This window comes from Triticum aestivum, chromosome 5D (assembly GCF_018294505.1).
Source record: "Triticum aestivum cultivar Chinese Spring chromosome 5D, IWGSC CS RefSeq v2.1, whole genome shotgun sequence".
In the NCBI taxonomy this organism is placed as follows: domain Eukaryota; kingdom Viridiplantae; phylum Streptophyta; class Magnoliopsida; order Poales; family Poaceae; genus Triticum; species Triticum aestivum.
This window is the reverse complement of record NC_057808.1, coordinates 405,676,388-405,748,476: the sequence shown is the minus strand read 5'-3', so window position 1 is coordinate 405,748,476 and position 72,089 is coordinate 405,676,388. Positions and strand designations below refer to the sequence as shown.

Here is a 72,089-nt window from a genome sequence, read left to right as displayed (position 1 = left end):
TTTTGTCCCATTATATCCTGCTGATTTTTAACTTTCCCACAAGAAAATCAGCAGGATATTTAACTTTCCCACACAAGACTTCAACATCTCTACCAATCCCGACTGGTGTAATAGTATCTCTGTTGGCAAGCTTAATTGTAACATCAATATCTTCTCACTCGGCGGGTGCAATATCATGCATAATTTCTTTGTATAAGGAATGAGGTATTGCACTTGCACTAGAATCTATATCACACACGCCATGATAACAATGATCTCCTATTTTAACAGAAATAACAGGCATGCCTACAACAGGTCTATTTTTATTTTTAGTATCGGGTTTAGCAATTCTAGCAGTTTCATCACAGAAGTAAATAACATGCCTATCAATATTATCAGCCAAGAGATCTTTAACCATAGCAATACTAGGTTCAACTTTAATTTGCTCAGGGGGTTTGGGTGTCCTAATATTACTTTTGTTGACTACAGTTGAAGCTTTAGCATGATCCTTTATTCTAACAGGAAAAGGTGGTTTCTCAATATAAGTAGTAGGAACAATAGGATCAGTATAAGTGATAGTCTTTTCTTCAACTTTAATAGGTGCAACTACTTTTACTTCAATGGGAGGATTATATTTAAACCACTTCTCCTTAGGGAGATCAACATGAGTAGCAAATGATTCACAGAAAGAAGCTACTATCTCAGAGTCAAGTCCATATTTAGTGCTAAATTCACGGAAAGCATCGGTATCTATAAAAGATTTAACACAATCAAACTTAGGTGTTATACCTGACTCCTTACCTTCATCGAGATCCCAATCTTCAGAGTTGCATTTAATTCTTTCCAATAAACCCCATTTGAATTCAATAGTCTTCATGATAAAAGAGCCAGTACAAGAAGTATCGAGCATGGAGCGATTATTGAGAGAAAGCCGAGCATAAAATTTTTGAATAATCATTTCTCTTGAGAGCTCATGATTGGGGCATGAATATAACATTGACTTAAGACTCCCCCAAGCTTGAGCGATGCTTTCTCCTTCGCGAGGCCAAAAATTATATATATAATTACGATCACGATGAACAAGGTGCATAGGATAAAATTTCTGATGAAATTCCAATTTCAATCGTTTGTAGTTCCATGATCCCATATCATCACATAGCCTATACCATGTCAATGCCTCTCCCTTCAAAGATAAAGGGAAGACCTTCTTCTTGATAACATCCTCGGGCATACCTGCAAGCTTAAATAATCCACAAACTTCATCCACATAGATTAGGTGCAAATCGGGATGACAATGTTCCATCTCCTGTAAAAGGATTAGCTAGCAGTTTATCTACCATACCCGAAGGAATTTCAAAGTAAACATTTTCAGTAGGTTCAGTAGGTTGAGGAGCAACTCTTTGCTCTACTGGTCGGGGTGAAGATACCCCGAACAAGCCCCTCAAAGGATTACTTTCCATAGTAATAAGTGACAGTAAGTTTCAGCACACTATATAAATTTTTCCTTACCAAATTCCACCTACCAAAGGCGCTTCACTCCCCGGTAAGGGCGCCAGAAAAGAGTCTTGATGACCCACAAGTATAGGGGTTCTATCATAGTCCTTTCGATAAGTAAGAGTGTTGAACCCAACGAGGAGCAGAAGGAAATCACAAGCGGTTTTCAGTAAGGTATTCTCTGCAAGCACTGAAATTATTGGTAACAGGTAGTTTTGTGATAAGGTAATTTGTAACGGGTAACAAGTAATGAAAGTAAATAAGGTGCAGCAAGATGTCCCAATCCTTTTTGTTGCAAAGGACAAGCCTGGACTATTTCTTATATGAAGGAAAACGTCCCGAGGACACATGGGAATTATCGTCAAGCTAGTTTTCATCACGTTCATATGATTCGCGTTCGGTACTTTGATAATTTGATATGTGGGTGGACCGGTGCTTGGGTGCTGTCCTTACTTGGACAAGCATCCCACTTATGATTAACCCCTATTGCAAGCATATGCAACTAGAAAAGAAGTACTAAGGTAAACCTAACCATAGCATGAAACATATGGATCCAAATCAGCCCCTTACGAAGCAACGCATAAACTAGGGTTTAAGCTTCTGTCACTCTAGCAACCCATCATCTACTTATTACTTCCCAATGCCTTCCTCTAGGCCCAAACAATGGTTAAGTGTCATGTAGTCGACGTTCACATAACACCACTAGAGGAAAGACAACATACATCTTATCAAAATATCGAACAAATACCAAATTCACATGACTACTTATAGCAAGACTTCTCCCATGTCCTCAGGAACAAACGTAACTACTCACAAAGCATATTCATGTTCATAATCAGAGGGGTATTAATATGCATAATAGATCTGAACATATGATCTTCCACCAAATAAACCAACTAGCATCAACTAAAAGGAGTAATCAACACTACTAGCAACCCATAGGTACCAATCTGAGGCTTTGGGGCAAAGATTGGATACAAGAGATGAACTAGGGTTTTAGAGGAGATGGTTCTAGTGAAGATGTTGATGGAGATTGACCCCCTCCCGATGAGAGGATCGTTGGTGATGACAATGGCGATGATTTCCCCCTCCCGGAGGGATGTTTCCCCGGCAGAACAGCTCCGCCGGAGCCCTAGATTGGTTCCGCCAAGGTTCTGCCTCGTGGCGGCGGAGTTTCTTCCCGAAAGCTTGCTTATGATTTTTTTTAGGGTAAAAGACTTCATATAGCAGAAGAGGGACACCGGAGGCCTGCCAGGGGGCCCACTGATAACCCACCAGTATAGGGGACCGCAACAGTTTTTGAGGGTTGAGTATTCAAACCAACTTTATTGATTCGACACAAGGGGAGCCAAAGAATATTCTCAAGTATTAGCAGTTGAGTTGTCAATTCAACCACACCTGGATAACTTAGTATCTGTAGCAATGTATTTAGTAGCAAAGTAGTATGATAGTAATGGTAACGGTAGAAAAAGTAATATTTTTGGGTTTTGCAGTGATTGTAACAGTAGCAACAGAAAAGTAAATAAGCGAGGAACAATATGTGAAAAGCTCGTAGGCATTGGATCGGTGATGCAGAATTATGCCGGATGCGGTTCATCATGTAACAGTCATAACATAGGGTGACACAGAACTAGCTCCAATTCATCAATGTAATGTAGGCATGTATTCCGAATATAGTCATACATGCTTATGGAAAAGAACTTGGATGACATCTTTTGTCCTACCCTCCCGTGGCAGCGGGGTCCTAGCGGAAACTAAGGAATATTAAGGCCTCCTTTTAATAGAGTACCGGACCAAAGCATTCACACATAGTGAATAAATGAACTCCTCAAACTATGGTCATCACCGGGAGTGGTTCCAATTATTGTCACTTCGGGGTTGCCGGATCATAACACATAGTAGGTGACTATAGACTTGCAAGATAGGATCAAGAACTCAAATATATTCATGAAAACATAATATGTTCAGATCTGACATCATGGCACTCGGGCCCTAGTGACAAGCATTAAGCATAGCAAAGTCATAGCAACGTCAATCTCAAAACATAGTGGATACTTGGGATCAAACCCTAACAAAACTAACTCGATTACATGATAAATCTCATCCAACCCATCACCGTCCAGCAAGCCTACGATGGAATTACTCACGCACGGCGGTGAGCATCATGAAATTGGTGATGGAGGATGGTTGATGATGACGACGGCGACGGATTCCCCTCTCCGGAGCCCCGAACGGACTCCAGATCAGCCCTCCCGAGAGAGTTTAGGGCTTGGCGGCGGCTCCGTATCGTAAAACGTGATGGATCTTTTTCTCAGATTTTTTTCTCCCCGAACACGAATATATGGAGTTGGAGTTGAGGTCGGTGGAGCTCCAGGGGGGCCCACGCGGCAGGGGGCACGCCCAGGGGGTAGGCGCGCCCCCACCCTCGTGGACAGGGTGTGGGCCCCCTGGCCTTGATTCTTTCACCAATATTTTTTATTATTTCCAAAAATAATCTCCGTGGAGTTTCAGGTCATTCCGAGAACTTTTGTTTCTGCACATAAATAACACCATGGCAATTCTGCTGAAAACAGCGTCAGTCCGGGTTAGTTCCATTCAAATCATGCAAGTTAGAGTCCAAAACAAGGGCAAAAGTGTTTGGAAAAGTAGATACGACGGAGACGTATCAACTCGCCCAAGCTTAAACCTTTTCTTGTCCTCAAGCAATTCAGTTGATAAACTGAAAGTGATAAAGAAAAACTTTTACAAACTCTGTTTGCTCTTGTTGTTGTAAATATGTAAAGCCAGCATTCAAGTTTTTAGCAAAGATAATGAACTAACCATATTCACAATAACTCTTAGGTCTCATGTTTACTAATATCAATGGCATAATCAACTAGCGAGCAATAATAATAAATCTCGGATGACAACACTTTCTCAAAACAATCATAATATGATATAACAAGATGGTATCTCGCTAGCCCTTTCTGAGACCGCAAAACATAAATGCAGAGCACCTTAAAAGATCAAGGACTGACTAGACATTGTAATTCATGGTAAAAGAGATCCAGTCATACCCAATATAAATTAACAGTAATGAATGCAAATGACAGCGATGCTCTCCAGCTGGTGCTTTTTAATAAGAGGTTGATGAATCAACATAAAAGTAAATAGATAGGCCCTTCACAGAGGGAAGCAGGGATTTGTAGAGGTGCCAGAGCTCGATTTTAAAGCAGAGATAAATAATATTTTGAGCGGCATACTTTCATTGTCAACATAACAACCAAGAGATGGCGATATCTTCCATGCTACACACATTATAGGCGGTTCCCAAACAGAATGGTAAAGATTATACTCCCCCTCCACCAACAAGCATCAATCCATGGCTTGCTCGAAACAACGAGTGCCTCCAACTAACAACAGTCCCGGGGGAGTTTTGTTTGCAATTATTTTGATTTGGTTTGCATAAAGCATGGGACTGGGCATCCCGGTGACCAGCCATTTTCTCGTGAGTGAGGAGCGGAGTCCACTCCTCTTGAGAATAACCCGCCTAGCATGGAAGATACGGACAACCCTAGTTGATACATGAGCTATTCGAGCATACAAAACAGAATTTCATTTGAAGGTTTAGAGTTTGGCACATACAAATTTACTTGGAACGGCAGGTAGATACCGCATATAGGAAGGTATGGTGGACTCAAATGGAATAACTTTGGTGTTTATGGAAGTGGATGCACAAGCAGTATTCCCTCTTAGTACAAGTGAAGGCTAGAAAGAGACTGGGAAGCGACCAACTAGAGAGCGACAACAGTCATGAACATGCATTAAAATTAATCAACACTGAGTGCAAGCATGAGTAGGATATAATTCACCATGAACATAAACACCGTGGAGGCTATGTTGATTTTGTTTCAACTACATGCGTGAACATGTCCCAAGTCAAGCCACTCGAATCGTTCAAAGGAGGATACCACCCTATCATACCACATTACAACCATTTTAATAGCATGTTGGCAAGCAAGGTAAACCATTATAAACTCCTAGCAAATTAAGCATGGCATGAGCAACTATAATCTCTAATTTTCATTGCAAACATGTTTCATTCATAATAGGCTGAATCAGGAACGATGAACTAATCATATTTACAAAAACAAGATAGGTCGAGTTCATATCAGCTTTTCTCATCTCAATCAGTCCATCATATATCGTCATTATTGCCTTTCACTTGCACACCGAACGGTGTGGATAATAATAATAGTGCACGTGCATTGGACTAAGCTGGAATCTGCAAGCATTTAATACAAAGGAGAAGACAAGGTAATATGGGCTCTTGGTTAAATCAACAATAATGCATATAAGAGCCACTTCAACATTTTCATCATGGTCTTCTCCTCTCGACCCCCAAAGAAAAGAAAAAAATAAAACTATTTACACGGGAAAGCTCCCAACAAACAAAATAAGAACGAGAAATCTTTTTGGGTTTTCTTTTAATTATTACCACTACAGGCATGGAAAGTAAGCTAGCTCAAAGCTATAACTAATTTTTTTTTTGGTTTTTCTTAAGGTTTTTCAAACACACAAGAAGAAAGCGAGAAAAGAAAATAAACTAGCATGGATAGTACAATGAAAAAGTATGAGCACCGACAACTGGAATGAGTGTGTGAACATGAATGTAATGTCGTTGAGAAATATGTACTCCCCCAAGCTTAGGCTTTTGGCCTAAGTTGGTCTATTCCCACGGATCGAAGCCACTCTCTCTGGTGTACTGAGGAGGGTCCTCAGGGTGCCACTGTTTGGCAATCTCCTCCGGATCCCACTGATAAACAGACTGCCAATAAGAGTCCAGAGGTGGCTCCGGCTCAGGCTCTACAACTGGTGTCAGGCTCCAGTATGCATAAACGGCCTCCGGTAAGATGAGGTACGTGCCTGAAAATATGTTAAACAAAGAGGGCGCAGGCAAGGTAATAACCTCACAGTGAGTTTTGCCAAAAATCAAATTATACTTAAGCAGTTGCTTCTTATTTTCAACAATAAAGTCATGTGCTACCATACTCTTATAGTCTAGAAAAATAGGAGGTAGCAACATTTCTTCTTTCTCATAATGCCTAATAGGTATCTCAAAGTATGCAGCAAGGCGTGAAGCAAAGATGCCACCAAAGATGGGGCCCTTTGTACGGTTCAGACTTAATCGTTTAGCAATAATAGCGCCTAAACTGAAAGTTGTATCATGAAACAAAGCATGGCGCAAAATAACAATATCAGGGGCACTAAGATTTCCACTGTTCCCGCAGCCAATTAAACATTGACTAGCAAATATTGCAAAGTAACGTAGAACAGGGAAATGTATGCTAGTAATTCTTGCATCGGAAACTTTCCTTGTTTCCCCTACAGCAATTTCATCAATAAATCCCTCCACATCACTACGATGTGGTTCCTCGATGCTGCCCTCAAAGGGTGTCTTGCAGACCAGACAAAAATCACGGAGTGACATCTCCTTAACCTCATCATATAAATGAAACTCCATTGAATGTGGTGATTTCTTAGCATGAAAATAAAAATTTTGCACGAAAATATTAGTGAGTAAGATATACTGTTCGCGCTGGTCGCGGAGGAAGTCGATGAGGCTGAAAGCACAAGTGCTCCCTGGGTGATTTTGGTAATTAATGTCAACATATCTCTTGTTGGACTAATACTTTCATCTAGTACATTTCAGATAAGTCCAACAGTGGAGTGGCATGGACAAGAGGATGTGGAACCCCTTCAAGATGATAAGGACAAAGGATTGGCTCAAGCTCAAAGCTCAGGACTCTACATTTTTCATTTTAGTGATCCAAGATCACATTGAGTCCATAGGAAAGCCAATACTATTAAGAGGGGATGAGGTGTTGCTTAATGGCTAGCTTGCTCAAAGTGCTTAGTGATATGCTCTAAAGCCTTCAACCACTTTCTCACATCCACATATGTCCCAAACCAAAAGTCAAGCTCGGCCCCACCGAAACTTTCTATCCGGCGCCACCTAGTTCTCTTGACATAGCCACTGCCACAAACCCTAATCAATTCGGTCTCACCGATGGGATCTCGGTCTCACCGAGATGGGCTTGCAAACTCTCTGTTGTCTATTGCATAATTTCGGTCTCACCGAAATATGAAACCGGTACCACCGAGTTTGCTTGGCCAACTCTTTGTTGTGCTTATTACCCAAATCGGTCCCACCGAGTTTGTGTAATCGGTCCAACCGAGATAAGGCTTTACCCTAACCCTAGCACATCGGTACCACCGAGTTGATCATGTCGGTCCCACCGAAATGCCTAACGGTCACATTATGAACCAAATCGGTCCGACCGAGTTTTCTAATTCGGTCCCACCGAGTTTGGTGATTTGTGTGTAACAGTTAGATTTTGTGTGGAGGCTATATATACCCCTCCAACCACTCTTCATTCGTGGAGAGAGCCATCAGAACATGCCTACACTTCCAACATACCTTTTCTAAGAGAGAACCACCTACACTTGTGTTGAGGTCAAGATATTCCATTCCAACCACATAAATCTTGATCTCTAGCCTTCCCCAAATTGCTTTCCACTCAAATCATCTTTCTACCAAATCCAATCCTATGAGAGAGAGTTGAGTGTTGGGGGGACTATCATTTGAAGCACAAGAGCAAGGAGTTCATCATCAACACACCATATATTACCTCTTGGAGAGTGGTGTCTCCTAGATTGGTTAGGTGTCACTTGGGAGCCTCCGTCAAGATTGTGGAGTTGAACCAAGGAGTTTGTACGGGCAAGGAGATCGCCTACTTCATGAAGATCTACCCTACTGAGGCAAGTCCTTCGTGGGCGATGGCCATGGTGGGATAGACAAGGTTGCTTCTTCGTGGACCCTTCGTGGGTGGAGCCCTCCGTGGACTCGCGTAACCGTTACCATTCGTGGGTTGAAGTCTCCATCAACGTGGATGTACGATAGCACCACCTATCGGAACCACGGATAAAAAATCTCCGTATCTCCAATTGCGTTTGCACACTCCAATCACATCCCTTTACATTCTTGCAACTTGCATGATTTACTTTCCGCTGCTCATATAGTCTTGTCATGCTTGCTTGATATGTATTGTGAATGTTTGAACTGGTGCTAAAACTCCACTTCAACTTAAAGAATTTAAAAACTGCAACTTTTCTTGCTAAGTGTCTATTCACCCCCCTCTAGACACCTCTTCTCGATCCTTTCAGAGGCCCGCATTCTCAGCCAAATAATAAAAGTCATCATGAATCCTGGCTGCTCTCAAGAAATCATCACAAGGCCATTCACACGGACGAACTTCCGCGGTGCGAGGAAGATTATATTTGGGCTTCTTATTCTCTTCACTTTGCTTATCCTTCGAGCTGCGGCTCGAAGAGCCTCTCTACATTCTCTTCAACATTTTCTCCCTCTGAAAATTTCTGAAATTTTAGTGACTCGAAATAAAAGTGAACCAAACTCAACAAGATTGATAGCAACTACTCCCACAAGTGCCTAGAGGCTATATAATGCATTAAAACTACCTGGGACCATATAAATTTGGCATGCAAGCTCAAGAACAGGGTCACCTATGCAGCAAAAACATGCAATAAATAAAGCACTAGAACAGAAACTAATTGGACCATTGGAGGAGTTACATATGGAAGAACAATCCCCCAAAACAGTTTTGTGAGTGGAGCCTTGAGCAAGGAGATCAAAAATCGCAGCAAAATGAGCTAGAACACGGCTGTGAGCAGTGTGGTGATTTTTTCTGGAGGAAGACGAAGTGTGTGGGTGCTGGAATAAGTGGAGGGGGCCACGTGGGGCCCACGAGGCAGGGGGCGCGCCCCAGGGGGTGGGCGCGCCCTGGACCCTCATGGCCAGGTGGTGGCTCCCCCTGGTGTGTTCTCAGTGCCAGATATTCTTAAATATTCTAAAAAATCATATATAAATTTCAGGACATTTGGAGAACTTTTATTTCCAGGGTATTTTTTATTGCACGGATAATTCAGAAAAATGATAGAAAATACTATTTTTGCTTTATTTAATCTAAATAACAGAAAGTAAAAGGAGGGTACAGAGAGTTGTGCTTTCTAACTTCATCCATCTCATGCTCATCAAAAGGAATCCACTAACAAGGTTGATCAAGTCTTGTTAACAAACTCATTCCGAATCGCATGAAACCGGAGAATCTTCGAATAACACTAGGTTACCTCAACGGGGATGTGCATGTCCCCAACAATAAGAATATCATATTTCTTTTTAATAGTAGGAAGAGGAAATTCAAAACCTCCAATAATAATCGATGAAGTTTTTCCAACAGAATTGATACTGTGGACTTGAGGTTGTTTCCTCGGAAAGTGTACCATATGCTCATTACCATTAACATGAAAAGTGACATTGCCTTTGTTGCAATCAATAGCAGCCCCTGCAGTATTCAAAAAGGGTCTACCAAGAATAATAGACATACTGTCGTCCTCGGGAATATCAAGAATAAGAAAGTCCGTTAAAATAGTAACGTTTGCAACCACAACAGGCACATCCTCACAAATACCAATAGGTATAGCAGTTGATTTATCGGCCATTTGCAAAGATATTTCAGTAGGTGTCAACTTATTCAAATCAAGTCTACGATATAAAGAGAGAGGCATAACACTAACACCGGCTCCTAGATCACATAAAGCAGTTTTTACATAGTTTCTTTTAATGGAGCATGGTATAGTTGTTACTCCTGGGTCTCCTAGTTTCTTAGGTATTCCACCCTTAAAAGTATAATTGGCAAGCATGGTGGAAATTTCAGCTTCCGGTATCTTTCTTTTATTTGTAACAATTTCGTTCATATACTTAGCATGAGGATTCATTTTAAGCATATCAGTCAAACGCATACGCAAAAAGATAGGTCTAATCATTTCAGCAAAGCACTCAAAATCCTCATCATCCTTTTTCTTGGATGGTTTAGGAGGAAAAGGCATGGGTTTCTGAACCCATGGTTCTCTTTCTTTGCCGTGCTTCCTAGCAATGAAGTCTCTCTTATCATAACGTTGATTCTTTGATTGTGGGTTATCAAGATCAGTAGCAGGTTCAATTTCTACATCATTGTTATTGCTAGGTTGAGCATCATCATGAACATCATCATGAACATCATCATTAACATTATCACTATGTTCATGTTCATTACCAGATTGTGTTTCAGCATCAGAAATAGAAATATCATTGGGATTCTCAGGTGTGTCAACAACAGGTTCACTAGAAGCATGCAAATTCCTATCATTTTTCTTTTTCGTCTTCTTAGAAGGACTAAGTGTATCAACATTAATTCTCTGAGAATCTTGCTCAATTCTCTTAGGGTGGCCCTCAGGATACAAAGGTTCCTGAGTCATTTTAACCCCTCTAGTCATAACTCTAACAGCATTATCATTTTTCTTATTATTTAATTCATTGAGCAAATCATTTTGAGCTTTAAGCACTTGTTCTACTTGAGTGGTAACCATAGAAGCATGTTTACTAATAAGTTTAAGTTCACCCTTAGCTCTAGGCATATAATCACTCAAGTGTTCAATCATATAAGCATTACGTTTCAATTGTCTACCAACATAAGCATTAAAGTTTTCTTGTTTAACAATAAAATTATCAAACTCATCCAAGCATTGGCTAGAAAACTTAGTAGATGGGATTTCAGCTTTGTAAAATCTATAGAGAGAATTTACCTTCACTACCTGTATCGGGTTATCAAGACCATGTATTTCTTCCATAGGTGGTAAATTCTTGACATCTTCAGCTTTAATACCCTTTTCTTTCATAGATTTCTTTGCCTCGTGCATATCTTCAGGACTGAGAAATAGAATACCCCTTTTTCGTAGTGGGCTTAGGAGTTGGTTCAGGAAGTGTCCAATTTGTCGGATGTGGGGTTCTGGCAAACCCTTAAGGTTCGAACACTGGGGTGCGCGCGAAGTCTTTCCCTCCTATCGATCTACGCCCTAGCTCGCTAAGATCTTGCGGACGAACTCGACGAACTCACGACACAGAAAGACACGAGATTTATACTGGTTCAGGCCACTGTTGTGGTGTAATACCCTACTCCAGTGTGGTGGTGGTGGATTGCCTCTTGGGCTGATGATGAACAGTACAGAGGGAAGAACAGCCTCCTGAGGCTGAGGTGTTCTTGTGCTTGGTGTCTTAGCGGGTGAGAGCTGGATGAACTGCTCGATCCCCCCTACTGTGGTGGCTAGCTCTACTTATATCGGCCCTGGTACTCTTCCCAACTATTGAGCAGGAAGGGAGCCAACAACGGCGGGCAAATTTGAAGGGGGGCAGCTAGTACAAGCTATCCTGACAAAAGTGGTCTTTGCCTGCAAAAGGCTCTGGTGGTGACGCCGTCTTGGGCTCCATGATGACCTCCGTCTTGCCGTCCTCCTGGTCTTGGTCTCATTGCACCGATATAGCAACCTTTGCCTGATGCCTCGGTACTCCTTGCCTGCGCTGGCTTCCTTAGCAGGAAAGAGGAAACAAGGACACTGCACGCTCTGGTGCCCGCCTGGCGTCGATCGTCATGGCTCACGTCACGAGAGCCTCGTGAGGTTTGCCCGCCTTGATATCTCCGCTCCTCATGAGCCTACCTGACTAGGCCACTCTTGAGGAGGTCTTGCGTCGTCCGCCTTGCGAGGCTTGGCCCCTCGCGAGGGTCTTGGATGCCTTGTTGATGAAGATGGGCCGTACGGCCTGCTGGCTTAGCAACGCCGCGGGCCGCAGGCAGGCAAGTCTGGGGACCCCCGTTCCCAGAATGCTGACAGTATCCCCCGGGCCCAAGGTGCGCTCGGGCTTGGCTTCGCGGCGAAGCCAAGGGTCAAGTACAGAGCACCGCGGGCCCCAAAAGCATGCGGCCTTGGTTGACGCGTGGCGGTTGATTGGATGTGGGCGTCTCCGCTTCCCCATGCTGCCTCGACAACTGCCCGACATGACAAGTCCCTGCGACATGCAAGGAAAACCATCATTACCTGCGATCGTGGGAGGCGCCGGTTGGCCTTCTCTTGCTATAAATGGGGAGGGGGCGGAGCCCCCGTTGCCCATCTCTTCCTTGCTCGCTTGCTTCTTCCTCCTCGCTCCATTTCTTGTTGTGCCACCAATGGCGCCACGAAGGAAGTTCTCTGCCGCCGAGAAGGGAAAGGCCCCTCGCGAGGGACCCGGCTCCCCGGCACCCAACCGCGGACGCGGCCGTCCGCGCAAGCACGCCGCGACCCCCGCCGTGGCCCACTGTCGTAGCGGTGCCGCGGCATGCGGAGGGGGTCGTCCCAGCCATGGCGGTCCAGTTGACGAGGGGAGTCATGCTCTGGTGGCGTGGCCCCCACGTCCGCGCCTCCACACGGCGGAGGTGTCGCCGGAGTTTGTCGTCTGGTCGGGGAACCCGGCCGCAACTGACTCCAACTCCCGCGCTTCTTTGCTGGCGAACTGCCGGCCTCTAGTCCAGGAGGACTCTGGTTGCAGGCGGATGGTTGTTGTAGCAAGGTCTCTTGGGTTGCGGTCGAGACTTCCGCCGCGGGCAACATAGCCCTGGCCCGCGGCTGGCAGACGTTCGCCCGCGCGCGCGGCCTGGGCAGGCGGTGCACCCTCCATTTCAAGTATGATGGTGAATCGACCCTCTATGTGAGGGTGTTTAGGGAAGATGGTCACCGCGCCGGGTGCTGCCCCGAGGCGAACGACGGTGGGGAGGTGCTCGGCCTTGGTGATGGTCGCGACGAGGATGAGGGTGAGCCTGCCCTCGGCGGCGACCGTGTCTCGTCCAGCTACGGCGGCTCTTCCTCCGGCGACAGCTCCAGCAGTGGTGACTACGACCAGCCGCCGCACCCGCTTTGAAGGCGGCAGTGGGTCATCTCGTCGCCGCGCCTCCGTGAACCGCAAGGAAGGATCCGGCTAGGCTCCGGGTGCCGCTAGGGGCCTGCCTCCGCGGATCGCTGCAATGCTACTTTTGTTTTACTCCTTTTCCTGCATTAAGAATGAAACCAGTATGGGCCCAGGGGGCGTGTACCGAACTATGGTTCCTCGGTTATTGCACTATGCGTTTTGTTCCCGTGCCGTGTCGTTATTTTGCGCAAAGATAACTTAACCTGGTATATTCAGGATGCCCCCATCCTCATGAGGTGTTTGTTTCCTCGTGTCCATCTTGCCTTGGTGTCCTGCATTTTCTCAGGGACTGCCAAAATTTGTTAGGAAGTGCGTTAAAAGATTTGCCATTCACCCAGGCCCTGACCTGGTGCTTTGTATCGCGGTACCCGAGGGGCATGGACTAGGAGAGGTGCACCAGCTTTTGGGCTCAAACGAGGGTGGCTGGCGAGAAGGCAGATAGGAGAAAAATGCTCGCGAGGGCACCTGCCTAGCCCCCTCGTGAGGTATGCGAGAGAGAGAACACGAGCAAACCCGAGCCGGAAAAATGCGGTGAGAGGCGAGGGAACCAAATCAGCAAGGAACGCCAAAAGCAAACTTCGATTAAGGAAAAGCGAGCCAACTACGGAAAGCAAATGAAAAGCAACGTCCGGCACCTAATCTAGTCTTCAAGTCTTCTCACCAGCGCGGAGCTAAGTGCTGCCACTAGGCGTGGGCGGGATCCCCAGGGCCTGAGGCCGGCGCTCCTGAGACTCCGGGGCGTGTACAGCCCCAACTCATTATTATGTGAGAGTGTCACGGGCGGCGATTCTTCACAGGCACCGGGCCTTCTTCACAGGCTCTGGGCCTTTCTTCACAGGCTCTGGCCTTGCTTCATGGGTAGAACTTCCGGAGGTGCTGGATGTTCCAGGCGTTTTGGATAGGTACCCCGTCTTGTGTCTCCAGGCGCACGGCGCCAGGCCTGGAGATGTGGACGACCCTGAACGGGCCCTCCCACATTGGTGAAAGCTTATGCAGCCCTTCCCTGGAGAGGATCCGCCTCAGGACTAGGTCACCCGTCTCGAGTGTCCTGGAGTGGATGTTGCGGCAGTGGTATCGCCGCAGCGCTTGCTGGTACCTCGCCGCCCTCAGTGCAGCTTCGCGACGACGTTCCTCCCCGAGCACGAGATCGATCCCCCGCATGGCGTCCTGCTATGTTTCATCGAACGCCAGGACCCGTGCGGAGCGATGGTTGACCTCGTGAGGAAGGACTGCTTCAGCTCCGTAGACGAGGAAGAATGGAGTCTCGCCCATTGGCTTGGTGGCGGTGGTGCGGATGGACCACAACACGGACTGGAGCTCGTCGTGCCAGCCCCTGCCGCAGGCCTCCAGCTTCTTCTTGAAGGTCCTGGTCTTGAGGCCCCTCAGGACCTCCGTGTTAGCGCGTTCAGCCTGACCATTACTCCTGGGGTGGGCCACCGAAGCGTAGCAGATCTACGTTCCAAGGTTAGCACAGTAGGTTTTGAAGAGGTTGCTAGTAAACTGCGAACCGTTATCTGTGATGATGCGGTTGGGGACCCCGAAGCGGCTCATGATGCCATTGATGAACTTGACAGCGGAGCCGGCTGGGATGGTACGGACGGCTTCCACTTCCGCCCACTTGGTGAACTTGTCGATGGCGACGTAGAGATAGCGGCAGCCCCCTGGCGCCCGAGGGAACGGGCCTAAGATGTCCAGCCCCCAGACCGTGAACGGCCATGTGAGCGGGATGGTTTGGAGGCCCTGAGCAGGCTGATGGATTTGCTTGGCGTGGAATTGGCAAGCTTCGTAGGACTTCACCAGCTCGGCTGCGTCGTTGAGTGTTGTAGGCCAGTAGAATCCACTGCGGAACACCTTGCCGACGAGGGTCCGTGACGACGAGTGGTGTCTGCAGTCCCCACCGTGTATGTCAATCAGCAACTCCCTTCCTTGATCACTGGAGATCCAGCGCAGCGTGACATCGTTCGGCCGTTTCCTGTATAACTCGCCGTCTTGGATAAAGTATGTTGTGGCTTGCCGGGCGACGCGCTCCGTGTCCTCTTCCTTCTTCGGCAGCGTCCCGTGCGTCAGGTACTCCTTGAATTCCTTGGTCCAGCATTCCTCCTAGGGCTCGAGTGCCAAGAGCAGCCGAGCTCCTGAGGTCGGGCCACAGGCTGGGGCTCCCGTGACTGGAGGCTTGTAACATCCCAAATTTCCAATTTGGAATGTTATACATAGATCATTCATGCATATCATATTTTTTGCTGCATTGCGTTTCGCGATCCTCGAAATCCTAAGCAACTCAAGGACCCTCGGAGAGAGTTGGGGATTTCCCTGTTTTCATATTTGAATTTTATCAAATATTGAAACAACGATTATTTGTTTTAATTATTTTTCTCTCTAAAAATATTTCGTATTCAAATATATGAGAGGAGATAATATGACTTCTCCAAAATAAATGAAATATTGGAGGAAAAAAATTAAAATCAAACATTGGATTTTATTCGGAGTTTTGTCGCTATTTTATTTGAATTACGAAAAATAAAAGTTTCTCAAAATTGCATTTAGACCCCAAATAAATGTTCATCTTGTCCGGCTAGATTTTAGAGGACGGGGAAAATTTATTTCGGGATATTTGGAGTCCGTTTAGTATTTCTTTTATTTGCTTTTCTGCGTGAAATTATTTAAAAAAACGCGAACCGACCTCGGGCCGTATTCGGCCAGGACTCCGCCCGGCCGGCCCCATTATATAGCGCGCCCCCGAGCTGCCCCAGCCTAGCCCACCCCGCCGCCTAAACCATAGCCCCGCCCCAGCCGCCGCCGCCGCTGCCGACCCCGCCCCCGCCGTCGCCGCCGATCGCCGCCCGCCATCGCCGCCACCCGCCGGACCCCGCCGACCGCCGCCGCCGGAGGTAGCCACCGGATCCGCCGCCGGTTTTCGCCGGTTAACCGCCCAGTTTTTTTATAAAACCGCGGTTGTTTTTTTATTAGATCGGTTTTTATTTTTTTGTTCGGTTTAGTTATATAGCGAACGCTCGTTCGTTCGTTCGTTTTAATGAACGATTTTCACCGTTTAACCGCAGACAGCGAACGTTCATTCGTTAGCCTGTTCGTCAGTTTTCTTTTTCTCGGATTTTTCCGCGATTATTTCTGATCGCGATTTCTGATCCGATTTTCGTTCTAGTATAACTTTTCGCTCGTTTATCGGAATCAGGCGATTCAAGCGCCTAGAGTTTCGTCTTGAAACCCTCTTTCCGTTTAACCAACTCAAACAAGTTTTTGCTACTGTAAAATTTGACTTAGGTCCAGATTAGTAAACGAAGGTTGTTTCTTTCGTCATTTGATTTTCGTTGCTTCGTTTGATTTGATTCTTTTTGCAAACCGGAGTTCTTAAGTTGAACTTTCTGGTTAGATCTCTTATTTGAGTTTTACCTATGCATTATATGAGTGCTTATTGTATGCTTGTTTGTTTGCGATAGAGTACCCGGAGTGCGCCGCTTGCTACTTCGAATCTCTAGGTTTCACGGATCATCAGCAAGGCAAGTAACACTTTGATCATACCTCTTCACTACCCAGTTTTACTACATTAGATCAATCCCCAAACAATTGCATGGTTAGGATCTGAATTAAATTGTGGGATGGGTAGTAGCTGAGGTAGTACCTATTCACCTGTTTATTGTCAAACCCGGGGAGTTACTTCTACGTTATGCTTATATTGCTATGCTATGCTCGTAGACGTGGATTGGGTTTGCATGTATCCATGACAGATGTGAGGTTGTTAGTTAATGGTTCAACTTAAGGTGGCAACTTAAATACACATCTGGGTGGATTGAGGCACCTGGGGTACCAGTGATTGCCTGTTTTTTTGGAAATCCCGGGGTACCGTGTGATTCTCCTATGGACTGCCACCCAGGCTCAAAGGGATCATGAGATTATTCATACTAGAAACTTCCGTGTGCAGCCACAAGCTATTATGGGCTCTAGCATAGTTGATTAAGTCGTGTGAACTCTTACAGTGGTAGACTAGCAGATGTAGGGGATGTAGGTGGTACGGTCTACCCATCGTAAGGTGCTAACGCTTCTGAAAGACTATGTCTCGGTCATCCGTTTCTCAAACATCATGTAGTGCGAGAAATCAAACGGAGGAGATCGAGTCTTGTGGGGAAAAGTGCGCAAACCTCTGCAGAGTGTACAAACTAATCATGGTTAGCCGTGTCCCCGGTTATGGACATCTTGAGTATCTGGTTCTTGGATTATCATGTTGATCTCATCACTACTTAATTAATTTGATTGGGTTGTTAATGATTACTTTTAATTGGGATTGAGAGGGGGTTTACCTTCTCAATATTTTCAACAAACTTTGTAGTTAAATAAAACTTATTCCTTTGCAGTAGGGAAAAATTGGCTTTTCGCAAAAACATATTAACCCTACAGCCTCCACCAGCCATATATGCATGTAGTGATAGCATTATTCTGTTCATTATCCTTTTGTGTTACATTGCCAGCATATTCCATGTGCTGACCCGTTTTCGGGCTGCAACGTATCATGTTGCAGACTTTTCAGACGACGAGTAAGGAGCCTTAGGTCGTGGTCTTTCACTCAGTGATGCCGTTGGAGTTGATGGACTCACTTTATCTTCCAAGCCTTCCGCTGTTATCGTTTTAGATGGCCTTAAGCCATATTTATTGTAATAAGTTCTCTTTTGAGACATTCGATGTAATAAGTGTGTGATTGCTACTCTGTTATAAATCCTTCAAGTACTGTGTGTGTCAGCATTACCGATCCAGGGATGACACTGATGCACAGAGATCAGACTGTTTGAGGTCTGGTCGCTACAAAGATGGTATCAGAGCACACGCTGACTGTAGGACACGACCACTAAGCTAAAGCCCTAGATCACTACTCTCTTCTCATTTCTAACTCCTCTCCATTTTCTACTCTTTTAGGATGGCGGATGCAAGGAATAAGTTCATGCAACCGGATGAAGACACCCATTTGGACGCCACTTGAAGGAAGTCACTAAGTACCTGAACATTGGAATACCAAGCTTCACCGGGACCTACAACGCCACTTTACCAGAAGAGGAGCGCTGGATGATTCAAGTTCAAGTTCCAGGAAGGACGTTCACGCCAGTCACTGAGCCCATAGAGTTTTCTTTGATGCACCAACCTGGAGTCTAGGAAAGAGTATGGCAGCTCACATTACCATGGGACGCATTGGAGAAGTTTACCACAATGATCTCAAGGATACAATCTACCAGATTTGTGGGCGCCGAGATGAGCAATGGGAGATGATCAGCACCAGGAAGGATAGATCGATTGCCTCTTTCATCCAGGAGTTAAACCAGCACATTCGACGCCAGGAGAACCAGATGTGCGCAGGCATGGCGGATTTGAAGAAAGCAATGACAAGGATCATGGAACTGGAGGAAGAACTCAAGGCTACACGCGAGGATTATATGGAGGAAATTGTCGCACTAGTGGAGAAGAATGGCGACCTGACAAGAAGCTAGGAGTTTTCATGGGAGACCCTGCGCCAGGAGGAGAAGATGACAGTTCCACTTGCCCGGAGAACTACATCATCATCGACGACACGACTCGGACCCTGACGATAGCGATGATGACTATGTTGATGAAGCTGGAGCAGATATCATGGAGTCTTCGACCGATCAATTTTTCTAGTAGACCACCAAATCAGTAGTAGTATTCCACCATGTATATAGTATAGTCCAAACACTTTTGTAACGATAGTTCTAGACCGATTGTATGCCTTTGTTTGATTGATTGAGTGATATGTTTGTGTTTGTCTCATGTGCATATGGGTAGTGTTTCCCCTCTAGACCTCATTCTATTCTGTTTTCTCATCTTTTCTAAACCCAGCAGATGCCTCCGAGACGCGACAATGGATTTGCTTTCCCACCGGAGCTCACTCAGTTGATCCAGCAGCAGAATGCATTGATGCAGATACTAGTCCAGAATCAGAACCAGGGGAACAACAACAACAACAACCCACCACCACCCCCACCAGTTGACCACTTAGCCCGTTTTCTTAGGCTGAATCCGCCGGTGTTCTCCAGTAGCACCGAGCCGATTGTTGCAGATGATTGGCTTCGCAAGATTGATAGGGAGTTGACCACTGCAGGATGCACAGATGCGGAGAGAGTGCGTTTTGCCGCACATCAGCTTGATGGACCCGCAACATCTTGGTGGGAGAATTTCATAGTCACTTACCCTATTGACACTGTGACATGGGACCAGTTCCAGCAGGCTTTTCGCACTGCCCATGTTTCAGCAGGAGCTATGGCCATGAAGAAGCGTGAGTTTCGCAACTTACGCCAAGGAGGGCGCACTGTTGGCCAATATGTGGATGAGTTTAGTAAGTTAGCACGTTATGCCCCAGATGACGTCGCTACAGATGCAGCTAAGAAGGAGAAGTTTCTGGAAGGACTAAATGATGAGCTGAGCATGCAGTTGATGGTGGCAAATTTCAATAACTATCAGGAGTTGGTGGATAGAGCTCTCATGCTCGAAGGGAAGCAGCAGCAGATTGACAGCCGCAAGAGGAAGTATGGACAAGGGAAGTATAATTCTGGAGCCCAGCAGAGACCCCGTTACACCCCGAACTCGGGAGGACTTGTTCATAACCATGGAGGCCACACTCATAATGGAGGAAGTTCGCACAATCATGGTGGCCCCAAGAATGGTAATGGTAATGGAGGAAGTAGCGGACAGAACCGTTCCAACCCGGCAACACCCGCCAAGAAGGATCTAAGCCACGTGACGTGCTACAAATGCCAGAAGACCGGACATTACGCCAATGAATGTCCTGAAGCCAAGAATGGGAATGGCAATGGAAGCTCTGGGAAGAAGCCCAACCCTTTCACCAGGGGACAAGTGAACCACGTTAACGTGGAGGAGGTTGAAGCCCAGCCAGATGCAGTAATAGGTAAGTTTTTGGTTAAGTCATTTACTGCAGTCGTACTTTTTGATACTGGTGCATCGCATTCATACATATCAAGGGGATTCGTGGATAAGTTTAAACTGCCAACCCAAGCCCTTAGGTCACCCATGTTAGTAACCTCGCCAGGAGCAGAGTATATGGCTAGCCTATGGTGTGATCGGTTACCGTTAAGGATTGGTAACTACTGTTCCCCTCAGACCTAATAGTATTGGAGTCACAAGGATTGGATGTGATATTAGGCATGGATTGGTTATCGAAGTATGGAGGGAACATTGACTGCGCCAGTAAGTCGATTTTGCTTACCACCCCAGAAGGAAGAAGGATCAAGTATGTATCCCGGCATGTGCCGAATAGAACTCAAGTAAATTCCTTATCAGGAGTTGTACAGGAGGAAGTACCAGTGGTGAAGGATTTTCCGGATGTATTTCCAGAAGAGTTGCCAGGCATGCCACCAGATAGAGACATTGAGTTTTTGATTGAACTTTTGCCAGGCACAGGGCCAATATCTAAGAGACCGTACAGAATGCCCGCAAAGGATTTGGAGGAAATTAAGAAGCAGATTAAGGAGTTACTGGATAAGGGATATATTCGCCCAAGTTCGTCACCTTGGGGATCACCAGTACTTCTAGTGGAGAAGAAGGATGGATCGTTAAGGATGGTTGTTGATTATCGTGGATTGAATGAGGTGACGATCAAGAACAAGTACCCACTGCCGATGATCAATGATTTGTTTGACCAGTTGCAAGGAGCTAAAGTGTTTTCTAAGATCGATCTGCGATCAGGGTACCACCAGCTGAAGATTCGAGAGCAGGATATACCTAAGACAGCTTTTACAACGAGGTACGGGCTGTATGAGTACACCGTTATGTCATTTGGTCTGACTAACGCACCTGCCTATTTTATGAACATGATGAACAAGGTGTTTATGGAGTTTTTGGATAAGTTCGTCGTGGTGTTCATTGATGATATTCTGGTCTACTCTAAGAACGAAGAGGAACATAAAGAGCATTTGCGTTTGGTACTTGGGAAGCTCAGGGAACATCAGCTATACGCCAAGTTCAGCAAGTGTGAGTTTTGGCTGAAGGAAGTCGGATTCCTTGGACATGTTATATCCGGGGAAGGAATAGCAGTAGACCCCACCAAAGTTGTCACTGTGACAAATTGGGAGTCACCCACGACAGTTGGAGAGATCCGGAGTTTCCTTGGACTCGCAGGATACTACCGGAGGTTCATTGAGAATTTCTCAAAGATTGCAAAGCCTATGACGGAATTGTTGAAGAAGGACACCAAATTCAATTGGACTGAGGAATGTGAGGCCAGTTTTCAGGAGTTGAAAAGACGCTTGGTTACATCACCAGTGTTGATTCTACCAGATCAACGCAAAGATTATGAAGTGTATTGCGACGCTTCACGTCGAGGACTTGGAGCCGTACTTATGCAGGAGGGAAGAGTTGTTTCATATGCCTCACGACAGCTTAAACCCCATGAGTTAAATTATGCTACGCATGATTTGGAGTTAGCAGCCGTAGTGCATGCGTTGAAAACATGGAGACATTTTCTCATCGGAAACCATTGTGAGGTATACACGGATCACAAGAGTTTGAAGTATATCTTCACGCAGAAGGAGCTGAATCTCAGACAGAGGAGATGGCTAGAGCTCATTAAGGATTATGATATGAGATTGCATTATCATCCAGGAAAGGCTAACGTAGTAGCTGATGCGTTGAGCCGCAAGAGTCATGTAAATACCCTCATGACCGGAGAGTTACCCAAGGAGTTAGCAGAAGACCTTTGCGAGCTGTGTTTGGAGATAGTTCCAAGAGGTTATGTAGCAGCCTTGGAAATTCAGTCTACCTTGATGGATAAGATCAGAGAAGCTCAGAAGACGGACAAGGAGATTGCCGAGATAAAGGAAAGGATGAGTAAAGGAAAGGCTAAAGGATTTCGTGAGGATGAGCACGATACCTTATGGTTTGAGGACCGCGTATATGTGCCCAATGATCAGGAGATCAGGAAGTTGATTCTGCAAGAGGCCCATGATTCACCATATTCGATTCACCCAGGAAATACCAAGATGTATCTGGATTTGAAGGATAGTTTCTGGTGGACCGGAATGAAGAAGGATATTGCGGAGTATGTAGCAGTTTGTGATGTATGTCAGAGAGTGAAGGCAGAACATCAGAAGCCAGCAGGATTGCTACAGCCATTGCCTATACCCGAATGGAAGTGGGATAAACTAGGCATGGATTTTATCACGGGATTACCCAGGACTCGTTCAGGCTATGACTCGATATGGGTTGTAGTCGATCGTTTGACGAAAGTAGCTCATTTCATCCCAGTGAAGACCACTTACACCAGTGCTAAGTTGGCAAAGATATACATGACCAGGATCGTATGTCTGCATGGAGTTCCGAGGACCATTGTATCAGATAGAGGAACCCAGTTTACTTCAAAGTTTTGGAATCAGTTGCATGAAACTTTGGGAACCAGACTAGAGTTCAGTACAGCTTTTCACCCGCAAACAGATGGACAGACTGAAAGAGTAAATCAGATTCTGGAGGACATGTTGAGAGCTTGTGCGCTAGACTATGGATCTAGTTGGGACGATAATTTGCCTTATGCAGAGTTCTCTTATAACAACAGTTATCAAGCCAGTTTGAAGATGGCCCCTTTCGAAGCACTGTACGGAAGGAGGTGCAGAACACCGTTGTTGTGGGACGAAGTTGGAGACCGACAGTTGTTTGGACCAGATTTGATTAAAGAGTCTGAAGAGAAGGTTAAGCTGATTCGCGATAGACTCAAGGTAGCCCAATCCAGGCAGAAGAGTTACGCGGATTCTAAACGCAAGGAGACAGTCTACGAAGTCGGAGACAGAGTGTATCTTCGAGTATCACCACTTCGAGGAGTGAAGCGCTTTGGAGTTAAGGGAAAGTTAGCACCACGTTTTGTGGGACCATACAGAGTTTTGGAACGTATGGGAGAAGTTGCCTACAAGTTGGAATTACCCGAAGGATTGTCCGGAGTTCACGATGTCTTCCACGTTTCTCAGTTAAAGAAGTGCCACGCGGAGATGGCTGATATTCCTCTAAGAGATACAGTGCCGCTAGAAGCGATACAGTTGGATAGTGATTTGACATATGAGGAGAAACCAGTCAAGATACTCGAGTTTGCCAGCCGAGTACACGCAACAAAGTAATCAAGTTCTGCAAAGTTCAGTGGAGTCACCATACCGAGGATGAAGCCACTTGGGAACGAGAGGAAGACCTACGGAAAGACCACCCACACCTATTTTCTAGCCAACCCGAATCTCGAGGGCGAGATTCATCTTAAGGGGGGTAGATTTGTAACATCCCAAATTTCCAATTTGGAATGTTATACATAGATCATTCATGCATATCATATTTTTTAATGCATTGCGTTTCGCGATCCTCGAAATCCTAAGCAACTCAAGGACCCTCGGAGAGAGTTGGAGATTTCCCTGTTTTCATATTTGAGTTTTATCAAATATTGAAACCAGGATTATTTGTTTTAATTATTTTTCTCTCCGAAAATATTTCGTATTCAAATATATGAGAGGAGATAATATGACTTCTTCAAAATAAATGAAATATTGGAGGAAAAATATTAAAATCAAATATTGGATTTTATTCAGAGTTTTGTCGCTATTTTATTTGAATTAGGAAACATAAACGTTTTTCAAAATTGCATTTAGACCCCAAATAAATGATCAACTTGTCCGGCTAGATTTTAGAGGACGAGGAAAATCTATTTCGGGATTTTTGGAGTCTGTTTAGTATTTCTTTTATTTGTTTTTCTGCGCGACATTATTTAAAAAAACGCGAACCGACCTCGGGCCGTATTCGGCCAGGACTCCGCCCGGCCGGCCCCTTTATATAGCGCGTCACCGAGCCGCCCCAGCCCAGCCCACCCCGCCGCCCAAGCCCTCGCCCCGCCCCAGCCGCCGCCGCTGCCGACCCCGCCGCCCGCCGTCGCCGCCGATCGCCGCCGCCCGCCGGACCCCGCCGACCGCCGCCGCCCTCGCCGGAGTCTGCCGCCGCCGGAGGTAGCCACCGGATCCGCCGCCGGTTATCGCCGGTTAACCGCCCAGTTTTTTTATAAAACCGCGGTTGTCTTTTTTATTAGATCGGATTTTATTTTTTTGTTCGGTTTAGTTATATAGAGAACGCTCGTTCGTTCGTTCGTTTTAACGAATGATTTTCACCGTTTAACCGCAGACAGCGAACATTCGTTCGTTACCCTTTTCGTCAGTTTTCTTTTTCTCGGATTTTTCCGCGATTATTTCTGATCGCGATTTCTGATCATTATTTTCGTTCTAGTATAACTTTTCGCTCGTTTATCGGAATCAGGAAATTCAAGCGCCTAGAGTTTCGTCTCCAAACCCTCTTTCCGTTTAACCAACTCAAACAAGTTTTTGCTACTGTAAAATTTGACTTAGGTACAGATTAGTAAACAAAGATTGTTTCTTTCGCCGTTTGATTTTTGTTGCTTCGTTTGATTTGATTCTTTTTGCAAACCGGAGTTCTTAAGTTGAACTTTCTGGTTAGATCTCTTATTTGAGTTTTACCTATGCATTAGATGAGTGCTTATTGTATGCTTGTTTGTTTGCGATAGAGTACCCGGAGTGCGCCGCTTGCTACTTCGAATCTCTAGGTTTCACGGATCATCAGCAAGGCAAGTAACACTTTGATCATACCTCTTTACTACCCAGTTTTACTGCATTAGATCAATCCCCAAACAATTGCATGGTTAGGATCTGAATTAAATTGTGGGTTGGGAAGTAGCTGAGGTAGTACCTATTCACCTGTTTATTATCAAACCCTGGGAGTTACTTCTACGTTATGCTTATATTGCTATGCTATGCTCGTAGACGTGGATTGGGTTTGAGTGTATCCATGACAGATGTGAGATTGTTAATTAATGGTTCAACTTAAGGTGGCAACTTAAATACACATCTGGGTGGATTGAGGCACCTGGGGTATCCAGTGATTGCCTGTATTTTTTTGGAAATCCCGGGGTACCGTGTGATTCTCCTATGGACTGCCACCCAGGCTCAAAGGGATCATGAGATTATTCATACTAGAAACTTCCGTGTGCAGCCACAAGCTATTATGGGCTCTAGCATAGTTGATTAAGTCGTGTGAACTCTTACAGTGGTAGACTAGCAGATGTAGGGGATGTAGGTGGTACGGTCTACCCATCGTAAGGTGCTAACGCTTCTGAAAGACTATGTCTCGGTCATCCGTTTCTCAAACATCATGTAGTGCGAGAAATCAAACGGAGGAGATCGAGTCTTGTGGGGAAAAGTGCGCAAACCTCTGCAGAGTGTACAAACTAATCATGGTTAGCCGTGTCCCCGGTTATGGACATCTTGAGTATCTGGTTCTTGGATTATCATGTTGATCTCATCACTACTTAATTAATTTGATTGGGTTGTTAATGATTACTTTTAATTGGGATTGAGAGGGGGTTTACCTTCTCAATATTTTCAACAAACTTTGTAGTTAAATAAAACTTATTCCTTTGCAGTAGGGAAAAATTGGCTTTTCGCAAAAACATATTAACCCTACAGCCTCCACCAGCCATATATGCATGTAGTGATAGCATTATTCTGTTCATTATCCTTTGTGTTACATTGCCAGCATATTCCATGTGCTGACCCGTTTTCGGGCTGCAACATATCATGTTGCAGACTTTTCGGACGACGAGTAAGGAGCCTTAGGTCGTGGTCTTTCACTCAGTGATGCCGTTGGAGTTGATGGACTCACTTTATCTTCCAAGCCTTCCGCTGTTATCGTTGTAGATGGCCTTAAGCCATATTTATTGTAATAAGTTCTATTTTGAGACATTCGATGTAATAAGTGTGTGATTGCTACTCTGTTATAAATCCTTCAAGTACTGTGCGTGTCAGCATTACCGATCCAGGGATGACACTTATGCACAGAGATCGGACTGTTTGAGGTTTGGTCGCTACAAGGCTGTGGGAGCTCCTCCCGAGGCTGAGTCGTGCTTGAAAGAGGTGGTGTAGCTGATGGCTTGAAGAGCCGCTCCTCAAAGACACCGGGCTCTTGCGGTTGCCGCTTGGATGCTCTCCTGGCGATGTCGTCGGCTTCCTTGTTGGTGCCCCGGGGCACGTGCTGCAGCTCCAGGCCCGAGAACTGTTTTTCCATCTTGCGCACCTCCGCGAGGTAGGCCTCCATATGCTCGTCCTTCGGCTCGTACACCTTGTTGGAGAAGTTGACGAGGAGTTGTGATTCGCCCCTGACGGTAAGGCGCTTCACCCCTAGAGCTTCCGCAGCCTTCAGGCCAGCTATGAGGCCTTCGTATTCTGCGATATTGTTGGAGACCTTCTCGCCGTGCTGAAAGCAGAGTTGCACGGCGTAGTAGAGCTTGTCCTGAGTGGGCGAGATGAGCAGTGCTCCAGCCCCCGCGCCCTGGTGCGTGAAGGCACCATCGAAATACATGACCCAGCCATCTGGAGCCTCGCTCCCTGGGGAGGTGGACCGGTCTTCTCCTTCCTCAAGTGTCGGGGCATCCGTCCATTCTGCCACAAAGTCAGCGAGCGCAGCCCCCTTGATGACCATGGTAGTGCTGAATTCCAACTGGAATGCTTGCAACTCGATGTTCCACTCAGCGACCTTTCCGGCTGAGCTAGGGCTCCTGAGCACCCTCTCCATGGGTAGGCTGAGACGACCTTGATGGGGTGGCCCTGGAAGTAGTGTCGCAGCTTGCGTGATGCCCCCAACAGTGCGAGCAGGAGTTTCTGGGGCATGGGGTAGCGTGCCCTCGCATCTCATAGTACGGTGCTGACGAAGTACACCGGGTGTTCGACGAGAGCTGGCACACTGTCAAGGCTCAGGCCCTACGGAGATTGGGGCATATCCTGATGTGGAGGGGTTCCTGAGACCTGACTGTCCTCAGGAGCTTCTACGACGTTGCCCTGCCGAGCTTGGTCTTCCACCGCTGATGCCTTTGCTGCGCCCTCCTGACCCTACGCCACTTCATCTCCGGCTTGGTGCAGCGCGCCCTTGGCTTGGCGGTCCTCCCGAACCGCCACCAGCGCCGCGCTGGCGGAGTACGGGGTGGCGGCAAGGTAGAGTACCAGGGGCTCGAGAGGCCGTGGTGCCACCATCACCGGGGGGCTGGTAAGGTATTTCTTGAGGTCTCGGAAGGCCTGGTCGACCTCCGGGGTCCACTCGAACGGGCCCTTCTTCTTCATGAGCTTGAAGAAGGGTAAGGCGCGCTCTCCCAGTTTGGAGATGAAACGCCCTAATGCGGTCACCCGCCCTGCTAGCTTTTGCATCTCTTTGAGGGTCTGTCGTGGGCTCATGTCCTCGATGGCCTTGATCTTCTCCGGGTTCGCCTTGATCCCTCTATGGGATACGAGGAATCCCAGCAGCTTGCCGGAGAGGACGCTGAACACGCACTTCGCCGGGTTAAGCCTCAAGTTCACCTGGCGCAGGCTCTCGAAGGTCTCCTCCAAGTCTTGAATCAATGTCCTCACCTCGCGAGACTTTACCACTATGTCGTCGACGTAGGCCTCTATGTTTCTCCCGAGCTGCAGCCCCAGGGCAATGTGCATCAACCGCTAAAATGTCGCGCCCGCGTTGCGCAACCTGAAGGGCATGCAGGTGTAGCAGTACACCCCACATGGTGTCAGGAAAGTTGTCTTCTCCACATCTTCCACCGCCATATTGATCTGATGATACTCTGAGAATGCATCCAGCAAGCACAGCAGGTCGCACTCGGCGGTGGAGTCGACAATCTGGTCGATGCGCGGGAGTGGGAACGGATCTTGGGGGCAGGCTTTGTTAAGGTTGGTGAAGTAGATGCACATCCGCTCCTTCCCGCCTTTCTTTGGCACTACGACGGGGTTTGCCAGCCATTCGGGATATCGAACTTCTCGAATGGCGCCTGCCGCCTCCAGCTTGCGTGTCTCTTGGACAATGAAGGCCTGCTTCTCAGTGGACTGCCGTCTTGCTCGCTGCTTCACGGGGCGTATGTTGGGGCATACCCTTAGATGATGCTGGATCACCTCCCTCGGGACCCCTACCAGCTGACTGGGCTCCCACGCGAATATCTCCTTGTTCGCGCGCAAGAACCTCACCAAGGCTTCTTCTTGTCCCGGGTCAAGGCTGGCTCCTATGGCAAAGGTGGCTCCTGAAGACCCGTCCTCGTTGATCGGCACCTTCTTGGTTTCCGCCTTGTCTTGGGTGAACAGTTGCTTCTTCTTGGTAGGCGCGGCCTCCTTGGCCTCGGGGGTACCGGCGTCGGCGGGCTGTGCTGCTGCCGCGGTCTTGAAGGCGAGCCCGAGCGCCATCACGGACTCCTTAATGTCCCCCTTGATGGTGAGGACGCCCTTGCTCCCTGGCATCTTCATGAGGTTGTAGGCCGGGTGAGTCACCGCCGTGAACTGAGCGAGAGCCGGGTACCCGAGGATGGCATTGTACGGGAGACCGATGCGGGCGATATTGAAGTCCACCAGCTCGGTGTGGTAGTTGTCACGTGTGAGGAAGGTGATAGGGAGGTGGATCTGCCCCAGAGAGTGGGCAGCTCCACCACCCACTCCCGAAAAGGGCTTGATGAGGCTGAGCCGCTCGAGCGGCACGTGAAGAAGGCTGAAGGCTTCTACGGAGAGCAAGTTGAGGCCGGCACCGCCGTTGATGAGGGTCTTGGTAACGGCCACGTTGTAGATGGTGGGCGTGCAGAGCATTGGGAGCATGCCGAAGCCAGCAGTGGAGTCGGGGTGGTCTTCTGAGTCGAAGGTGAGGTCGGCCTCTGGCGAAGCCCAACCCGGCGGAGCCCCCGGGCGCTTGGAGGTGGCCCCGATCTGACGGAGGAACGGCTTGACGTGGCGGCCTGAAGGCGGTGCTTGAGAGCCGCCCAGCAGGGCCGCGACTGCGTGGTGCGCCGGCACCGCGTAGTGAGCGGTGAAGAGGTCATGGAGTTCCCCCCAGGAGGCCACCGTGGATCCCGGGAGGTTGAGCAGCCAGGCGCGCGGCTCGCCGGCAAGGGCCATGGGGAACCAGTTGGCCATGATCTTGTCGTTGGCTCCGGCTTCGAGGACAGCCTCCTCGTACGCCAGCAGGAACGGCGTCGGGTCTGCCGCGCCGTCATAACGCGACGGCATCTCTGGCTTGAACTTGGTTGGCCACCGCACTCGCCGTAGGGCGGGGGCCAGGGCTCGGTACCCGGACACCCCGCTGTCGATGTCGGCCGCAGAGGTGGATGGCGGGGCACCTGCCATGGGGGCGAAGTGCGGCGGCGCAAGGCGCAGGTTGGTGGAGAGGAGCTCCGGCGCACCCCTACCTGGCGCGCCAAATCTCGGATGTGGGGTTCCGGCAAACCATTAAGGTTCGAACACTGGGGTGCGCGCGAAGTCTTTCCCTCCTACCGATCTACGCCCTAGCTCGCTAAGATCTTGCGGACGAACTCGACAAACTCACGGCACAGAAAGACACGAGATTTATACTGGTTCGGGCCACCGTTGTGGTGTAATACCATACTCCAGTGTGGTGGTGGTGGATTGCCTCTTGGGCTGATGATGAACAGTACAGAGGGAAGAACAGCCTCCTGAGGCTGAGGTGTTCTTGTGCTTGGTGTCTTAGCGGGTGAGAGCTTGATGAACTGCTCGATCCCCCCTACTGTGGTGGCTAGCTCTACTTATATAGGCCCTGGTCCTCTTCCCAACTATTGAGCGGGAAGGGAGCCAACAACGGCGGGCAAATTTGAAGGGGGACAGCTAGTACAAGCTATCCTGACAAAAGTGGTCTTCGCCTGCAAAAGGCTCTGGTGGTGACGCCGTCTTGGGCTCCATGATGACCTCCGTCTTACTGCCCTCCTGTTCTTGGTCTCGTTGCACCGATATGGCAACCTTTGCCTGATGCCTCGGTACTCCTCGCTTGCGCTGTCTTCCTTAGCACCAAAGAGGAAACAAGGACACTGGGCACTCTGGTGCCCGCCTGGCGTCGATCGTCATGGCTCACGTCACGAGAGCCTCATGAGGTTTGCCCCGCCTTGATATCTCCGCTCCTCGTGAGCCTGCCTGACTAGGCCACTCCTGAGGAGGTCTTGCGTCGTCCGCCTCACGAGGCTTGGCCCCTCGCGAGGGTCTTGGATGCCTTATTGATGAAGATGGGTCGTACGGCCTGCTGGCTTAGCCACGCCGCGGGCCGCAGGCAGGCAAGTCTGGGGACCCCCATTCCCAGAACGGCGACACAATTATTTTCATTACTCAACATATTATTCAATAGCAATTCATCTTGATCAACAGTTCTTTCCCTAAAAACACAACCAGCACAACTATCCAGGTGGTCTCTGGAAGCATCAGTTAGTCCATTATAAAAGATATCAAGTATTTCATTTTTCTTGAGAGGATGATCAGGCAAAGCATTAAGTAATTGGAGAAGACTCCCCAAGCTTGTGGGATACTCTCTTCTTAAATTTGCACAAAATTATATATTTCCCTTAAAGCAGCTTGTTTCTTATGAGCGGGGAAATATTTAGCAGAAAAGTAGTAAATCATATCCTGGGGACTACGCACACAACCATGATCAAGAGAATTAAACCATATTTTAGCATCACCCTTTAATGAGAATGGAAATAATTTAAGGATATAGTAGTAACACATTTTTATCTCATGAGTGAATAGGGTGGATATCATTTAATTTAGTAAGATGTGCCACAACAGTTTCAGATTCATAGCCATAAAAAGGATCAGATTCAACCAAAGTAATTAACTCAGGATCGACAGAGAAATCATAATCCTTATCAGTAATACAAATAGGTGAAGTAGCAAAAGCAGGGTCATATTTCATTCTAGCATTCAAAGACTTTTCTTTCAGCTTAGCTACCAGTTTCTTAAGATCATATCTATCATTGCAAGCAAGAAAGTCTCTAGCAGTTTCTTCATCCATAACATAACCCTCAGGTACATCAGGCAATTCATATCTAGGGGGAGAATCTTCATCATCACTTTCATCAATATTATCAGTTTCAATAATTTCATTCTCTCTAACCCTAGCAAGTTGTTCACCAAGAAATTCACCTAATGCAAAGTATTATCAAGCATAGAAGTAGTTTCATCATAAGTATCATGCATAGCAGAAGTGGCATCATCAATAACATGCGACATATCAGAATCAATAGCAGGAGTCACTACAAAAAAAAGACACATCCGTGACATTTTGGGCCGAATGAAAAAAATTTATGTCATACTTATGACACTTCTATGACAATAATTGTGACAAAACACGGTATCATCATAGATGTGGTGGGGTCCTACTTCTATGACAAAAAATCATGACAGAAAATGGGCTTTTCGTCCTGGGTGGGCCGGAGACGCAGCTGCATGACATTCTTTGGGCCGTCCATGACGGAAAAAACCATGGTAGAAGCAAGGGTGAGGAAAATATCAGGGTGTTTCCGGTTACGATGGGTGGTCGGGGCCGAGCGATGCGCATTTCTCTCGTACACACACGCGCGTGGGTGCGAGGCGTTGGGCTCTAACTGAACCCGAGCGATTGCACTGCAGGCTACGCGTTACTGAACCCGAGCGATCGATCGATGGCTGTTAACTGAACCCGATCGAGCGATTCCTTCGCTACTGCTGCTAACTGAAGCCGATCGATGCCGCCTCTGGATGAACAGTGAGCGTTGCTGGGGGGTTTGGATGAACAGTTCCTGGTGGGGGTGGATGAACAGGACCCCGTGGTGTTGCCTCTGTATGAACAGGACCCCGATCGATCGAGCTGGTTGGGGCTGGATGAACAGGATCCCGTGGAGGGCAGGATGAATAGGACCACCCCATGGAGGGTAGGATGAACAGTAGACGCTGGAGGGCTGGATGAACAGTAGCCCGTGGAGGGGTCGTTGAACAGGAGCCCGTGGAGAGGGCTGGTTGAACAGTAGCCGGTGGAGTAGCGCGCGGTGGAGGCTGGATGAACAGGAGTCCGTGGATGAACAGTCGCAGGTGGAGGCTGGAGGAAGTCGACGGTGGATGAATAGTAGCCCGTGGAGGCTAGAGGGGGTCGACGGTGGAGATGAACAGTATCCCTTGGAGTCCCGTTTTGCGGTACGCCACACCCCTCCCGATGAACAGGACGCCATTTCGACCGTAGCACTCCAACACAAGTCCGTTTCCTCCATTTTGCGGTACGCCACACCCCTCCCGATCAACAGGACCCCCGTTTCGACCGTAGGAGGTCCGTCCGTTTAGCGGTACGCCAGACCCCTCCCGGTGAACAAAATACTGTTTCGAACGTGGCCGGTCGAACACAAGGCCGTTTCCTCCGTTCTGCGATACGCCAGGCCTCGTTTCCATCGGCTGTTCCGTTCAAGCCCTCCCGATGAACACGACGATGCATTCCGTTCCGACCCAGCTGGTTGGCTCCCCATGAACACGAAGACGACGCAGTTTCTCCATTCTGACCCAGCCATGTACACGAGCCCTGGCCGTACGTATGCGCGAGTAGGCGTTCGAGACCCTGCCCGTATGTATGTACATGGCCGTATTTTCTTTCTTGCACACTGGCCGCTGTACGTACGTGTACATGCTACGTGCGCGCCTCTACTACGACACGTGCACGCCTCTACATCGACCAGTATGTACGTACACGTTCGCGACCAGAATGACAACGCTACGTATGCTTCGACCAGGTGGGTCCCGACTGTCAGGCACTTCCTTGCGTGCGAAGATGTAGCTGGTGGGTCCCAGCAGTCAGGGGGCGAATCATCTTTTTGCCCGGACGCACTTCCTTGCGTGCGAAGATTTAGCTGGTGGGTCCCAGCTATCAGGGGGAAACGTTTTTTTTTCGCGAAATATGGTGGCCCGTCCGATGGGCCCCCGCTGTCAGGTGGAGGAATAATTATTTTGCGTGTAATAAGGAGGCACTTCCTTGCTGTGGTCGTGGACCCAGCTGTCAGCCTCTCCACGTACAGTCCATTTTCGATGGAAGCCGTTCCTTGACCACGTTGACCACGCCGCGCCGAGAGCACCAGGGCGGTGGACGACGGCGAGGCCTAGGAAGGGGACGACGCGGAGCTGGGGAAGACGCGGCAGTGGATGCCCACGTGTAGAGGAGTACGAGGGTTCACTGGTTCGCTGCGGTGTGAGGCTGTCGTCGCCGCAGAATAACAGGGGGTGTGGGTGAGTAGAGGGATGGCCTGGCCAGCGGTGGGAGTAGTAGTGGGCGGTGAGGCCTCCGCCGCATCGCAGCCGGCCACGGGAGGCAGGAGCACGAGGCACGACCGGTGCTGCTTTGGGCGGATAGAGCATGAAGACCAGAGGTTGAAGAAGCAGTACGGCCGTTGGATGGACATCGTACGGTCACTGGAGCTAGAATCGTTCATATTGACTAAGTTGACAAAGCCCTCCGTCCCCATCAACTTAGTTGGTCCACAAGTCAGCCTCCCACTATTGTGGGTCCCAACTAGCAGGGGGTATTCATTTTTTTGTGCATAATAAGGAGGCACTTCCTTCCGTGCGAAGATATAGCTGGTGGGTCCGACCTGTCAGCGGTGGGAACGTTTTTCGCGAAATACAGTGGCCCTTCCGGTGGGTCCCAGCTGTCAGGTGGAGGAATCATTATTTTGCGCGTAATAAGGAGGCATTTCCTTGCGTGCGGCCGTGGACCCAGCTGTCAGCCTCTCCACGCACAGTCTACTTCCGATGTTGTCATTCGTTGACCACGTTGACCACTCCGCGCCGAGCGCATCCAAGGTGGTGGACGACGGCGAGGCCCCGGACAGCAACAAGCCGGAGATGGGAAGACGCGGGAGTAGAGTCGCAGACGGAGAGGTGTACGAGGGTTAACTGGTTCTGGTGCGGTGTGGTTCGGCAGTCGGTGAAGAAGAACAGGAGGTGTGGAGGGGTGGAGGGATGGCCTGGCCAACGGTGGAGTAGCGCTTCATAGCGAAGTGTGCTAAGCAGAGCTGCTAGCAGTAGGAGGCGGGAGCAGGTGGTTCCGGCGGCGCTGGAGGAAGAAGATGAGAGATTGAAGATGGATGCCGGTCGTTGGATGTAAATCCAATGGCTAACGATGTTAGAATCATTTGTTAACTAAGTTGACAACGACTTGCATTGGCTTCGACCTATTGGCCCACATTTCAGCCTCCAAAAATGTGGCACGTATTCAACCCATTTTTTCAGAATTTACAGTCTTTTTCATCTCTTTTTTTTGAACTACAGTCCATTAGCTGGGCTGGGTGAACAAATAATGTAGCGTCCATGCGGCCCATTTATGTTTTTCCTAAAAAAAATACAGGCCATTTGCACTTTCTCGAAAAACACGATTTTGCTGGGCTTATTCTAATTATAATGTTGGGGTGGGCACAGCAATGTTATCAAAAAATAAACAAGGGTTGAGCATTTTGTTATATATATATATATATATATAGTGATGCTATTCATCACCCAGGGTGCAGAATAAGTTATTCTTCACCCGAGGTAATCTTATGATCACTTCATAATTAAATTACATTTGGAATTCAAATAGTTACATTCCTATTGATTCACTACGTAAAATTTGGTATAAAAAATAAAATATAGATCATAAGACAAGAAAATTTGGAGTTTATGTATATTTTATACTATGTTTTCACGTTTGTAATTTTACATAACATAAAATATTTTTTACGGCGACTATATATTTTCTTATGGTCTCTTTTTACGTCAGAAATAAGATAAACATACGGAACGTAAAATTACAGTGCATTGCTGGTAAAATAGAGGGGGGTGAAGAATAACTATTCCTCACCCAGGGTGACGAATACTCAATCCCTATATATATATATATATATATGATTTAAGGACCAATGTAATAATAAATCAGTTATTATTTATATATATATATATATAATAAGTGATTTATTATTACATTGGTCCTTAAATCTTACCAAGCTTTTGTACACAATCACCAGGATTTTCGTTGCCAAAAAAATCCAGGATTTGTTTGTTAAGAAATTATTTTTATAAGTTAATAAGATGTGGGATATTGTTTTCTTTCATATGTAAGTATCAGTTAAATATATGATGAAAATAAAAATAATATATAATAACATATAAAATAATTTAAATATATATAATATAGTTAGAAGGGAAACATAAGTTGGACCAGGCGTTCCTATTCTTATATAGAAAAATAGAACAGACCTCTACGTTTTCTACAAAAAAATACATAAATTGGGCTGCCGATGTTTCAGGAAAAATAAAACCTCGGATGGGAGGTCCATAGGCCGGTCGATACATGACGCTCCTCAAGAAAATACAAACAAGCCTATGGACCTCCCATCCGAGGTCGTGGGCTGCGCATGTTATAAAAGAAAGCCTAGACGGGGCAGCCCAAAACCCAACTGATACTTGCTGCCCCAGTGATAATAAATGATACCTGTCAGCTCCCCGGCTTCATTGTGAATTTATCTCCTATAGTAACTATGTTGAAGCACCTAAAAAATGTAACTATGTTGACAAACCCGTGGGCCCCAACGTCAGTATAGCATTAGGATGAACTATTTTTTCGATGAGGCACTTGCTTGCATACGGCCATAGACCTGGTGCGTCCCGACTGTCCGCTTCTCCACATACAGTCCTCTCCAGATTCCTCTCGTTTGTTCAGCATGTTCACAATGGCATACAGCGGCGTCCCTCATTTTCTCTGTTTTTCGCACACTCGACATTGTGTGGACATCTTGAAAATAGCATAACTTTTTGACTGTGCATCATATGAAGATGTGCTATGCATGAATGTTGATCAGCATGATGTTAACTGGCTGGTAGTTCCAGTTTCGACCATGAATAAAACATCTAGCATGATGTTAACACTGCTTGAAAAGGCCGTGTTAATATAAATACTCTTCCTCTGAAAGTTACAGTTTCTTATCTGAAACTGAACTTGGAGTTTCTTATCTGAAACTGAAACTTACAGTTTCTTCTGTGAGAATCACATTGTCTGCACTTTTATAATCCTATGAAACTACATTTTTTAAGTGCTAAAAATAGATCTCTAGAATTCATAAAATACTTCATATGCTCAATACTGCAAATCTGAAATTCAAAAGACATTCATATCTGAAAGTACTCTCAAAATACACAACACAAAACACAATTCACAACCTGCAAATACTAACAACCCTAAGCTCCTCCTGACAATTCACAACCTGCCCGACTATTGGTCTGGGGGGCAATCCCTCCTACTCCTCGGCAGCAGACAGCCACCCCGTGAGAAAATGTGAACGGCGAGGGAGAGGATGGCGGGGAAGCGTCGTCGGGCCAACTGTTTCTCTCCTCTTGTAGTTGGGTTCGGTCGACGAAGACTCCACCGGCTCGCTCTGGCATGACATCCTCATAAACGGCACCCTGTAGATGCTCGATCCTTCAATATCTGGTGGATGCTCCATCTGGGATCGATACTCCCACCACCGCTGTGACACCCAAAATTTTCATTTGGATTTTTCAAAAAAATTTACTTGACTTGAGGGAGGTGTTTTAAAAAATTTCTTCAAAAGAACCCTCCCTTTCAAAATATTTTTTTATGGCAAGAGTTTTATTTGGATTCACCCAAGACTTGTTTTTAGTCTTGGAGGTTCTTGCTTTTTATTTTTGACTCAAGCCAAAATGCTTTTCACTTGGGAAAATTGCCTTTTGAAAATCTCTTTGAAAATGCACTATGGCTTTTGGAATAATCCTTTACCACTTTCAACAAATCCCTCTTGCCATGGCCTTAGTGCAAATCCACTCTCCTAAACCTTCCCTCATCTTTGGATGATGATTTGCATCAAATCCAGCAAGTTGGACCTCCCTATATGATTATTTTCCATTTAATCTTATCAAAAAAATTTCTGCCCTCTATTCTAGCCCTTGGAGGTTTACAAAGGAACTACTCTTTCTGCTTTGATTTTTGCCCCAAACCTTTTTCCCTTCCTATTCCTTTGAACCCTCAACCAAGATCCATGAAGATCCACTGGTCTTCAGTTCAAATTTTTCAAACTATACTGGCTGCAAGTTTGGACCGGATTTGTCAAATTTGATGAAATTCATTCAAATCCTTCTCCAAAAATTCTGAGTAAAATCAGGCAGCCCCTGGGTGCATTGAGAGGTCACCTCACCAAGTCCCAGCCCCAGGAAAAAATTTCTTCACGCCAAATCATTCTGTCGAACACCTGCAGAGCATTGTCAATGTCAAGTTCAGATATTCAGAAATACAGTTCAACGTTGCTGTCGTTTTCTTCAGAACCTATTGTCGATCTCGACAGTGCCGCGTTCGCGCCTTGCTCCCCGTCCCCTCCCCCTTGTTCCTGCACCGCACGAGCGCCTGGATGTTTGCGGGCGTCGGAGACGTGCTGGAGGAGGTGCGCCACCCCGTGACCGACGCCAGCGGCGGCTTTGCGGCCGCCAGAGAGAGGCGCGGCACAGACGGCGCCACCCAGCGCCGCCCAAGCCACCGGAGACCGCCGCATGGCCACCCACTCCCCAGTGCACGCTGCCACCCTCGTCGTGAACCGCTGGGCGCGGAGCGCGCTCTCTGCCGACGTCGTGCCCGTGCGGCCACCTCACCGTGGACCGGCGCCATTACGCCAAGACCGACCGGGATTAGCAGGGGAACGGCACCAGTACACCTCACTGATGCTGCCTGGCCGCTTAAGCTCCCTGCCAAGACACTGCCTCGCCGTAATTGCTCGCCGGAGCAACCCCGTTCACGGCCGCCCCCACGATCCGCCTATAAATAGAGGCCCCGAGCTTCAACTTGAACCCACACCACCTCTGCACTCCACCAAGACCCTGCCTAGCCACTGGAAGAGCCCCGAGGAAGTCTCCTTCCTCAACTCCGGCCGCCGTGACCCGCCACGGGATCCAGCTCGATTCACTCCCGTGCGTGCACCTCTGCCTCCCATTTCTTGCCAGTAGCCCTCTAGTGCATCCCTCCTTCTGACCCGCGCTTCAATTCGAAGTTTGCAGCACACCACCGGAGTTCTCCACCATCACCCGAGCCGCCGTCCGCCGGAGAAAGTGTCGCCGTCGACGTGGTGCTCTCCGTCGGTCGAGTCCACCACCCACCGACGCGGAAGGACACGCTGAAGCTCTTGGTACACTCTGATCTCCCTGTCTCGCCGTGGTTCGACGCCGGCGACCACCGCAGTCTTCGGGCGCCGGCGAACTTTTTTAAACCTGACATGTGGACCCCCCCTGTCAGCCTCTATTCTCTTCTCCCTCGAAGCGTTTTCTGTTGGCGCCTTCGGGCAAATACGTTTTCCCTTTGAGCTGGCGCGTTTCTTTCCGAAGCGTTTTCTGTTTTCTCAGTTAAACCCCTGGAACTTTTCTGTTTCATTACAGATGAGTCCCTGGACAGAAACCTTTATAACTTTTTAATAAAAAGTGATTTTTGAGTGATTCTTTTTCTGACAGTCTTAAAATTTTGTCTAGTTTTTTATGGGATTTATTTGGAAAAATTTTAGAACAACTTTTATGCACGCGTTGGTTTTCACGTTAGCGCCCGTTTTTGTTATGCCGTAGGTTCCGGAAGAGGTGACGGAGCCGCGAACTTCGCCGAGCTAGACTCCGACTTCTCCGAACCAGGCAAGCATGTTTGAACCTTTGATATGATGGGTGTTTTGCATGTTTGCGTGTAAGTTTGTGCGTGGCATATGAGTGTCGGTGAATACCTCGTTGCTTGTGAGGCAACTACCCGTATGTTCCAAAGTTGCGATGATCTCTGGTGAGAGATGGCCTAATCATGTGGTGACATGAAGGGCAGCAAGGTGGTACTGTTGTAGCATACCAGCCTTGCGTCATCTGACTAATTCCGACGTTAACGTGGACGGAGTCACGTTATCGTTCTTTTCCCTTCCGTGCTACCACATGTTTCTTTTGCCAGGATGCGGTTTAGTAAGTTAGTAACCTCTTTCCGTGTACACACCAAACAGAGGGGCCGGGATGATGGTTCCATGGCCCTGGATTAAAGCCAGTCATCCGGTCAGGGGGCATGGGTGTTTCCGGTTGGGACCGAGAGGGGGGGCACCCCCTTAGAGCGCGCGTATAGAAATTTGATCCCATGCTACGCGAGGTTGTAGCCTCCCCGTCTCAAGGTTTTTCTTGAACGTTGGCGAGGGTGATCCCTGGCTTCGGAATGTTGAATGGGTGTGTACTGGTTAGACGTGTTTCTTCCAAAACACCGTAAACGGAACTAGTCCCCGTGACTTCTGAAATCCGTTGGCTGTGGTTAAGTACAAACTCTGCAGAGTCAAATCCTTCCAAGTCATCGTATCCATGATCAAGTAGGGTGATCAGTATATCCATATCTATCCTCGTGGAAATTTATCCCCGGTGGACAAGCTCAAGTGGTAAACCCAGTTTAATTGTTATTCCTGCGGATGGACTAACCTTATATTTGTCTCATACTCGTAATAATTTATGTTCTCGAGTTACTGAATTATTGAGCTACAATATAAGCCCTTTATGTGATGTCGCTCAGACGTTCGACTGTGGCATGTTTGTCTTTTACTTTCAATATAAGCCCTTTATGTGATGTCGCTCAGACGTCCGACTGTGGCATGTTTGTCTTTTATTTTCTGTTATAAGCCCTTTATGTGGTGTCGCCCTGACGCCCGACTGCGGCATTATTATTCTTGCAGTTTTCTCTCGAGGAGTCATTCAGACCCTCGTTTGGCACCGGTATTACTATTCTTGCAGTTTCCTCTCGAGGAGCCATTCAGACCCTCGTTTGGCACCCAGTATTTATTTTGGGATTCCGGGAGGACTACCGCCCGACTTCTCGGTTATTTTTCCATGCATTATTGTCTCTATGCCTGAACGCACTTGTTAATCTGTTCATATGCTTCATGTTTACATCTGTTATATCTTATGTCTGAACTGTCTTGCGAGTACTTTCATAGTACTCACCTGGCTTGTTGATTTGGCCAGATGTTAACGAAGGCGATCTCTTGGATGAAGAGTTTGATAGTGCGTACGACGCCTAGAGGAGTCCCAGTCAGTCCTGTGCGATCCTGGATATTGGTCACTTGTATTATAAACGCTTCCGCCACCCGCCATAAGTCTCCTCGAGCCTCCCTCCGACGCTCGAAGAGCTGTAGTTTTCAGGAGTCATATCACCCACCCCGCTGTGATATTTCCACCACCGTTGTTATCGTGAGTTAGTAGTTATGCCACCCTATCCGCCGTTATGTTTTATCGGCGTTCATGTAATAAATTGTTGAGCAGTCTCCGCTCAACCTTGTATTATATTCAGTACTCCTGGTATTTTTCTTCTGTGACCAAGATATTGTCTACCAGTGAGAAGGAATTCTTCTTTACTGGTCCGTAAAAGGGATTGGTCTCTCAATAAATATTTTATTGAAAAACCGGTCGTGACAACCGCTCCCTCACGATCGGACTCGGTGAATCTGTTTGCTCCATGGCCCGGAGGAGCAGCTCTATGTACTCCCACGCGACTCCCTTCGGGAGTATCGCCGCCTTTTCGCTCTATTGCAGATATTTGGCCATGGATGTCGCCGTCGCCGCTAGTTGGTCCTTGTTGTCAAACCAAGACTGTATCTCCAACATCCTAGCTAGCTTCACAGGGTCGCCGTATGCGATCCTCACGTATCGGTTGTACTCCTCCATTGATCTACTTCTCCACAGCACCTTCACTCGCCGGCGGTGGATTTTTAATGGAAGAGGAGAGGAGCAGCGCTGGTTTTGGTTTAGAACGGGAGAGGAGCGACGCTGGTTTTGGATTGGAACAGGAGAGGAGGGCGGTGGTTTTGAAATGGAAGAGGAGAGGAGCGGTGCTGGATTTAGATTGGAACAGTGTAAGTGCATCTAGTGCCCCTTAGTGATTTTGGTGTATTGAAGACTTATAGGTTAAGGGACTGATGCGTTTGTGAGTGTACACAGGTCCATAAGTCTATGAGGAGTTTGATATTTACAGAGAAAGTCGACCCCTAAAAATGAAGTTCTTCGATTGAAGACTTTGGATTTCTGAAGACTTTCTGAAGACTTCGAAACTGAAGAAATTGGTGTGACCTTGAAGACTTGGCATTCATTCGAGGAACATGAAGCGTGAAGACTTTTGTTTTTGTAGTTTCATTTTCTCTTTCTTGAGTCATAGGAAACACCGTATTGTTAAAGGGGGTTGAGGAAATACTAAGGAAAAAATTCCAAATGATGCTCAACTCAAAATCCTACACCTACCAATCCCTTCGAGTGAAGCCATTGGAAATCTCATACAGTTCAGTCAATTTCTTCAGTGACAAAGACGAAGTTCTTCTGGTCGCTGAGGAATTTGTTCTAACTGAGGAGTTAGGAATTCGCCAGTCTGGATTGCCTCAACAGTGAGGAACATGATAGCCCTGAGGATTTTGAACCTCAAATTTCCTACCGTTGATGTGCTACACGCCAGCTGTCCCAAAATATCTACCCACCTAACGGTCATATCATTGAAGGGCATTTATGTCTTATCATGTCGGGCTGCTCCCTAGGCTATAAATAGCCACCCCCTACAACCACTAGCTGGTTGGCTGTTCCGAGAGAAACTGACACTTGTCATTTGAGAGCATCCCATCCTCCGAGGACTTTGAGCGAAAATCATCGAGTGAGGAAAACCCAAACCCAAACACCTACAAACCCAAAGTGACTGAGCATCACTGAAGAGATTGATCCTGCGTGGATCCGACACTTGTTACATTTGAAGACTGTGCTTCTTCCAGACGGTTAGGCGTCATGGTCTAGAGCATCCAAGAGGAAATTGTGGATCGCCGAGTGACCGAGTTTGTGAAGGTTTGGAAGTCGCCTGAAGACTTACCACGAGTGATTGGGCAAGATCTATATGACCTTAGCTCAAGGAGAATACGGTGAGGACTGTGTGTCCTCAGGTTTGAATACCTAGCCGCTCCAACCAGATGTACAACTGAGACAACAGTTGGAGCTGGTCTACCAAATCATTGTCTTCACCAAGCTTACTGGTTCTATTTCCTCAACTCTTTCATTTCCTCATTTCTGTTGTTGTGAGCTTGTTCATATCTGTTTGAAGACTTTGACTGAAGACTTTCTCAATTTCCTCAGTTCAATTTCTTCAGTCTGCTTGTCTTCATCCTGTTTTATCCTGTGATTACGCTTTCTGTACTCTGTGCTTGTCTTCATTTCGTCATGATGACCATGCTTGTGTTCTGTTATGTTTACTTTTGAGTACTTATTCCGCTGCAAGTAGTTCTTCGCTAAGGAATTTCCTCACCCGCAAATTCCTCAGTGAAGAATTCATAAAAATCGCCTATTCAGCCCTCCTCTAGTCGATATAACACACTTTCAATTGGTATCAGAGCAAGGTACTCCCTTGTTCTGTGTGATTTTGGTTTAACCGCCTGGAGTTTTAGTTATGTCGACCGCAGGTATGATCAAGGTCTCTGCTGGGTGTCCTACCTTCAATGGGACGGACTACCCTTACTGGAAGAATAAGATGCGTATGCATCTTGAGGCAATTGATAACGATCTCTGGTATGTTGTGGAAAATGGTGTTCCCCCATTCACACCTTCTCAGAACGCTACTGATGTGAAGAGATTCAAGCAACTCGATTCTCAAGCGAAGAACATCATATGTGGCCATCTGAGCAAAGGGCAGTATGGAAGAGTGAGTGCTTTGGAAACTTGTAAGCTTATCTGGGATAGGCTGTCCAAAGTGAATGAAGGAGTCTCAACTCAACGTGACTCTCGTGTTGACGTTCTTCGCAATCTCTTCAACCGCTTCAAAAGACTCGACAATGAAAATGTTCAGCAAACCTTCGATCACCTCACTGACATCTCAAATGAGCTTCAAGCACTTGGTGCCACTGACATCACCGACCATGAGGTGGTGAAGAAATTGCTGAGATCGCTTGATTCCTCATTTGATACTCTGGCATTGATGATACAAGAACGTGCTGATTACAAGTCACTTGATCCCGCTGATATTCTTGAGAGGCTAAACACTCATGAGTTCCAGCTTGCTGAAAAGAGAGATCTCTATGGTTCGAGCTATGGCAGACCACGTGCCCTGAAGGCCAAGGCTGTCTCTGAATCTGAAGGTGAAGATTCTGGTAGTAGCCTTGGTGATCCTGAATAACTGAGCCAGGAGCTAGCACTGCTCGTGAAGAAATTCCAGAGGTTCTCAAGACGTGGTCCCTTTGGAAAATCCTCAAGGAGCAATGATTCCTCATCCAGTGACTACAAGAAGAGGCTATGCCACAAGTGCAAGAAACCTGATCACTACATTCAAGATTGTCCTCAGTGGGAAAAGGAACCAAAGAAGAAGAAATACAAGGATTACAGTTCTGATGATGCGAAGAAGAAGAAGAAATCTTCAAAGTCTTCATCATCAAAATCCTCGAAGTCTTCGTCTCACAAGAAGAGCAGCTCCAAGAAGGCTCGGGCATTCATTGGCAAGGAAATGGACTCTGAGGCTGAATCTGAGGAACATGAAGAAAAGGAGGCATCTGAGGAGTCCGAGTCTGGTGTGGTGAGTCTAGCTCCTCGCTACTGCATTCATCAGCAAGTCTATCTTCAACTCTGAAGAAAATGGCTCCACTAACAAGGCTGATGAAGCCAATGATGACTACGCTCCCACCTATTGCTTCATGGCAAAGGGTGCCAAGGTACTCAAATATACCTCCTCTGAATCAAGTGAGAATGAATCTGATGAAAACCTCAAGCCCAGCTACTCTAAACTTGCTAAGATTGCTGTGAAACAACAAAAGGCTTTTCAAAAGGTTCAAAATATGCTAGACAAAAGTGATGATATGTTGGGTGAAGAAATGGATCGCACTAAAACCTTAACTAAAAATCTTCAGAGACTTCACTCTTGGTTTGACAACCTTCAAGGTCATCATAACACTCTCTTATCTGATCATGAGAAGCTTTCTTATGAATTTCTTCAGAGAAAGCAAGATCTTAAAAAGCTAAGATTGACTTATGAAGATCTTCAAAAGGAGCGCGATTCATTACTTGCTCAACATATCAGTGCTTCACAGGAAGAATTTGTTCCTCCATGTTTGAAATGCATTGAACGTGAATCTGCTAATTCTTCTCCTGAATGTTCAAATGTTTCGTGTGCTACAAATTCTTCACATGTCTCTACTGTCACTAATTCCTCATCTAAGGACATTGCTAGTATCACTGATGATGCAGGGCTGAAGGAATTGTACATGACAGCCATGTACAAAAGCCTCAAAGGGCATCAGACTTTTTGTGATGTGCTTAAAAAGCAGATCCTCAACAGGAACCCTAGGAAAGAGGGTATTGCCTTTGAGAGGAAACTCAATGCTGATGGTACATATTGGAAGCCTGAGTAGTACCCCAAAAACCTCATGGGTTGCTGCAAAGGGACCTCCAGTTGATCCATCCAATTTATCTGGCTTTACATGTGAATCTCCTCATTCTTCTGATGAGTCTTTTGACTCCAACTATAAACTGTTCAAAAGTCAGAATGGTGAAGTATTTGCTAGATATGTTGGCACTAACTGCAGGAATGGTTTCCCTATGAAGAAATCTGGGTTCCCAAAAGGTGCCTTGAAAGTCTTCAAGTGAATGTCCTCATGACACCACCAGTGAAGAATAGGAACCCCAGATCAAACTCTTCATATGGACCAAATTCTTCATATGAATCCAAGTCCTCATATGGACCAAATTCCTCACGTGGATCAAATTTCTCAAAAGGATCAAAATCCTCATATTATCATCATCGTGCTAACCCCTCTGTTTCGCAGGCAAGAGCTAAGGGCTATGAATATGACCATTATTCTTCTAATCATTATGTTCATAAGTCCTCGAAGAATTTCTCTGTTTATTCATATGCTTATCCTAACTCCTCTTATGTGAAACGAATTGGATTGGCTTCTATGCCACCTTTCTCATATGGAGCTCGCAGAGTGATGAACTCTTTACCACCCCTTCAGATGTGGGTGGTGAAGAAAAAGAACTAATCTCTTATGCAGGGTCAAGTCTCCAGACGTGCTCAAACGTCTGAAGAACTTGCTGGAGACCTGAAATTGCCTGAAAGGACGCTGGCTAATCATGAAAAAATGAACTTTCATTTCTCACGTCCTCATATTGCTTTATCTGTTCTATTGCTTGATGAAATTGATCTGATGAAATTGATGTCATATTCTTCGCTGATGAAGTATATGAGTTCGTAAGTTGCACTAATTCATCTGCAGGATGATCAACCCAAAGCAAATGAGTGGGTCCTCGATAGTGGATGTACAAATCACATGACTGGTGACAAGAATCTATTGATGGATGCTCCCTTATCTCCATCGCATCTGAAGCATATCATCTTCGCTGACAAAGGCAAAAGTCAGGTATTGGGTCTAGGTAAGGTTGCTATCTCAAAGGATCGGCACATGGACAAAGTCATGCTTGTCGAGTCCTTAGGATACAATCTCATGTCTGTCTCAATGCTTTGTGATCTTGATATGGTTGTTGTCTTTGGCAAGTATCGTTGTGTTGTGATTATGGAAGCTGACCATTCCAAAGTCTTCGAAGGCTTTAGGAGAGGAGACTTGTATATTGTTGATTTCTCTACAGGACCACAACCAGCCGTATGCCTACTTGCAAAAGCTTCGGAAAGTTGGCTATGGCATCGACGATTTGGTCATGCAGGCATGAGGAATTTTCACACGCTTGCGAAGAAGAAGCATGTCATTGGCATTGAGAATGTCAAATTCCTCAAGGATCACTTGTGCGAAGCCTGTGAAGCTGGAAAGATGACCAAGGCCAAGCATTCAGCGAAGACTATCATGACTACCGCTCGACCATTTGAATTGCTTCATATGGATCTCTTTGGCCCTAACCATCACTACAAGAAATGGGTTAATACATGACGGATTTGCGGTGACAGATTCGAAAACCATCATGGACAGACTGGTACAGCCCGCAAGCCCACCTAAGCCCACTTGAAGCCCTAAACCATTCCCCGTATATAAAACCTAACCCTAGAGACACTCCCACTCTTTCTCCTCCTCCGCCGCCGCCCCCATCTTGGCCCTCTCTAGTTAGCGACTTCCTGCCCGCGCCGCGTCACTGTATCCTCCTCCTTTGCACCGCCGCCGTCCTACTCCTGCCCGTCGTCCAGCTCCTGCTCCTCCATCGGAACCAACCGGAGCACGCCTGGAAGTGGAGGAAATTCCCGTCCCTCTCTGTACTGGATCTGGATGGGCTCCCATGATTCTTTCTCCCTCTGTTGGTAAGGACGCACTAGCACATCTACTATCTTTTGCAGCGAAGGATCTCTTATCTTTGCAAACCTTTGTGCTGATCTGGCATGGAGGTCAAACCCGACGCGGGCTTGTCGGAGCGGAGTGGCCATGCGGTGGCCTACGGCACGGCTCACTGGAGGCAGCAGCGCAGCGGCATCACCGTTTCCTTCCCCGTCCATGAGGTCTGATCTCCCGCCCGCCCCATACACCGAAACTCAAGATCCACTTGGTCTTGTTTTTTTCATTTTTCTTTGGACTAATCTCATAGCTTCTTGGTCAGTTCGTCTTTTACCCCAAGATAATTTCCACGAATCAGTATCTTCATTGATTTTGGTCTGTGGCTACCTAATTCTACAGCTAGAATAGAATAGAACAGGTTGAGGGGATCGATCTGAAACCGAGTAGGCAAACATTTGAGTCTAGGTTAGTCGGTATCTTTGGAGCAAAATTGAACGCCCCCAAAAGAAATATTTGCACACGGAACAAAAAAGAAATTGTATTTTGAAACATCTGAATAAAATTTCAATGCAACAAGAGCGCCATATCGGTAGACTGCTAGAGCTGTACTTGTTTTCATTTCCTGCTATTCGATTTGCTATTAATCTTACTTTCTCAATGTACAGACGTGCTTCACAAATGTTAAAAAATCTTGATGGTTAACACTATAACTTAAGGAGATATTTCCATAAGCAAGTTTAGTTTCTTGCTGTGCAGGGTTCTATTAGCTTATTCTGAATCTGAACATGACATGACAAACCACTGAAACATGATCAGATTAATTTTTTGTGTGTATTTAACAAGTTCCTTTGATTGATTGGCATACATCTCACACACACATACTGGATCGCAGCGGTGCGGCCAACCTCTGGCCTCTGCTTCTTCCTCCCTGACGGCGGCGTGGAATCAACAGTGGGTTCCGCTAACCCCGACCGCGGCCTAACATGCATGGACTGAAGCGTTGGACAGGCGCCCACTACTCGCCTCTGCATGCCTGGGTCATCTGAGATAAGTTATTATGTCTCTTCCTTAAAGTGAGATCGTGTGCTTCTCTGATCCAGTTGTAGTAAGTTCTACAAGGCCTTAGCTGGTTTTCAGGGAGGAACTTCATCTCATGGCTGAAACTTGGGTAAAACTATGGGCATACAAAATACATCTTTGTTTTGTTGCCTTACAAACATGGCTGTGAACGAACTGAATGTTGGCAAACAACTCTATATCCATGCTCACTTATTCTGATATTTTTGGAAGTGAAAGGGAGTAAGGATAGCGCAAAGAGCAGAGAGCACACCGGTTATGTTGGAAAAATTGGTCGAAGTTACAGTCCAGTAGTTGGCATAAATATAGGAACTCTAGAATGCCTGAATGCACACAACATTGATGGTAAGACATGCTTGACAACTACCTAACACAATCATATTGTTCATTTCGTAAATTTAGACATAAAATAGTATTGTCTTCACAATGTCCACCACTGAATATCTTTGTGCATTTCTAGACCTTGAAGTTATATAAGAAAATCCAATTTATCTTCTCACTTGTGTCCTGGAAGGTTTTAGCATCTGTACCTATATCCGTGATTGCTTTTACATGTGTTCTGATTCAGCTTGTACCTTCATTAACGTGAAGTAATGTTTAAGATATATATAGACTAAATTTGTAGTCTGATTCGTGCAAGCCTTCTTCCTACTGCTGCCACTTTGTATAAATATATATACTGGTTCGTGCAAGCCTTGCTCCTACTTCAAATTTGTATTCTGAAAGTACCTATATATCCGTGCATCAGACTAAATTTGTAGTCCGATTCGCGAAGTAGGAGCAAGGCTTGTTTCTACTGCTGCCACCTTGTATAAATATATATACTGGTTCATTTCGTTTCATTATTGTTTTTTGTTATAAATAATAGTACTATGTTGGTCACGTGGGTAGCATATAAAATTGTTATGCACAGAAGTAACACGGATAATAAAATCAATGGGTTTATGATAGAAAAGCTTTTCTGTATATCATGAATGAATATAAACGATGCATGATCATTTCAAGCTGCACTTCCCTATCTATTATTTCATTGTTTATCAAGTATTTTCAAGTTTCATAGTCCATTACCTTACAAATTTTGATTTTTCATCTAATAACAAATACATAGCTTAATGTTCCATGAATAAAACTAAGTGCGGGAGATCTCTCAAGGAAACTGTATCATATTCTTTGGTGAAATTTTCCATGCCATTTGAAGTTCACTTGGCAGGCAAGTATTGTTTACTATTTGTTAGCCCTTTGAGATGTAGTTGCAAGATAAACATTGCCGCTGCTCGTCGACCCGGATGACATAAACTTCAAATGTTCACGTGTCAACAAGTTTACACATCATGGGGGGATATTGTTTGTTAGTGATATGCCATTTCGTTGGCGGGTTTATATGGCCTCAACTACTGCTGCTATAGTACTTGGAGCTCTGTGATGTGTATTTTTTCACTTTGTCATTTGAATTTCATTTGACACACTTTTCTTTGTATTAATTTTAAGAAACCACATGTTTACTCTTGTTTTATACTCCATTTGTAGGCACTATAAGATTTAGGAATTCTGGACATCATGTAATTCATTTTTTTATTTTTGTTGCAATTCTCTTATTTCTACTATCCATTCATATCTCCAAATATCTAATATTCTTGTAAATATGCTAGGTAATATTGGATAGAGTGCTACACAGTCCAGTGATTCGTGGAAATTGATCAATGTATATGGTCCATGTTCTGGTCAGCGTCGGGTGGATTTTACTAATTGGTTATTTGACCTACATATACCTGACGATGAGAACTGGTTGATCCTTGGAGATTTCAACTTTATTCGTTCCACGAATAACAGAAACAAACCTGGGGGTGACGCGGCGGACATGTTGCTTTTTAATGAAATCATTCGAGCGCGGTCTCTGATGGAGTTACCTGTGAAGGGCCGAACATATACCTGGAGTAATATGCAAGACGACCCCTTACTTGAACAGCTTGATTGGTTCTTTTCGTCCTCTTGCTGGACCACCTCGTTCCCAAACACAATGGTCTTGCCATTGGGAAAACCGGTGTCTGATCATATCCCATGTGTGGTTACCATTGAGTCCACTATCCCCAAGTCCAAACTCTTTCGTTTTGAGAATTTTTGGATTAACCATTCTGGGTTTATGGACGTGGTTGCCACCTCCTGGTCCAAGGCATGCCATGCCCCGAACGCTGCCGCCCGCATTTGTAAAAAACAGAAAATTCTGAGGTATGATCTCAAGAGATGGAGCAGGGATATCTCAAAGCTGAAAATCATAATCCAGAACAGTAATGAATCCTTAGCTACGATGGATAATCTCGAGGACAAAAGACCTCTATTTATCCAGGAATCAAACTTCCGGAAAATTTTGATCACTTGCAGACATTGTTACAGTTTCAGAATGAATACTGGAGGAAAAGATGCACGATCAGATACTTCAGGTTTGCGGATGAAAATACCAAACTCTTTCAATCCCTGGCCACGGAGAGATATAGACACAACTCTATCGCCATGCTTCGTGATGGCGATGTGGAAATACATGACCATGTTGGCAAGGAAGGGGTGTTGTTCAAAACCTATAAGGAACGTTTGGGTTCTTCTAAATCCACTCACATGCGTTTTGATCTTTCCAGAATCATCCGTCGGATTGAGGGACTGGAGCACTTGTCGGCACCTTTTTCCAATGAAGAGATTGACACTGTTATTAGGGAAATGCCGAGTGATCGGGCTCCGGGTCCTGATGGTTTTAATGGTTGTTTCCTTAAGAGCTGCTGGCAGATCATCAAGTCGGACTTCTATGAGCTGTGCCATGCATTTCATGCCGGAGGACTAGATATAACCAGTATTAGTGAGGGGTACATCACCTTGATCCCAAAGAACTCTTCTCCAGAAACTGCAAATGATTATAGACCAATTACTTTATTGAATTGTTGTCTGAAAATCATCACTAAGATCTTGGCTAATCGGCTACAGAAAGTCATCCTCAAGATCATTCACAGAAATCAGTACGGTTTCCTCAAAGGGAGGACAATCCAAGATTGCCTGGCGTGGTCGTTTGAATACATCCATCAATGCCATACTTCAGCGAGGGAAAACATCCTCCTCAAATTAGACTTTGCCAAGGCGTTTGACACTATTGGGCACGCCCCCATGATGGCAATTATGAAGCACATGGGTTTTGATGACAAATGACTTGGATGGATGAAAACGATCTTTGGCTCGGGGGTTTCTTCTGTACTCCTTAATGGAGTCCCTGGTCGAAAATTCAACTATAAGTGTGGAGTGCGCCAGGGGGACCCTCTCTCACCGTTGATCTTTGTCCTTGCGGCTGATCTCCTCCAAGCAGCAGTTAACGATGCTTTTACTCGAGGACTGATTGATCTTCCTCTCCCTCGTGATAGGGAGGGTGACTTCCCTATTGTCCAATACGCTAACGACACGATTTTAGTTATGCAGGCATGTCCCATGCAGGCTGCCCGTATGAAAGCTATCCTAGAAGATTATGCTACTTCCATTGGGCTGAAGATCAATTTTCAGAAATCAACTCTTATACCCCTTAACATTGATCACCGCCGTGCTTGTGAACTAGCTGGGGTTTTTGGTTGCTCTGTTGGTTCCATGCCCTTCACATACCTCGGCCTGCCAATGGGCACGACGAGGCCTAGTGTCCTTGATCTTATGCCGCTGGTTCATGCAGTTGAGCGGAAGACATCCACTGCGCTATCACTGATGTCATCCGGGGCTAAACTGACCTTGGTCAATTCAGTTGTGACTTCGAAGCTGATATATGCAATGTGCACAATCAAAATGCACCCAAAGGTGATTGAACATCTAGACAAGTTGCGTAGATATTGCCTCTGGGCTAAAAACTCTGACGATGGGGTCAAGAATAACTCTCTCGCGGCCTGGGAACTTGTCTGCCGCCCAAAACGCTGCGGAGGCCTTGGTGTTATTGATATTAAAACACAGAATACAGCCCTCCTCTTAAAACATCTATTCAAATTCTATAATCACGAAGATGTTCCCTGGGTGGAGCTTGTTTGGGATGCCTACTACAGAAACAGGATACCACATGCATCTGAGGCGGTGGGCTCTTTCTAGTGGAAGGACGTCATGCAACTCAGTGGGATCTTCCGAGGGATCACTAAAGTCACCCCCGGGGATGGCTCTAGTGCTTTGTTCTGGAAAGATGTTTGGTTTGATAATACTCAGGATTCCCCAATAATGGACATATACCCACGAGCCTTTTCATTTTGCTTGAATGAGGACGACTCCATTGCTAAGGTTCTTACTGCAACCGACCCAGCCACGATTTTTAGTCTACCTCTCTCGATCCAGGCGAGGGAGGAAATCAAAGAGATCCAGGAGGGGTTGCCACAAAATCGGATGGCTGCCGATCGCTGTGACGTCTGGGAATGCACGCTCGGGCATTTCTCGTCCAAGAAGTTCTATAACCACTGCTACAAACAGGTTGTAGCATATGAGGCGTTTGGATGGCTCTGGAAAGCTAAAAGCCCGATCAAATTCAAGATGTTTGGGTGGCTACTCCTAGTTGATTGTCTGAATACCAGGAATATGCTCAAACGCAGACATTTTGTTGTTGTGGGGGGCAACTATGCATGCATGTTCTGTCAAAACCCTCCAGAGGAAACGGTGGAACATCTGTTCTTCAATTGCCCCTTTAGTCAACGCTGCTGGGATGTAGTTGGAATGACATGGCCGATAGATGACAACAGACTGGCTCTTCTGCGTGGGGGTAGGGATAATTGGAGACAACCTCTTTTCATGGATATTTTTCTTTTGGCTGCTTGGAGTCTTTGGATGGAGAGAAACAATCAACACTTTAGAGGGATTCAGCACTCTTATGGAGCATGGCTGGCTAGATTCAAGCATCTCTTGGAGCTGCTAACACATAACTGCCGAGAGGAACTTCATCCCTTCCTGTCTAATTACATTGTAAATTTGGGTCACTAGGACCGTGGATAGCTTGCATGGCCGGGGGGCCAAAAAACCCTTTGTAACACATATGTAATTGTTCCCTTGTGAGTAATACAAAGTCAGTGGGAGCCTCTCCCACTGTCATTCTTTCTCAAAAAAAATAGTTTATGCGTTCTGTTGATGTAAAATGGATTGTATTGGTTCATATATACCTCTGTTGTGTGATGTATTTTCTCAACCTATGTTGTATGTTATCATTTTGTAGAGGATTTTTGAAACTGCTATGTTGTAGATTTTTACAGATGGATGTGATAAACTTTGTAATGTTTCACACCATGCAAATATTTTTTGTTGGGCCAAAATTGGCATTAGGATTTGTGTATCGCATTATGTTAAAAACATACTGGGTCAAACTTTGGCCAAAAGAAATGGGCTAATGGGCTCAAGCAAATTTAAACCGCCCTTTAAATTTTGCCTAAATCCATAACGGATTTCGTGACGAAAAATAGTATACACGTAGGCAGCCACATCATTCGAATTAGTCAATTGAAAATCCTACGTGGCGTTAGTCCATGACGGAGTATTCCGTCACAAAGGCTTGGGCCTGGGGCAAATCCATGACGGCCAAGAACCGTCATGACTGGTACGATATCAAATTACGACGCGATATACATGACGGATTTCAAATCCGTCAAGGATGGACACCCATGATAGTTTTTCACTAATCTGTGACGGACTAGATCCGTCACGTATTAACAGATTTCTTGTAGTGCATTATTCTGCAGTTAGAAATGATGCATCTCTCTATATCTTTGTTATTGTTGATGATTACTCTCGTTACACATGGGTGCATATTATCACTTATAAACATGAGGTGCAGGAAGTCTTCAAACGATTTTCCTTGAGGGCTTCAACCAACTTCGGTGTGAAGATCAAGCACATCAGAAGTGACAATGGAACTGAGTTCAAGAATTCTGGTCTTGATAACTATCTTGATGGACTTGGTATTACTCATGAGTTATCTGCTACTTATACTCCTCAACAGAATGGCGTCGTGGAGCGCAAGAACAGGACTCTGTTGAGATGGCTCACACTATGCTTGATGAGTACAAGATGCCTCATCGTTTCTGGATTGAGGCAATTGATACTGCGTGCCACATCACCAACAGGGTATATCTTCACAAATTTTCAATAAGACTGCCTATGAACTCCTCAAGAAACCCAATGTGAGTTATTTCAAAGTCTTCGGTGCTAAATGTTGGATTAGAGATCCTCATCACAACTCTAAATTTGCACCGAAAGCACATGAGGGTTTTATGCTTGGTTACGGAAAGGACTCGCACACCTACAGAGTCTTCAACAACATGCACCACAAAGTTGTTGAAACTGTAGATGTGCGGTTCAATGAAATTGATGGCTCGCAAAGAGAGCACCTACCTTCTGTGATAGATGAACCAGCACCTGAGGAATCTATCAAGTTCAAGGCTACTAAGGATGTCATTCCTACCGAAGAATCTGCTGAAGAATTCATTCCAGAACATGAAGAACGTCGAGCTGATGCACCTGAAGAAAATGGTGCTGAGGAAAATGGTCCTGAAGAAAATGCTGATCAAATTCCTCGACGACAACCCGCTCATCCTCGCGTTGCAAACGAAGTGCAAATTGAGAGAATCATCGATGACATTGAAGCACCAGGTCCTCTCACACGCTCAAAAGCTTCACATTTATCTAACTTTTGTGGGCACTTTGCTTTTGTCTCTATCACAGAGCCCACTAAGGTAGATGAAGCATTTCTGGAGCCTGAGTGGATTCAAGCTATGCAAGAAGAATTACATCAGTTCGAGCTCAACAACGTCTGGGAACTGGTCAAACGTCCAGATCCACGCAAGCACAATATCATTGGCACAAAGTGGATCTACCGCAACAAGCAAGATGAAAATGGCCTTGTGGTGAGGAATAAGGCACGGCTTGTAACTCAAGGCTACACACAGGTGGAAGGAATTGATTTCGATGAAACTTTTGCACCTGTTGCCAGACTTGAGGCTATTCGCATATTACTTGCTTATGCTAACCATCATGATATCACTTTATATCAAATGGATGTGAAAAGTGCATTCCGCAATGGTAAGCTTGAGGAAGAAGTATATGTTGCTCAACCCCCAGGTTTTGAAGATCCCAAGCATCCTGACAAAGTCCTCAGACTCAATAAGGCTCTCTATGGCCTCAAGCAGGCCCCTCGGGCGTGGTATGATACTTTGAAGGAATTCCTCATTAAGAAAGGCTTCAAACCTGGTTCACTTGACCCAACTCTTTTCACAAAATCTTATGATGGTGAATTGTTTGTGTGCCAAATATATGTTGATGATATTATCTTTGGATGTACTGACCAACGTTACAGTGATGAATTTGCCTATATGATGAGTGAAGAATATCAAATGTCTATGATGGGAGAGTTGAAATTCTTTCTAGGTCTTCAAATTCGTCAACAGCGCAATGGCATATTCATATCTCAGGAGAAATACCTCAAGGATGTACTGAGGAGATTCGGCATGCAAGATTGCAAAGGCGTCAAAATCCCTATGCCCAGAAATGGCCATCTATGCACTGATGAAAATGGTATTGACTTTGATCAAAAGGTATACCGCTCCATAATTGGTTCTTTATTGTACTTATGTGCATCTAGGCTAGATATTATGCTTAGTGTTTGCATGTGTGCCCGATTTCAAGCTAGACCGAAGGAATCACACCATAAGGCTGTGAAGCATATTGTTCGATATCTAGCTCACACACCAACACTTGGATTATGGTACCCCAAGGGCTCGGCTTTTGATCTCACTGGATATTCAGACTCTGATTATGCTGGTGATCGTGTGGACCGCAAGTCAACATCTGGCACATGCCATTTCCTCGGACGATCTTTGGTCTGTTGGTCCTCGAAGAAACAGAACTGCATATCACTGTCTACTGCTGAAGTTGAGTACATTGCTGCCGGTTCTTGCTGTGCTCAATTACTATGGATGAAGCAAACTCTCAAGGACTACGGCGTCAACGTGAAGAATGCGCCTCTCTACTGTGACAATGAGAGTGCCATCAAGATTGCTCACAACCCAGTTCAGCACTCGAAGACAAAGCACATTCAGATTCGTCATCATTTTCTTCGTGATCATGTGTTGAAGGGCGACATTTCTATTGAGCATGTGAAGACTGAAGAATAGCTAGCCGATATCTTCACTAAGCCCTTGGATGAGAAGAGATTTAGCAAGTTGCGACGTGAGCTAAATATCCTAGAATCTTCGAATGTTCTTTGAAAAGGACACTCATCCTAACACTTATGCAAAATTGATGACTTAGATGTGCAACACATGAAGAAACGTTTTTCTTCAATCAATGAAGAATAACACTCAAAGTGTGAAGAAATTAAAGAAGAATTTGATTCTCAGAACTCTACGACAATTGTACGCGGTGTCTGAAATCATCATTCTTATACGGTGGGTCACGCCACCACAAAAGTTGAAAATCTTCAATTTGAGTTTTTCCTCAGTTTTGAAATTCCTCAATTGTTCATTTTCTTCAACTTTGCATTGTCTTCACTGATTCCGTCGTTTTTCTTCATTGGCTATATATATATATGAGTTTATGTCCTCTACAGCATTCACTTATTGCTATTTCTTCAAGTTGTTTTTTCTGCTAAGTGAATGTGATCGGACCCTTCCCCCTCTATGCTAAACTCAACCCAATCTATTCACAAATTCTTCATGTGCATTCTATTTGAAACTCGTTCAAAATCTTCACTGTGTCCTTGTCAGCTGAAGAATTTGCGAACGGAACTAACTTATCTTATCTAAATTTTCGGCTTTGCCACTCAAACCATTCTGCATTTCACGAAATACTTATCTATTCACCCACGATCTCACACGATCTCCACTTCTCAGTACATGGGTGACACATGTCAAGCGAATGAGAAGGGTCAGGGGCACGTTTGTCCAAATTCTTCGGGCGAACAGTTTTTCACCGCGGCTATATATACCCCTCCCCTTCCTCACTTCACTTTCACTCCGCTCGATCTCTCTCCCGCTCGAGCTTCGCAAACCCTAGCTCCGCCGCTACTTCATCGTCGCCGGTGAGGAAGAGCTTCACTGCCTCGACCTCGTCGCCATCGTACTCGCGCCGGCTGCTGATTTCTTCACTCCGCCGCCGTCGTAGCCGTCTTCCTCGGCCGATTTAGGGTGTGGAAGATCTGAGCAGACGAACTTCACATCTACACCTCTCAGTTCGTCGTGTTCTTCGTCCAGGGTAATTAAAAGTTACTTTTACTACCCTCTTTGATTCGACTATTTTCTACAAAATCTTCAAAGGTGTTTATTCTTCAAATTCTTCACACACTAAACACCTCACATATCATCTGTTCTTGATTCGTTTCTCTAAGCTACATTTTTCTTCAAGATTCCTCAATTGTGCGGATTTCTTATCTATACAACTCTGGAACCGAAGATAAAGAATGCTTAGTGAAATTCTTCAAGACTCATCTGGTCAAATTCCTCAAACTTGTTCTTTTTGAAAAACCTTCTGAGAACGCATATGACCTCTCCAAATTCCTCGCAACTATACTCTGTTCACAGGTACTCATATCCGCTGCTGAATCACTAGGTTCTCATCAACTAACTTGTTTGCAGCGTTCCTCGAAGAAAAGTTGCATACATCTTCAGAGAATTCCATTGTTCAAATTCCTCAGCTGAAGAAAATGGCTGATGGAAAGAAGCCACAGAAGGGAGGAAAGAGGCCTGAGGTCAATACTGCTTTTGAGATCCCCGATGATATATACAAGGACTATTGCACTCCTGATGAGGCCAAGTTTGGTAAGGAGGACAAGAATTAGCACAAGGTGCGCATACAAAGGATAGAGAGGAGATGGGCACGGGAATGGAGGGAGTACAGATATGTCACTCCCAAATATATGAAGAAATTCGCTCTAAATCCTCCATGCCCAAGACCTCCGTTGGCACCTGGCCAAGAAGCTGATCCTACCAGCCTCAAGCATGGTGAGGATTATCCTGATGAATGGGCCAAGCGCCAGGCCAAATTGGCCAGACAAGCAAGAGAAGCAGTGAGGAAATTCAATGAAGACTCTGTTGCTGCTGCTGCCACTGCCGAGGCCTCTGCAAGCAAGCCAAAGAAGGCCATGCCAAAGAAGCCTGCTCACAAGCCAAGTGCTTCATCTTCAATGCCATCACGGCCATGTTCCTCAGCAATGCCCTCACGGCCTGATTCTTCAAAGCCCTCACGGCCAACTCCTCATGCTGCTCCAGCTCCTTCCAAGTCCTCAGCTCCTCCGCCAAGATCCTCAGCTGCTCCGACCAAGTCCTCAGCACCTGTGCATCTTGCCATGTGCCAAAGGACGACAGGCATCTCTATTGCCTCAGAAGCTTCTGCTAGTTCCTCAACTGCACCAAATTCTTCAACTGGCCCCTCTCTGCTGAAGACAAATGATGAAGAACTTGCAGAAATCATCAGAGACAGGCAACTCAGGGCCGCTAGAGCCAAAGGCACAAATGTGCCTCTGCTTTTGGATCCAAAATTGATCCTTGACTACATTGATCTCTGGCACAAGGACCCTAACACTCCTATGCCTGATTTCAAGCTGACACCTGGCCAAAGTCATATGCTGACTGCCTTCATTCAAGAAGAGAAATGGAAATTTGAAAAGGCCAGGCAAATCAAGAAAGCGCAGTACAAGAAAGAGCGCTTCCTGAAGAAAAACGTTGTCTCTATGGCAACTGAAGAACTTGTCACAATTCAATCAGAGATCAAGAAACTTAATGATGAATTTGACGCATACCGTGCTGGCTGGCTTGGAGCCAAAGTCAGGTTTGTGAAGTTGACTGAAAAGTTCACCTCTAATGTTGCAGCCCCAACGCAACAAGAAATTCCTCAGGCTGAAGCATATGCACAGCCTACAGAAGAACATGCCAGCACCGCTGATGAAAATCAGGCTGCTGAAGAAAATGAGAGTACCAGGGCTGATGACTTCATTCCAGCCGCTGAAGAAATTGCCAGGGCATCCACTAGTGGTGCGCCTGAAGAAAATGTCAGGACAACTGAAGCTTCAATGGTTGTGCCTGAAGAAAATGAAGAAGTTAGGGCAACTGCATCAGTTGTGCCTGAAGAAATTCAACCTAATTCCTCTGCTCCTTCTGCGCCTACACCAACTCCGATCCTTCCATCTGCATCAGATGTGAAGAAGACCAAGGCCGCAGAGCGTGCAGCTGTGAAGAAAAGGAAGGCATCAACTTCATCAGATTCTTCAGCTCCGAAGAAGATGAAGCCTTTGACCAGCTCTTTTGCAAACCCAATTGACGCTATTCCAGTCTCATCCATGCCACCAAAGGACCTTGTTCCTTTTGATGAAGATTATGTGATTCCAAGTGAATCCGATGACGACATTCCTTCTGCTGCTTCGTTAGAGCAGTTGGATGAAGAAATTGAAGTGGATGCAATCCCTTCAACACCAATTGTCTCCTCGCCCATGCCTCAGTTCACTACTGAAGAGGCCAGCGTTGAAGAATTGGAAGAAGAAGAAGATGTGGACATTGGAAGCACTAGTCTAGTGATGAATGATGACTTTTGGGAAAGTCAGCGCCCCAACTCTCCTCTGTTCACACCACTTCAACAAATTCCTCAGTCCCCTGTTGCTACTGAAGTACAAATGGGATCTGAAGAACCTCATGCAACCCCATCTGTCCATGAAGAAATTCCAGCCACTAGTGCTGATGAAAATGTAAATGAAGAATTGAAGACCCAGGCTGTCACTGAAGAAGCAGCTGAAATTCCTCAGCCCGTGGAACCTGAGATTGCGATTCCTGAGGTGATAATGCAATTGGCTGACACTCCTCAGCCCAAGCCAAAGGATCCATTCTCAAAGAAGCAGAAATTCAAGGTTGATGACTTCTTCGGCGAGCACGTGTTCTTCACTGACTATAATCCCTATGATTCTGCTCGTCTTAGAAGGAAGCGCTTCTGGACCGCCAGCCAGGCCAACTTCTATTCTTCACTGCTCTTCAACAAGGACAAAGTCTTCGACCACGAGCATATTCCTCATGTGGATATGGAATCACTGCCATGCTTCTCACCTGTCCTCAGTGTGCTTCATGATGCAGGCCTCCTCAACTTTTGCACAGACATAGTTGATTGGAATGAAGAGCTCATTCTTCAATTCTACGCAACGCTGCACATCACAGGAGATGCTGACGATGTGAACTCCTGGGTTTTGGACTGGATGACCGAAAACACTCACTATAAGGCACCGGCCTCTGAATTACTTCACGCCCTGCCCATTAGTCCTCCACCTGAAGGAGCTCATTGCATGTACCAAGAGCCTGAGCTGATTGCCCATTATATGCAAGTTCTTATGAAGCCTCTGAAGCCCGGTCAAGCCCCAAGGACCAAATTCCTCGTGAGGGAATTGCTCTATGTGCCAAGAACAGTCTATCGCATTCTGACAAAGACTATGAGTCCCATCAAAGGCCATGACTAGAATGATGAAGAAGTCGTTGGCATCATGAAGAATCTGCTATTCAACATCATGCATGGCATCCCTGTCAACTATCATGATTTCTTCATGAGGACTCTGGCCAATGTCGCACTCTCTCCGTTTGAGCTAAAGCCTTATGCTCCTTGGATTATGAGATTCCTCAGAACAAGGTCTTCACTCAACTACAAGGTTGCTTTTCAAAATCACCTCAGCTACTTGCCCCCGATTGAAGTCCTCAAGCGGACCTATTCCTCCGCTGATGAAAAGGGCAAGGCACCAACTGTTATTGATGAAGGCATTCGTCCATTGGATGGTCAGTTTCATAAAGCAAGATCTTATTCCACCAATGATGACTCTGTCACTCATGATTCTGCTGCCAATGCATCCAAGCCAAATCCTCAAGCCACTGCTCCAAGAGTGATGACTGACCGTGAGCTGCTTCTTAGTCTTCACCAGAAGGTGGATCGAGACCATAAATGGGTTAAGCGTCAGTTTGGTTCTATTCTTCACAACATGACTGCTACACATAATGCAGTGAAGAAAAACCATTACTACCTCCATGAAGTCTTCGGTCGCACCTGGGCTATTCTGTCACATGTATATGGTAAAAAAGATCTGAAGCAAATGGTCTCAAGGAAGATTTTGACTCGTCAGGACCTCCACCGAAGAAATACAAGAAGGTCAAGGTTCCTTCCTTGGTGGCCAGCTCATATTCTTCATCGCGCGACACCGACGAGCATGAAGACTTGGACGACACTGCGGCAGGCCCTACAACAACAAATGACCCCAACAACGCTGGCGCTCCTTCATCATCATGATATTCTTCAGGGCCGTTAGTCCTCATTTTCAATCCTTTTGGTCATTCGATGACAAAGGGGGAGAAATTTGAGTTAGTCTTCAAGCGGGTCTATCTTATATGGGCGTTTTTTTGCTAAGTTACAACTCTCGTTCTTTTGATGACTTTGCTGGATCGAGTTGTAAACTTAAACTCTATGGTGGCCTGATACTTTTGCTGTGTTCTACTGCATGCTTATTCCTCGTTAATGTTAATGCACGCATGCTGAACTACATCAGTCACCATATTTCATCATGCATTTCAAATTCTTCATATTATATGTCAAATGCGTGTATGAATTACAAGATATAGGGGGAGATCTCCATGATTCTACTCTTCAAGTGTGCATTGCTTCAAAAGCAAATTCCTCACTATGCACATCTTCAGGGGGAGTTCTTCTATATCTTGCAATCAAATTCCTCAATATCAGTATTTCCACTTCATATGTTTATCCCCGTTGAAAACTTAACCTATATTGTCAAAAATCACCAAAAGGGAGAGATTGTAAGTGCATCTAGTACCCCTTAGTGATTTTGGTGTATTGAAGACTTATAGGTTAAGGGCCTGATGCGTTTGTGAGTGTACATAGGTCCATAAGTCTATGAGGAGTTTGATATTTACAGAGAAAGTCGACCCCTAAAAATGAAGTTCTTCGATTGAAGACTTTGGATTTCTGAAGACTTTCTAAAGACTTTGAAAGTGAATAAATTGGTGTGACCTTGAAGACTTGGCATTCATTCGAGGAACATGAAGCGTGAAGACTTTTGTTTTCGTAGTTTCATTTTCTCTTTCTTGAAACATAGGAAACACTGTACTGTTAAAGGGGTTCGAGGAAATACTAAGGAAAAAATTCCAAGTGATGCTCAACTCAAAATCCTACACCTACCAATCCCTTCGAGTGAAGCCATTGGAAATCTCATACAGTTCAGTCAATTTCTTCAGTGACAGAGATGAAGTTCTTCTGGTCGCTGAGGAATTTGTTCTAACTGAGGAGTTAGGAATTCGCGAGTGCGGATTGCCAACACAGTGAGGAACATGATAGCCCTGAGGATTTTGAACCTCAAATTTCCGACCGTTGCTGTGCTACGCTCCAGTTGTCCCAAAATATCTACCCACCTAACGGTCATATCGTTGAAGGGCATTTATGTCTTCTCATGTCGGGCTGCTCCCTAGGCTATAAATAGCCGCCCCCTACAACCACTAGCTGGTTGGCTGCTCCGAGAGAAACTGACACTTGTCATTTGAGAGCATCCCATCCTCCGCGGACTTTGAGCGAAAATCATTGAGTGAGGAAAACCCAAACCCAAACACCTACAAACCCAAAGTGATTGAGCATCACTGAAGAGATTGATCCTGCGTGGATCCGACGCTTGTTACCTTTGAAGATTGTGCTTCTTCCAGACGGTTAGGCGTCATGGTCTAGAGCATCCAAGAGGAAATTGTGGATCGCCGACTGACCGAGTTTGTGAAGGTTTGGAAGTCGCCTGAAGACTTACCACGAGTGATTGGGTGAGGTCTGTGTGACCTTAGCTCAAGGAGATTACGGTGAGGACTATGTGTCCGGGACTGTGTGTCCTCAGGTTTGAATACCTAGCCGCTCCAACCAGATGTACAACTGAGACAACAGTTGGAACTGGTCTACCAAATCATTGTCTTCACCAAGCTTACTGGTTCTATTTCCTCAACTCTTTCATTTCCTCATTTCTGTTGTTGTGAGCTTGTTCATATCTGTTTGAAGACTTTGACTGAAGACTTTCTCAATTTCCTCAGTTCAATTTCTTCAGTCTGCTTGTCTTCATCCTGTTTTATCCTGTGATTACGCTTTCTGTACTCTATGCTTGTCTTCATTTCGTCATGATGACCATGCTTTTGTTCTGTTATGTTTACTTTTGAGTACTTATTCCGCTGCAAGTAGTTCTTCGCTAAGGAATTTCCTCACCAGCAAATTCCTCAGTGAAGAATTCATAAAAATCGCCTATTCACCCCCCCCCCCCTCTAGTCGATATAACGCACTTTCAAACAGGAGAGGAGCGGCGGTGGTTTAAGAGGAGAAGAGCGGAGAGCGGCGCTGGTCTTGGAAGTATTTTTTTGTTTTGCGTATTTTGGGTGTAAGTTTGACCACATACTGTATTTGACAAGCAAAATGTGAATGCATGTCACGAAAAATTGTATCGTTTGGTTCGTATCTGAATGTACTTTCAAATTATATTATTTTTGCAACGTATAACATATATTTTATTTGTGAAAATCATGGTCAATTATGACCCAGAATAAAAGGGAGACTAGTTAATGTGGGGTCGATTTATTAATTGAAGGGTAAATTGATTTTGATTTTGATCCAGTCACAGCACGCCGACCCTCTCGTCCAATCCTAAATCGCTGTCGCACGCTCCTCTCCCTCTTCTCCATTGCAAAACCACCTCCTCTCCTCTCCATCATCTCCATTCCAAAACCACTGTCTCGTCTCTCCCTCTTCTCCATTGCAAAACCACCTCCTCTCTCCTCGGACGAGGATCCCCTGACGTAGCCCATCCTGCCATTGAGACACTGACACATGGGTCCCACCAAGCGCGGGGCCCACCTGTCAGAGACCGAAAGGCAGGGGAACCTCTCCTCTCCATCATCTCCATTCCAAAACCACCGTCTCGCCTCTCCCTCTTCTCCATTTGAAAACCACCCTCTCTCCTCTCCATCATCTCCATTCCAAAACCACCGTCTCGCCTCTTCCTCTTCTCTATTGCAGGACCATAGTCTCTCCTCCCATCTTCCAAAGCTAGCACCGGACCACTCAGAAGGACATCTATGGAGGGGATGCAGCAGCGAATCAGGCAGATCACCAGTGGCGACCAGGCAAAGTTAGCCAGGTTGAAGGAGATCCTTACTTGGTTTGACAATGAGTGGGAGATTTCAAGGACGGTGAGGGCCATGTGGCAATGTATGCGAAAGAGCGAGACGACGGCGATGAGGGCGGCGATGTACTCCTCAGCAGCAGTCACGCCGCAGTCCTTCGAGTTCATCGAGTATCTCCTCTGGGCGATGGAGCAGACAGATTCGCCCGAGGCGAAAGTCAAGCAGAGGTGGTGGGCGTACAGGTCGAAGGTCGAGCACCCAGAGGATAACGAATCGATCGAGTACGGTGTGCCGTTCATGAGGGTGCAGAGCCAGCCGGAGCCACGGGAGTATTCGTTCTCCCACCACAAGAGGAGGCCGGATGGCGCGACGTCGCTTCCCCGCCGTTCTCCACGGTTCCCTCGGCGCTCGCCTCGTTTCAACGGCGTCGGTAGGGTTAAAGCTAAGCTTCGCACTAACCTAAACTTACATCTGCTCATGCTTACAATCAGTGTGACAACTAATAAAAAACATGCTTGCAATCAGTCTCCAAGTACTACGCCAATCACCCTAAAATAGCTCTGGACCTTTGGGTCAAAGTTGTGACACTGTGTACAAATAAACAAAAATAGATTGGTGCTTCTTTCAGAAAAGAGTACACCCCTAGAAAACTGCCAATATAAGCTATTAGTATTATTTTTAAGTCTAAGCTACTAGTATTTGGTTAGAGGATTTGCTGCCGAGAAAGATCCGTCCACAGTCAGTGCCACACATCCCACTGATGGTGGTGGATGCCAATGTTTAGGTGGAGCAGGGTTGGTGTCGGTAATTTTTACTTGGCACCTCGCACTCTGCATATATGCCGGTTCCATCTGTACATTTGTGCAGTTCCACCAAAATGCAGCTGAATAACCTTATTTGCACAGATAATGAAAAGGCGTGATTACATTATAGTGGCACTAGTTGATGAAACATACACTAATAAACAGAAGAAAATATTACATCGTACTGGAAATCGACCCAAGTCTCCCCGATACACCTTCTGCCAGTGATGAACATCAGTGTACAGCGGTAGTACAAGGAGGGGCCTTGAGAGATTCAAATCTCTTTTTTTGTGCAGATCAACTAAAATTAAGCACCCCGGTTTGCAGAAACGCTTAAACATTAACAATGGGACTAGTTGATGAAACATACATTAACAAAGAGAAGCACTTTCTTTATCTACATTGGAAATGAAATGATAGAGAGGACACTCGTTCTATTTTAACTGTATTATTACTTCATTTTATCAGTGACACTAGGGTCGAGCAGGTGGCAAACGAGGTGTACCGTGCGTCGCAAGGATGAAGGCCGGGGGTGCTTAGACTGGGATGCTGAAGCTGGCTCTTTCAGTCCCTATCTTCCCCCTGATGTTTCTGTGGTGGCATTTGGGTTGTAATCCAAACTTGGTCGAGCTGGTGCTGCGTCCCCCTACCTGCCTAGCTTATGTGGCGAACTTGTCTCCTGCTAGTACTCAGTCCGTTCTAGTAGTTGTTGCATAACTGCCCGTTTACACTGAGATGTTGTCGGATAATGGTTCTCTATGGTTGGGTTTCTTTAATGAAATCGGAGGGAACTCCCTCTTTCGATATATAAAAAACAGTGGCACTAGCGGTGCCAAAACATTGCCTCAAATTAATAGTGCCACTAGATTAAGGTGCAAAAAAATAACATTACTGCTTTATCATGGCAGTGCCAAAATAGTAGCACAAGAGCAGGATCAACATGCAGGATCTTTGGCAAATGGTCATACCAAAAAGGAACATACCTCGTGATGGGAACCATATTTGCAGTCAACGCCATCGTAGAAGGGATGACACCAGTCACCAACATGGATGATTCAATTCATGGGACCTTTTGGTGCAATTCACCTAAAATGAAGCAATGTCCCATGAGCTAGCAGCTTCTTCTTTTTTTTAAGAAAAGGGCTCCAGCCCCGGTTCCATTTCCATCAGAAAACGAAACCCACAGAGCTTCTTCTTCATTAGTTGCAATAAAATTGAGCAACATCAAGGTTGGTCGTGAAGCTCCTGGAGAGTAGGCGGACCAGGACAGTTGCATCTCTAAGGAAAAGAAGCAACTTATCTTAATGGGAAATTTAGCAGGACATGAAAAAAAGTGCCATTGATTCATATTACTGGAGGCATTACATTGAAAACAACATTGGTTTAATGTGTCCTTACTTTTAACAGTGCGGCTGCTACATTTTACCAGTGGCATTACAGAAGAGCGGCTCGGGGCAACAAACATCAGAAGAGGATATCTGGGTTGGTCCCATTTTTGTTCGGTATATAGCCACCTTATACTGTGTGAGGCTAGCAAATCTAGTGCTGGACTTACTCTGTTGACTTGTCCCCCAGTCCCCACTTTCTTTCCTTTTTCAACCAATAGATCGGGTTTATATTGAGTGTGTACTGCATTCCCTTTATTTCCCTACTAGACCTAGAGACTAGTTGGATAGCCAGTCTCTACTACTTTTCGCCCCCATTATTTCCTCTTTCGACCAAGTCCTAGATTCAGGTAACAAATCTTCCCCCATCCCCCACCCCCTTTCTTCCTTGTTTGAACCAAGTACTACTAGATTCGAGTGCATGAACTAGTTTTACCTCTTAACAGTAAAAAAATTAGGTGGTTTTTGAACAGCCGACCGATCCTATCTACACGAGGGGGCCTGAGAAATAGTAAAAGATACAAATGCAGCGACGTTAGGAGCTTGGGAAGTAGAGCAAGGCCGGTTTCGAAGGAAGTTATACCTGAGGGTCGTCGGGATGTCGCTAGGTGGGCGACGGGAGGCTGGATCTTCCCACACTACGGCAGCAAGGAAGAAGGGGTGGGAGGCCCTCCCTCGCCAGGGATGCCTGGGAGAGAACGGCAAGGCACGCTGATCGGGACACGCCAGCAGTGGGTAAGAGCCGTCGCCGAGGACGACCGCGTGAACGTTGCACCTTCTCACCTTCCCCGGCGGAGAGGATCCGGCTGGATCTGTGACCAGCAGTGAGTAGAGAGAGAGTGTGGCCACCGCTGTCGTGTTTAGATCTGGAGAGGACGAGACAGTGTGAAGAGAGCAACACTAGCAAGCAAGCGCGGAGGCTCCTGCCTATATAGTGGAGTACTAGTTTTCTTTTGTCTACCGGCCGGAGCCGGCTTGACCTCGGCAATTACTGTCGAGAAGTCTTCATGCACGTGCCCCGGAGGCACAGTTGTCGTCATTTTGATCTGAAGCACCGGATTATAACATATAACACGAAAAAATGCCACATGACAAGAAATCATAACCTCACTGCCCAAAGGAGACAAGATGAATCCCGACGGACAAACTAGACGATGATCAAAGCTCAAATTAAAGATTAACTCATATAAAAGGGGTCCGTCGATAGATGTCCTAATTAACATAGCCGGCTTGACCTAGATGGCAGCCGAGTAGTCTTCGTGCATGTGCCCCCAATGACTAGCCCAACTCAGTTGTCGTTGTTTAACCCTGGCAGTGATCCGAAGCACATGACACCTAATTTTGCGAGATGACAAGAAACCTTTTTTTAGATTTCTCACCAGAACTACAGCCGTGTACAACACAGCCTGCATGATATGTAGACGATAGCCAATCCAGGTGTGTCTGCTGGAGTCTGGTCACATGCATGGACGAACTGATCTTCCATGTCTTGCAGGGATCGTCCAGGTACCAACGTATGCACTCCTACAACACTTCTCTAGCAGTACTATCGCTCGTTTCTCTCTTCTATCAACTCACCCGACTTGCGGGGCCGGGGAGTGTGCCTATGGTCGGTTCTCAATTGCGGTCCCACATGTGTGTGCAAACGCAATATGACGCGTGTTCCATTCGGAGAGCGGCGTGCCAGACCGACCGACCGTCTGGGGTGCGACGCGAACGCGACGGGCGTGCTGTATACTCCATACATGTGTATCGCCGTTTTCTTGAGGCTTTGCTCCATGGCGCAATCCATGGATACAAAATTAGTGTACTGTACTATTTAAAAGTCGAGGGCGGGGCTTTTCCCGCGCGGTAGGCGGGGCAGTTCCGCCTAGTCGGTTCGACAGAGATGCGAGAAGATGAGGGAGTGGGCTGCTGCAAACGTAGGGCTGTGTGATTTGACAGTGAGTTACTTCTGGACAGGTGGGGTCCGGTGATTTGACTTGCCATTATCATTTTAACTGCGGCGCTACGACCGGCGTGAGTCTCCCGATTCCTGACCACCTCCATACAGGTGCCTCTCCCGATGCTCCAGCATGTAGAGGCTGGCTCTTGCTTGAGAGCCCACTCCTCCACTTTTTCCTTGCCTCTTTCCCCCACATATGCAAAAATGTCATGCAAAGCGGGCTTATAGCCCACTATTGTACTTGATCCTACAGGTGCTAAGCCTGCCACATAGGCATAAAGTCTGATGTGGCAAGTTAATTAAGAAGAGAGAGACTAGTTTGGTGACCTCGGGAAGAAACAATGATAAGCGCGTGTACCTAGATGAAGCAAACTTAGCAACAAAAAACTAAGCACCTATGCATTGGGGACTTGAGTTGCTAAGCCATTTAATGCCCATAGCACCTCATCTAAGCACCATTTCATTGGAAGAGGTCACTCCTTGGCAAATACAATAAATACTACGAAGAAAGAGATAGAGAGAAGTAAACAAAAAATACTCTTATAGCCATCCTTATAGCTAACCTTGTTGTATGAGTGACTAAGTGATGACTATGTATGACATGCCAACATCAGATAGCCTAACGGACCGTGTTAAATCTCTAAGGGCGCGACCGCGCGAGCGAGGCGACGGTCGTGGTAGGCGCGACCATGATACGGGCTGCTGGCAACCCTTGGATCTGAGATCGAACGGTTGCATGGTAAGTTGCTAAAAATTTGCAGAATAACCCTCCAGGATAGGATATTCACCCATAGGTCTAGAACCATGCCATGCAACCGTTCGATCTCAGATCCAAGGGCTCTCGAAAGCCCGTATCATGGGAGAATGGAAAGCTTCGTATCACCTGTAATTTTCCCGACGCTTGACATGACATCGAAAGCTATTTAATTGGGCGTCGAGTAGACATGACATCTAATTGGGCCCCCATAGTACTGTGCATGAATCCATTTATCCACCAGGCAAGCCACTACCCTGCCATTCGCACGCGTCCCCCCACTCGACATTTTTACAATTGATAAACCGCTCCTAGTCGTCCCGTCCTTTCACATTACGGTAGTTCCACTAATCCTAACCCTCCTCCCAAATCCATGGCGTCCCAAATCTCCATGATCGGCGGTGAGTACAAGGTTAGAACCATCACCGGCGATGAGTTCGACGTCATCTACACCCGTTCTTCCGCGACGGTGAAAGAATGCCTTGCTCGCTTCAAACGCATGTTCGAAAACTCAAAATGATGAGTGGGTCGCTGGGCTAGATGTTGAGTACACCACAGTCCTGGGAAGCGAGAAGAAACTAAAGGAGGCAGAGAAGAAGAAGCCCGCCGTGATCAAGGTTTGCGTGCATGACTTATGCTTGGTCTACCACATATGCCATGCCGACGTTGAGTGCGAGGAATTTAAGAAGTTCCTCAAGGGCGGCCGAGTCAAATTCGTTACTGTAGACTTTTGGAACGACAAGGAAATCCTGGGTCGGATAGGCCTCGTTGTAGGCCACCCCTTCAATCTCCAGAAGGAAAGCCTGGTGTCCTCCTCTCAGCCTTCAATGCTGACCCTGGCAGCAGCCATGGTTCATCCTTCGTACGGTAAACTAGAGAAACCTCCGTACACGTTTCATCATCATGCGTGGCAGTGGAATGTACTAGATATAGACCACATCCACTATGTTGCAATGGATGGCTACCTTTGTTTCCATATCTACAAGGGTTGGATGAAGAGCAAGAGCCAAGGGTGCGGTTCAAGCAAAGAAGTATCGCCCAAGAGGAAGAGGGACAAGGACGAAGTTGAGGACATGGACGAGGACTCCGAGTAAGGTGGCAGTGTCATTGCTCATGGTGGTTCCAATGCAGTGTCTACCAGATTAGTTGCTTAGTTTAATTTCTGGTGTGCTTAGTTTTATTTGAGGGGTGTGTTGTGCTGAGCCCCCAGCAGAACTATGTTATGTTTCTTCTCGTTATATTTCGTACATTTCATCTTTTAGTTGGTATAGTACTACCACTCATTTCTTGACATTATATACGTACAATATATATGGCCAACATCATATAGCCAGCAGTTTAGTTGTCAAAGAATTTCAGGGTGCTTAGTTTTGTCAAAGAATTCCAGGTTGCTTAGTTTTATTTGAGGGGTGTGTTGTGCTGGACACCATTAACTTATCATTGTGAGAATCGGCTTATTTTTGTCATGTAACATGGTCAACGGGTTTGACGTGAAAATAACAATGTCTAATGGCATTTCTGAGCAAACATCTAACTTAACGATGGCATTTTTTAGATATCTAATTGCATTTTTGAGCAGGCATCTCACGGATCGATGGCATTTTTTGAGTAGTTGTAACTTCTAATGGCAAAACTGAGTAGTGATACACAACTAGTGGCATAAATAATAAGAACCCAAGAATTAAATAGGTATGCTAATTTCTTTATTTCTTTATACCTTTGTGAGTGAAACAATATACGCTGCATCCCCCCAGATTTTCTTTAAAGAGGCAACATGCAACTATATGAGTGCCCTGTTAAATTTTGGAATTATTCCGGGTTCGTTTGGCCTTTTTATACATTAATTGAGTTTCTGGTCATTTAATGTGCATAATTCAAATTTGAACTACAAGCACATGCTCCCGTGCACCAAAGTTGACTGAAAAATCACATGTGTGTCCTCGGGTGAATTTCTAGGTCCCATGCAAGAAATGGGAATGAAATTCAAACATCTGGGCATCGTGGTTCAGCCGAGAACATTGAGAAGCTTGGTTTTAAAATTCTTGTAAATCCAAAACATGCCTGAAAATCATGAAACTTGGAATGGTGTCATGTCATGGTACTACCATGTTGTGGTAAAAAAATGCAGAATAGGAACAAGTTTTGGTATAAGCTTTTTGCAAACCGGAGCTTCTCTCAAGAAGGCTCATGGTTCTGAGAGGGAATGTGTCACCTTTGTGTGCATAATTCAAATTTTAAATACAAGCACATGCTCCAGTGCACCAAAGCTGGTTGAAAAATCACATGTGTGTCCTCGGGTAAATTTCTAGGTCCCATGCCAGAAATGGGAATGAAATTCAAACATCTGGGCGTCATGGCTCGGCTGGAACTTGGTTTTTTAATTCCTCTAAATCCGAAACACGCATGAAAATCATGAAACTTGGCTTGGTGTCATGACATGGCACCAACATGCTGTGATAATTTTGCTGTCCAATTTGCGAAGGCGCACACATTAACAATCAACAAAGTCATTTTGGAACAAGTGTTGTGCTTATCGGGAGGAGAGCCCTTTGACCTCCATCTGTCGTCCACCTCTCTCCCAAGGTCTCCATTAATGGCGCCCGAGCCTCTGTTTAATGGCGTGGCAATGTCTCACTCGACTGAAATTTAAGAGAGAAAAAAGAAAATTTTGCACGGATCTTGATGTAAGATCCGACGGACCTATATAGCATCTACTGCGACTTATAGCAAGACTGATGAATATATATAAGTACGACGAGAGTGGATAATAATTGTCTTACATAATTAGGAAGATAATTAAAAAAGCCACATGCGGCTACGCCCGAAATACACAAGGGCAAAAGAAGAAGGAAGACGCATACAACGATCTAGCTCGCTGATCTCTACTTTCTTTATGCGCTGCAGGTCGCGGAGACTAGTTCTTGCGGCGGGCGATGATCTCTTTCATCAGTTTCATGTCCTTAATACGCTGCTTGGCAGCATCCACGGATTCCTCCAGCAGCCATTTGCACTCGATGCGGAGCATGGCATTCTCATCCATAAGTTTCTTGACGATGACACCCGTCCTCTGCAACAAGGCAGCGGTCTCTTCCGCCTGCTTCGCCCTTTCGGCGATCTTCGCCCTCAGCAGGTCGCGCTCACCCTGGAGCTTCGCATTGCCCTCCCCTAGTTGCCGGATGACGCCAGTAGCCTCGTCCTGCAACCTCGCCCAGCCGGAGATCAGATCCATCTGGCTATGGACCATCGCACGCATGCGCCTGTAAGAGTCCTCGCCTACCCGCGAGAAATTTTCCCAGGCCGCCGTGGCGCGGCGGCACCTCCGTGCTGCTTTGGCGGCGCGACGGGACATCTCTGCTGCTTCCGCGGCGTGGCCGGACCAGTCTACTACATCGACGGCGTGGTGGGACCTCTGTGCTGCTTCGGCGGCGCGGCGGGACCTCTGTGCTGCTACTATTGCGCGGCTGGACATGTCGGCTCCTTTCGCGGCGAGGCGGGACATCTC

General features: G+C 46.2%; 1 long non-coding RNA gene across 1 annotated transcript; it reads left to right on the top strand.

Moving 5' to 3' along the window:
• Positions 1-46,284: 46,284 nt before the first annotated feature.
• Positions 46,285-49,165, top strand: LOC123125154 (uncharacterized). The gene is made up of 3 exons (XR_006461309.1): positions 46,285-46,504; positions 46,589-46,699; positions 47,368-49,165. It is a non-coding gene; the product is annotated as an uncharacterized lncRNA (long non-coding RNA).
• Positions 49,166-72,089: the final 22,924 nt, after the last annotated feature.